General features: G+C 40.6%; 1 protein-coding gene across 4 annotated transcripts; it reads left to right on the forward strand.

The window, feature by feature from the left end:
* Positions 1-6,837: 6,837 nt before the first annotated feature.
* On the forward strand, positions 6,838-52,162 carry BTC (betacellulin). Of its 4 annotated transcripts, XM_019467461.2 has the most exons (7): positions 6,927-7,316; positions 23,161-23,214; positions 32,523-32,621; positions 42,753-42,870; positions 47,572-47,718; positions 49,872-49,982; positions 51,393-52,162. In XM_019467461.2, exons 1-6 carry the CDS (start codon positions 7,253-7,255, stop codon positions 49,978-49,980), a joined length of 591 nt encoding a protein of 196 aa, XP_019323006.1. In that variant the 5' UTR covers positions 6,927-7,252; the 3' UTR covers positions 49,981-49,982; positions 51,393-52,162. The 4 variants fall into 4 exon arrangements, with proteins under 4 accessions (XP_019323036.1, XP_019323006.1, XP_019323018.1 ...); XM_019467473.2 differs by lacking the exon at positions 23,161-23,214 and having other exon boundaries at positions 6,934-7,316; XM_019467481.2 differs by lacking the exons at positions 6,927-7,316; positions 23,161-23,214 and adding an exon at positions 7,490-7,729.
* Positions 52,163-72,089: the final 19,927 nt, after the last annotated feature.

The raw sequence follows: 72,089 nt of genomic DNA on the forward strand, positions 1-72,089 counted from the left end.
ATCAACTTTCTAGATTTTTCTTACAGGTTTTTCAGCAATTTTGCATCTTAATAGAGGAAGAAGTAGTCATTGAGACTATTCCTGGAAGGTCCTCTGAATTTTAGCTGTCCGGATTTAGAACATCTCTACCCCAGATTCATCCAGCTTTGCAGAGTCCTACCTTTTTGCTACAGTCTATAAAGTTGGTCTAAGTTTCCAAAAAGGTTAAATTCTCTTCTATTGTGGTTGCAGCAATAAGATGCCATCCCACCAATGCACACCTCCCACATCCAGGCTCACGTGAAGAAGGAAAGTTTGTCAAGGGCCTGGAAGATTCCATCTTCGGGATATATGGCACCGTCCCCAGAACGCATGTATGTAATTACCTGTATTATGTCCCCTATCACTTGACTTTACCTTCACAGCTTCAAAACCAGCAGAGAGGCCTGATCTTATGTTAGTAAAGTCTGGAGTTCTAAATGATAGGCTCTGAGAGCGAGACTTAGTTATATCACATCCCATGGATGCATCCCTAAGCAAGTCATTTAATTTACTTTAGCCTTACTTTTTCATCTTTACAATGAGGGAAGTAACACCTCACAGAGTTATGATGAAAATTAAATGAGAAAATACAGCAAATAGATTCTTTGTATATTATCTCTATTGAGGTTTTATAAAATTAGTAGCAGATAGTTGTACCATCATGGTGCCCATCTTAACCAGATTTCACCTGTGTGACTAGGAGGCACAGGAAAAGGGCCTGCTCTCCCCAGGTTCAGCTCTACCTCAGGTCGAGTGGGGAGGCACCTAGGTTTGCACTTCCAATGAAATTCTACAGATCTTTCTGCTAGTGGAGGACTGTAGGCCAAAGTGGACCATAAACAAAATGGAGGGGAAGCAGACTGCCTGGGATTTCCCTTCCCTGAGCTTTCACTGGGATCTTTCTCCCTTCTCTTATTCCCTTGCCACGGCAAGCTGACCTAATTTTGAGACTCGCATCCCAGCCAGCAGTCTTTAACGATGCCTTATGTAGCAATCAGAAACTGCTTGTCACATCTCACCTTTTACACTAAATTTGTTCATTGACACCAAGATGATGGCAAATGGTATTAACATCTCAACATGTTATCTCTCTCAGGTAACAACTCTGAAGTTTTCATAAGCCCCTGTGGGAACTTTATTCACTGGAAAAAATAATTTTAGTCAATGGGAGTTTTAGCAAACCAGAGAAGGGCAGTTGAGTGTTTATATTGGAGGCCCCTGAAATCACACAGCTGAGTCACCAGCATGTCTGCTGAAACTGTGCTGCCCCAGACCAGGAGATAGAGGAGTTTATAATTTTGAGTTCAAAATGCCATATTTTATCTAATATAAAATCCCATTGATAAGATGCATATTATTTTATAACCGTTAAGAAGTTTTTTGAATTAAAAAATTTAAATTATAACCCATCCTTTCTTTTTTTATAATGTTTCTCTATTTTTGAGAGAGAGAGAGAGAGAGAGAGAGAGAGAGAGAGAGAGAGAGAGAGAGAGAATGCGAAGCAGCAGAGACAGATGCGGAGCTCACATTCAAACTCACAACTCACAAACCATGAGTCATGACCTGAGCCACCCAGACGCCCCGTATACTTTCTTATTACTTAGAATTTTAATTTTGCCCTAGTTGAGGTATATATACATAAACCTCAGGATTAATCACATTAATACATGAGTATTGATACATACATGTCAACATTCGATGTGCACAACAAGGAACACATAATACGTGAAATAAATCGGTTAATATATTTCTAAGACTTTTTCAATTCCAAGTCCTACTTTTCCTAACCATGTTCAACTCTGAATCTTTGTCATTTTTGTCTTTTCACACATTATTTTCCCTTATGCCTTTAAAAATGTTGGTGACGTAGCATTACTTAAAAGGGTGTTCCCCTTTGGTCTACAGGATTTTCTTCTAAGCCTTTGAAACTGCTCACAAGCCATGGCGATTTCATTGTAACTGCTGCCCGACAGCAGCAGGGATACATCCTGATGTCAAAGTATCAAAAAATATGCAGCTTAGGATGGATACATTCTAAATTAGTCATGACTGTTAAGGGTAAATATTTACATTTTCAATACGTATTTTTTTCAGTGCATGAAGCTAAAATGAGAAATCACCATGATACTTGACCCTTGTGTATAACTAGTTGTCAGAGCATTTTTATACACATTATTTGATTAAAATTTCAGCCAAGAACCAAGGTTAGCAAGAGTGTTATTTTCTCTGGTAGTAGATAATGAAGATCAATGTATTCACCCATGTATTCCCTTTCATCTCATTTGCTAGCTGGAGCAGAGGCTCTATGTCCACCCAAATCCATTCTTCTCTTTCCCCAGGGCACAAAATCCAAACACAACAAATTTAAACAGAGATGTTTGCTTTGTTTTCTTTGGATTACAGTTCTTTGAATCTCAAAACTATTGGTGTGGACCACCATTAGGTGGTAAGGCTGAAGACTAAATTATTAAAGACCTTCTGTAGTTATCAGGAGGGACATTAAAAACTTTTAATTCATCAAGCAAACAGAAGACCAAAATAGCAGAATACTCTGCAGGCACGATACCAAATTTTCTGCGAAGTCATTTGACAACATTTTACATCGGTTATAACATTTTAAAAATACTGTATCAACGGACAGAGAGCAGGTATATATTACAGGGCTAAGGAAACATTTCAGAAAAAAAAATTATGCTATGAGAAATGGGAAAACAATTTAAAGCTATCATTAAAAGAGCACGCATGGTTTCCTCTGAAAAACAAACTCAAGGGATTTTGAGGTTAGGACATAACTGAATTGTCTGTGGGAATCATAAGAGCCACTAAACTATATTGATCATTTTAAAGAATTATTTCAAGCTTAAGTGTCCCCTCCTTTCCTGTTTTGCTGCTTCCTACTTCTTACTCTCTCTTTTTTTCTTTCCCAAAAAGTTGGAGGAAGGAGAGGGAATGAGCTTCTAAAGCCTGGGGGGATTTATCTTCTACTTACTTGTGAAAAACTAATTGAACATTAATTTCTTTGACTTAAAAGATTAAAAATTTATTTCTTTGGTTGGAAAACTAGATAGCTCATTTATTTGGACCTTCAAAACATAGTACTTTCAATTTACTGTTTAATAAATTATTATACCTTGGGTTCTATGTCATCTTGATCTCTAAAGAGGAGGAATGAAAAGAAGGGAGAAGAAGGTCAGAAAGGTCTGAGGGAGGATGAAAAGGGAGAATTAGTGCCCAAATCCCTGGAATTTTGGGCTCAGCATTACTTTCCCATCAGGGTTTTGCTGGGTACTGTTTCCTTCCCTCCAGCACAACTGTTAGCAAGAGAGGGCTAGTGAAAGAAGCCAGTTCCTACTTTCTACGGACCTACAAACAGATTTTGATAATAATATGACACCCCTAATGCCCTGAATAACTTCTAGTACGCAAGATTCTTGCCTTAGAGATATACATCATTGTGAATCATAAGGATTGCAAATCGTTACCATCACATTTTATAGATGAGGACACTGGTCTCAGAAAGGTGAGTAATTTGTGACCCAGGCCTCCAGCTCCAATTTGCACAGACCTAACATACTCAAAAACCAATTGTACATAATAGCCCACCTCTGTTGTCCTAGCCAGAGTGTCTGGGACAGCGTAGGAGTGGATGAAGCCACCATGGAAGGTTTTACTAGGTTGGGATGTCTAGGGCCTTTGCCATATTATAGCTTTAAAATCATACCATTTAGGCACTAGCTTACTTTGTCTACACTAGGGCCAGCACAAAAGCCCAGGTTAAAAAAAAAAACATCAGCATTTATCTTTTTGGTGTATGTACGAACGGGTAAAGACAAAGATCATAATGATGGGATGAAACTCATAGATATAATATCACAGAGAAGATTATATCTTAGATTTTATTAAGTTTGTATTAAGCTGCCATTTTGAAAATATGGCAAGTCAAACAGATTGAGGCACATACATTTAAAAAAACAGCATCCCTAGGAAAGGGGGGGGGGATGGATGAAATAGGCAATAGGGGTTAGAGCGTACCCTTGTCATAATGAGCACTGAGTAATGAGTAGAAGTGTTGAATCACTGTATTGTGCACCTGCAACTGATATGACACCGTATATTAATACCTATACTGGTATTAGTGACCTAACTGGTATTAGGTATTAATTAATACCTCCTAACTGGTATTAGGTATTAATTAATACCTAACTGGTACTAAAATTAAAAAAAAGCTTAAAAAAAAGATCCTTGAAAGACTGAACAGGAAGGTACAATAAAATAGATAAGAAAAAAATAAAAGTAATAATCCTCTCCTTCCAGAAAAACTAGATTGTAAAACAAAATCACTTGAATGCAACTTTTGGGCAGTGATTTTTCACTGGTTTTCCTTAGAGACTAGTTCAGTGACTTCAAATGGAATATTTAAAAGCTCTCTACATAGATCATACCACTAATTTTCAATGAACTGCAATGCAAAATGTTTATCATTACAACAGAATATTATTTTTTAAAACTTTTTCACCATTCATATTTCTTTTCAGTCACCCACTCTTACTGGATTAAATAAGGTTAGTAGCCATTAGGAAGTCATCCTATACTACTGAATGCCTTAAAGCGATAATTGGGAGAATACAGGCTGACCTAGAAAGAATACATTCCCACATTTTCTTTTCTACCACCACCTGTGGCTTATATGTTGTGCCCACAAATAATCACAAGCTTACATTGTCCTATCCAGAGGTGGGAGGAGTGTCCCAGCTGGAGGCTGATCTGTGTAGGAGAAGATTCTAGCATAAAGGCCCTCCAAAGGAATCCACTCAAGCCTCATACCAGATTTGGGAGGGCTGGTTTTACCAGCCTAAAGCTGGCACAGGAAAGACACCACTAAGCAGTCATGTGGCCGGGGACAGTGGGGATACAAATCCTACCTTGTGACTCTGGTGGACTCTCCTTCCATCCTTAGTCTACAATCTTAAGCTCAGTTTACAATCTGAAACATTCAGACACACCTCAGCTACCCGAGTGAGGCCACAGAAAGGTCAGTTCTTACCTTCTACTCTTCCAAAGTTTATGGCTGAAAGCATAAGAGACTCTTAAAAACTGAGAACAAACTGAGGGTTGATGGGGGGTGGGAGGGAGGGGAGGGTAGGTGATGGGTATTGAGGAGGGCACCTGTTGGGATGAACACTGGGTGTTGTATGGAAACCAATATGACAATAAATTTCATATATTGTAAAAAATAAAAATAAAAAAAAAAGTTTATGGCTGGATCATAGATTGACCTTCCTCCACCGAGTGAATGAATTGAGAGAGAGTGGGGGGGAAGGAAGGGAAGGAGGAGGAAGAGAGGTAAGAAGGAGGTGAAGAAAGGTAGGAAGGAAGGAAGGAAGGAAGGAAGGAAGGAAGGAAGGAAGGAAAAGGAAAGTGGCTTGACCTTGAAGAGATTGGACCTCCAGTGCCAGGAAATTTGGAAGGCATATTCTCCAGAGTACTTATTTTATTTCCAGCATTACATAAAACCCTTAGGGAAGGCTATTAATTGATCTGTGTATTAAATTACACTATTTCATACTCTAGAGGCCTGAAAAAGTTAATTTACCATTTGAATGGTACGCATGATGAATACACCAAGGCCAGGCACTTTACAATACTCGACAGACATTTAGCCTTTTTTATTGTTTTGGTGTGCTTTATTTTTTATTAGTATCTATGGAAAAGGAAAATAAAATAGTTATGTTCTGTTGGAGATAGCAGGACAGCTCCTCAATAGTGAAAGATGCTTCAACATAGGGCCCTGGAGGAAGGAGAGACTATCAGAAAAGAAAAGAGAGGGAGGGAGATGAGGCCAAATCCCTAGCCTCCTGTGCACCTACCCTTTTTATTCGAGATGGGGTAACTTTCTTTCTCACAACCTTGGATTTCTTTAACCCCCATGCCTGTCCTATCAATGCTTTATGAGCTGTCATGTGGGGGCTAGAATGGGATTCTGAAAATGAACAGCTGATTTTTATTCCTCTGGATATATCAGTTGCCTGGAGCACTGAAATCATGGGAATTGGTTTTGAAATGAAATGTCACTTGTGGAAGACACGTGCATTATAATTTGTTTAATTTAAACAATGCGGGGGGACGGCCATCGGAACTGCATTTCATAGGCTAATGAATGTTTATTGGACTTTGGATACTATAGAACTAGGACTTCTGTACTGAGGGGGCGTGATTACATAGCGATCTTGCAAGACGAATACAGATCAGCATGAAAACAGCTGTGCCCTTTAGTTATTTTGCAGGCAAATATACTTAATCACATAAGGTAACACTGGATATGGCGGTAAGGATGCTTTTCTGTTCCAGAAAATGATTGGTGCGGAACCATCGGATTCCACGTCTCCATAAAGAGAGGGTGTGATGAGGGAGCGAGTGCGGGAGGAGCCCAGGCAAAAAGCGTTTTTTAAATAGATCCAATACAGTGAATGAAAACACAATGAATAAAGGAGTCAGTGGGCACAGAAGAAAACAGAACGAAATTTCCAGAGTAGCTCTCGGTGAGCCAAACTTCCAGACACGCAACACACGACCCATGGGAGAGAAAGGCTTGTAGATTGTCAAAGGCCTGCGGTTAACCACAGCGAATGTTGGCTCTGGTCCCTCCGGAGACCCCAGCAATTGGTTGAAATAAGGGAGGCTAGCATTCAGGGCGCGCGTGGGGCTCCAGGGCGTTCCAGAAGTCTAGAGCCCGCGTCCCTCAGTGCTGCCTGCCGGCCCAGCAAGTGGGCCACCCCTCCGGGAGCATTCTTCTCTGCTCCCCACCTACCTGGCTTACGCCCCAGGGGGGAGGGAAACCGAGAGCCAGGTGCGACCCAGCAGGGGGAGTGGGTGAGCTGGCCCCAGGGCAGCCCGCATGTGTCCTCGAGCGTGGGTGTGGGGTAATTTGGGTGGGAACAAAGTGGAGGCTACCGCGACCGAGTCCCGCGCCTCGCTGGCGGGGTGTGTGCAGAAAGAGCGAGGATAAATAGGAGGCTCCCTCCTCCCAGCCCCACTCCCGGAGCCGGCCGGCCGCCCGCCCCGGGTGTTTGCCCGCCCTGTGGCCGGGGTGCCAGCCTGGGGAGTAGTTTCGTTTCCTGCTGGCCCGAGAGTAGTTTGCAGGCCCGCCCTCGGGCGCCCGCGGCCCGGGAAGGGGCGCAGGAGGAGGCGGGGGACTCGGCCAGGGGCTGCCCGGCCCCGTAGCGTGGGGTTGATGGACCGGGCCGCCCCGGCCGGCGGCGCCAGCTCCCTGCCACTGCTCCTGGCCCTCGCCCTGGGTAAGTGGAGCGCCGGGCACTGGAGCCCCAGGAGGAAAGTCTGGGGTGGAGTGGCCGGGAGGGCGAACCCTGATCCGCGCGGGCATCTGGACCCCAGGGCGCACTGGGGGCTGCAGCTCAGGGGCCTGTCGGAGCACCGTGACCATCCGGCTAGCACTGGGTTAAGGCTTGGGCACTTGACACCTAAGGCTGCACCTGTCGGGGTTTCCGGAGGGTGGAAGGATCCTGTGGGCCCGGCTGCTGGGGCTGCAGACGTGAGCTCAAGTGCCGTCGGGGCAGTGGGGGCGCCTTGACCTCCCTCGAGTGAGGCGCGTGGGAGGCCAGTCCAGCAAAGAAGGAGCAGGAAAGACCGGCCGGAGAAGGACCTTTGGAGGGAAGCAGAGGACCGAGCAAGATGGTGAGCAGTTTGGCAGGTGTGTGCGCGCCCTGGGCGTGTGCGAGAGTTAGAGACTTAAGGGGATGGCTCCTGGAGAGCCGGGCATAGATTCTGACACCCAGATCTTGTCAGGGCAGTTGGGAGGGGCTGGAGGAGAAAAGGAGACAACTTCTGAGACCTCAGTCTCCTGCTGCTGATAGGGAAATGGCATATTCTGCCCAGGACACTATCTAAGAAAGGCAGAGGTGTTTTGCTTGGAATATATTATTTCCTATTTTCAGAAGAAAGTGGGGAGGGAAAACTTTTCTTCGTTGAGAAAAATTACACTTGGGCTGTTAGGTTCAGGAGCACTGGCTGCTTTGCTGGTGAGGAAGGGTGGTGGGGATGGGGGACGTCTCTATAACTGAAGTGTCTACATGATTATCACTCCTGCCTTCAAGCCTGGGAAGTACTGGAGGGGTCCATTTCTCACATGGAGGGGAAAGAGGTGGAATCTATACGGACACTTTGATTTGGCTGTAGTCCTTGGAGTAAGAGAGGTGGCTAGGTGTCACGACCTTGGTTGGAAGTGCATCTGACTTAGGGCTGTGATTAGAGAGAAGGGACTGACTGATTTAAGAAACCCAGCAGAGGAAGAAGTCGGTAACCATGTGATCGGGGCATCATGTGGAGTCTGAAGAAGAGCAATGGGGGTAGAGAGTTAGGCTCAGAAAATGGTGCTGATGCTTTGGACGGCATCACTCAGATGAAGCAGGTGTTTTCTTCCTCCACCTTGTCTGGACTGTCCAACAGAGTATTGACTGAGAATCTGTTACCATCAGCCAGATGTTAGAGTATATGGAGATAGGGGTGGGAAGAGGGCTCAAGAGATTCCTAAGACATGAGTCTTGCCTTCAAGATGTTATGCTGAATTTGGGAATGCCAGACCCACCGGTAGGAAACAGTAAGAGAAAAATTCATAAAACCAAGGAAGGGCTGGCTCACCAGTGACGGACGGAGTAGGGGAAAAAGCTGTGGTAAAGGACATGAGTGGGTGCTTCGATGCTTGGGTAACATTTGAAAATAGGGAAGAGAGGCCAATGATAGAAGGTGCGGTGTGGGTCGAGATGGGGGAGCTATGGGCCGGAGGACCTGATTGTCTGACAGGTAAAATCCAGGGGTGAGCGAAGTAAGGCCTGGGTGAGCGCACTGTGCCAGCAGAAAGGTTATGGTAGGAGGGGTTGATAGACATTCTTCCCCCTGTACTATCACATCGTGCTTTATTTTTTCCTCAAAACGTGTCGCAAGGCAGAAATGGAAACAACAACAACAACAAAACTCTACTCCGGTGCTGTTGTGTCTCAGGATAACCTGGTTGTACATCTGCCCTGTTGAATGTTCGGCTTAGGGAACTGAATCTAGGCTCCAGATCCCCTAAGCTCCACTGCTTGCAAAATTCCGAAGGATATAAGTGGTTGGCGTCAGCGTTCCCGTAAAGTGATTCTAGTTCTCTCGCACACGCTTAGCTTAACTTTTCAGTCTCGTCCCTAATTTAAATCACATGTTCATGTTATTTACTTTTTGAACAAAATGTGAGCAATGCACTGTGTGATGCACTAACGTGTGTGTGTGTGTGTATGTGTGTGTGTGTGACTGTGGAAAGTGCCTTGAGAACTGTGTGTGTGTGTGTGTGTGTGACCGCGGAAAGTGCCTTGAGAACTGGCCTGGAGTAGACATGAGATCTGGTTCCAGCTGGGCCATCCTGTGACTCTGAGATGTCTATAAATGACAGCTTTCTGGACATTGTTTTTTTCATTTGTAAAATGAAGGGGTTGCTTTAGATGAGCCTACGGTCCTTAGCAACATGACATTGTACTCATCTTTAACTAACATTTCCACTGGGAAGTTTAAGAGAATTCTTTGTACAACACTATTTAACTTCCAGTCACTTTGTAAAGGGATCTTTGTTTCATGCAAACTTTGTAATAACAGAGAGAATCATGGATGCATATTTCTTTGAGAAAGAAATTTCTTTGGGAAAGAGGCAAAAACTGTGCTTAAAGTATTCTTTTTTTTTTAATCTCAAAGCAATCAAACTATTCCTTTTTAAATTCTGTTTTTGAATTCCTTCCTCTCATCCAATTTCCGTGTAAAACTAAAACTGAGGGGCACCTGGGTGACTCAGTTGGTTAATCAGTCCCGCTCTTGATTTCGGCTCAGGTCGTGATCTCCTGGTTCTGTGGGATCGAGCCCCGAGTGTGGCTCTGGCTCCTCACTCTCAGCATGGAGCCTGCTTGGGACTCTCCCTACCCCTCTCTCTCTCATCCCCTCCCCTCTAAATAAATAAGTAAATAAATAAATAAATAAACTTAAAAAAATAACAAAAAACTGAAATCATAACCAGTGAAAAAGGTAAAAAAAAAATGTTACCTTTTAAAAATTGAGTTTTAAAATTAAAAATACGTTCCCCTCCTCATTAGAATCAAACACATTAGTGTTTGTAAGTTGGTTTCAGTTCTGCTTGAGAATACGGGCATTCATGCCATTTACCTACCTTCCAAGTTATAGAGCAGGTAGGTGACAGGAAGCAAAATTCCCATTAAACAGATGCAGTAACTGAAGCCCCGAGTGCTGTAAGATTTTGGGCTTTTCCTCTTAAGTCGTACTTCCGGTTTAGAAGAACGGGAGGAGTGTTTTTTGTTTTCCTCTTCAGAACCCCAGGTTTTGCACATAAGCAGCTGTTGCTAATTGATTTTTGCTATTGCCCCATTCTCAGTTGTTGTGTGGAAATTCCCAAATAATTCTGGAAGATCCCACCACGGCAGGCCTGCTTTGTCATGCCCACAGGAGGTGCGCCTGCTGCTGCTTTGGCCTGCCAGTGTCTGTGCTTAAGTCAAAGGCCCTGAGGACAGAGAGTACCTACGTCTGTCCCAGAGTCTCTGCTGACACCACTCGTCCCAGCACCCCCGTGTTCCTCAAGTCCTCAGAGAACGCAGCATGAGAACCTCATCTTGTTTTTTCTCGCTCTTTTACTGTAGTCTGCTCATGCCAAGACATAGGCATGAGTGTCACGAAGAGGACAGTCAGGCGGATAGTCAGAGGCACGGGCACCAAGCTTGTACCTTGAATCAGCTCTCGGCACCACCAGCTTGGCTTGTAAACGTCTCCATTAGGACTTAGCGTCTTCCCAGGAGGGTCCAGACAAGCCAGAATCCAGGCTGCATGCAGTTGGGTCTAAGCCATGGTCCTGATACGCTTCCAAAATTGTTATGACAGACTCCTGGATCTACAAAGTATCCATAAACCAGTGTATCAGGGTCAGGAGGGCTCCGAAGTAATATGTAAGAGGAAAGCAATCTTATTAAAATGGGTATGGTTTGTAATGCTACTAACAGCTAGCATTACAGGCTATTTAGTATCTTTAGTGTCCCAGGCATATTAGTATCTTGAAGAAGGAATCTCGGTAGCTCAAATGACTCTCTAATTGCTAAAATTTGAAGCAGTCAGAGGGTTTTTTAGATGGTTGGAGAGAGAGGGGGGATTTCCTCTTAATTCAGATCAGTTAGGCAATAACCTACTTTGATCGTCAGCAAAGTCCACTCAAATAGCCACGAAGTACTTTTGCTCATTCTTTACATTTTTTGAGAATATGTAGCATGTTATTTGGCTGACCTGTAGAGTAGAGGCACTGAGTCCAAAATGGTGATGAAAAGTATAACAAATGTTTGTGTTCAGGCTTTTTATTGAAATGTGCCTGAGTTGGTAGTATAACAGGATGAGTTATTAATACAACATTTCCCCCTTTCCAAAGTCATGGATTTATTCATTCATGTAGCCTTATTTACTTTGGGGGGGAGGGTGCATAAAGAGCGCCCGGCACATAGTAGGAGCTCAAAACATATTAGTTACTTGAGTGGGTGAGTGCAAGTGTCTGTTGGTGACAATGCCCAGTCACTGAAAAAACGGCAGATTTGGTAAAGAAAGCTGTTCCATTTCTTGTTGGCAAAACACGTGCACAATCCAGAGATGCAGAAAGACTTGTCTCTTCGTCTTTTTTTACTTGGGACTTGCTTCCAGCAGCGCTAGAGATGCTTTCACAAAAGGACTTGTGTTCTGCCAGTAGGAAGTTTACTTCTGTTTCTTATGTGCTGTACGGGCGGCTCAGAAATGCTATAGGTCTCTCACATGTTTGCTTCGAGGGCAGATCTCATCAGTCAAAATAGGAGTTTTTAAAACAAGTGTTTAGGGGCACCTGGGGGGGCTCAGTAGCTCGATAGTCTGACTTTGGCTCAGGTCATGATCTCATGGTTTGTGAGTTCGAGCCCCACGTCAGGCTCTGTGCTGACAGTATGGAGCCTGCACGGAGCCTGCTTCGGCTCCTCTGTCTGCCTCTCTCTCTGTCTCAAAAATAAATGAACATTAGGGGAGTCTGGGTGACTCAGTTGGTTAAGCGTCCGACTTCGGCTCAGGTCATGATCTCATGGTTTGTGAGTTCAAGCCCCACATTGGGCTCTGTGCTGATGGCTCAGAGCCTGGAGCCTGCTTCAGATTCTGTGTCTCCCTCTCTCTCTTTCTCTGTCCCTCTCCTGCTCCTGCTCTGTCTCTCTGTGTCTCTCAAAAATAAATAAATGTTAAAAAAATTAAAAAAAAAACATTAAAATAATGTTTAGGGTGCCTCGGGGGCTCAGTTGGTTAAGCATCAGACTATTTCTGCTTGAGTCATGATCCTAGGGTTGTGAGACTGAGCTCTGTGTCCGGCTCCGTGCTGAGCATGGAGGTTGCTTAAGATTCTCTCCCTCTTTCTGCCTTTGTTGCTATCCCCTTCTCTCTCTTGCTCTCAAATAGATAGATAGATAAATAGATAAAGCATTTAAAGGGGGAAGCAGGAAGGGCATTGGATTTAGGGTGTTGTCCAATGGGTCACCTAAAAATGCCCTTTGAATTCTGTGAGGTGTGAGGTAATTTGCGCTCTCGTCTGATGATGACTTTTCCTAACACACATACGTTGCATCGACTGGGCGTAACCGAGTTGCTATATTCATGGCTTCTGCTTGGTATTAAATGGAATAAAAACGTTTGGTGGAGCCTATGGAAGTTGACATAGATTTGCTGTGTAGGCCGACTGCAGTCTGAGTTGTTAGTGTGGAGAAATCCTTACGTGATCTAACATTGTCTGTAAATATCTCACAGCCATCATTTGTCGGGAATGACAGGCCCACGTTCCCCTGTCTTGAGGTGAGTCACATAGTCCAGGCCTTTCCAGAGCAGGAGAGGACAGCCTGCCTCTGCCTCCTACTCCTGGAAGCCTAGTGGGAAGGCCAAGAACTGTCATCAGAGCTGAATGAGGCCCCTTTAGGAGGATTCACCTTTGACTTTTTCAGGACCACCTTCCCACTGAAATGCCATTCTGTGTTTCTGACACTTGACTGGTCCCGTCTCCTAGGGTGCCCGACCCAAGATGTTTCTGATGACACGAGCAGATACCTGCTTGACCTTTGGCGATGGAATCTCCACGTAACCCTTTACATTTTGGGGACGTTTACAGTTGAAGAAACATTTTCATGTCCTCATCTCATTTGATCTTTACACCAAAAACAACCAGAGGGCAGTTATGTGGTATGCACGCCAGGCACTAGTCTAGAACCTAATGACCCGTTGTATCCGTATGACGCTATCCGTCTAACACACAAGCTACACATCGTTCCCGTTCCCATTTATACAGGAGGATATGAAGCACAAAGGCATTAAGTAACTGGTCTAAGATTCTGGCTCTATGAGCGTGACCTGTGGAAGATCAAGTAACAGTGCCTGGATCGTAGTCGGTAAATACTTGTTGCTGAAGGAGGTAAACAGAGGGGAGATGGGACAATGATATGTCATTGCATTGCAGAGGAAGCATTGAACTTCATCCTAGCAGTTTTCTACCATCTTTGCTTTCCCTTGCCGTCTGCCCATGTATTTGTGGCATCCCCAGCTCTGGATACACCTCAGCTTCGTGGATTCCTGGCTCTTTATCCCAGCCAGGAAACCTGCCTGCTTATATTTTAGGCCCAGACCATCCTAGCTGATGGTGAAGAGTTGGTGGGAAAAATGTTCCTAATTGAATCGCAGGCCTATAGCTAAGAATGGCTAAAAAGAACATATCCTGAGGCAGTATGGTGTTGTGGTCAAGAGTGTAGACTCTGGGACGGGCGATGTCTGGACATGACCCCCTGGTGCGGTGACTTACCAACTCCTTAACCTTGGGAAAACCTTTTAACCCCCCGGGCCTCAGTTTCTTCATCAATAAAGGCCAATAGTGACAGAACCAAGGCTATTGTATGGTTCAATTAGCTAGAGCATAAAGCACTTAAAATGTGCCCAGAACATAGTAAATTCTGGATGAACATGGGCTACTATAATAGATAATAGGAGATTACAGAAGAAATGATTAATTATAATCTGTGTATTTTTAAAATTGTGGGTATTTTGATTTGGGGTACTTCTTTCATGTAATCCAGGCCTACCAGTTGATAGGGTAACTGTCTCTTATCTTTACTGAGAAAATTCCTTCTCCCACTAGTTATGAAATAGGAACTAGACAAAAATTCTCAAGAGTTCTATTTGACTGCTTTGTTAGAAAGGAACAAATGTAAAAAAATAATCCTGCAAAAGCAAAATGCATGTCTTCTTTCTAAAAATGTCTCTATAGATTCTTCTTCATCTGCCAAATTTGATCCTAGTTTTATGCCATGAAAAGCTTTACAGCGCTCGCCTGGCATTGACACTGAATCCCAACATCTTAAGGTTGAACGAGACCCAAAAGGCATCCTGCACCAGCAAAGAAACATGAAATATTTAGGAGATCTTTTTAATATTTTAGGTACTCTCATCAAAATGGGGTTAAGCCACTTATTTGAATTATACAACTAATTGCCTTAATTAAAAAGAAATAAAACTCATCTTGGCAAAATGGATGATAGCACAGTGTCAAAATTTGTTTCTAAAAAATCATAAAAATGGAAAAATAACTAGAAATTATTTTAGGGAGTGCTCTCGTGACAAAATAATTTTTTTCAGATTATAAAGTGTAAACAGCTATGCATAAATATTGTTGTTCTACAATATTGTCTTGTAACATTGAGGAAGTTATTTAATCTCTTTGTGCTGCATCATCTCATCTATAGAATGATAGTGATAATGATGTCTGTCATCTAGGGATACAGGATTGTTTTGAGGATAAAATGAGATAATTCAAGAAAAGATTTTAGCAGAATAATTGGCTACTAAATGTTCAGTATGTTACTAATATTCTCCCAACTTTGTGAAAATGTAGATAAGTTATTTCATACGTATTGACTGAAGAGGAGAAATGGAATCATTGTGTTTTTTAAGCCAATTGAAGTATTAGTGTTTGTGCTTTGATCAGAGGAAATTGCTGTAATATTCACCACTGGAAGCAAAGGGGAAAAAAAACAGGAATCTGCTCCATCATAACCATGCTTTCAATAGTGCTTTAAACAGTTCCATTGGAATGTAAGTTCCATCATGGCAGAGATTTTTGTGTGATTTGTTCACATCTGTATTCCCAGAGCCTAGAACAGTGCCTGTACATAGTAAGTGCTCAATAAACATTTGTTCAGTAAATGAATCTGAGTGCCCATCAAGGAGTCCTCCTAGACCAGTAGCTTCTCATAGTGAATCACAAAGATCGTGATGTAAACTTTGTGTACACACACACACACACACACACACACACTAGCTTCTATATTCAAAAACAAAGAACCCTTTATGTCTTCCAATACCTCTTTATATTTCATCTTCACTGTCTCTGAATTTGAGAACAATGACTTATTTTAGGTAATTCTTCACTTGGATGGAAGCTCTGCCTGGTTTTACTGAGTAAGCTGACCTGATAGAATGAGATTTGCTCATGAAGTTTTAGTATTGACTGTCACCACCAGCAAAACATGAACTTATCCAAAAGCAAGGGTATCTTGCCCATGGCATAGTGTTGGGGGGGGGGGGCTGTTGGAAAGTACTCTTTATTTCTAAACCATGTAATAATAAAGAAGACATAATCTAAAATTTTTTTGTTAACGTGTGTCTAATAGCATTATAAAATGTGTCTAATACTGTGTTTAGCATTAAGGAGAATGGTCTAAGTATGTCATTGTCTTTCCACAAAGAGTTTGCATTATAATGGGAAAAATGTTCATCAGAAATGAATACCTAATAATGTTCAAATTACATAGTAAAACCTAAATATGACCTCAGAGAAGGAGAATCTGTTATGGGCTGGAGGGATTGGGGAAAAAAAATCATGAAGGAAATAGGGACCTGCGTTAGTTTTTCCATGATGATGGTGGAGGAAACAATGGGAGAAAAATTAGAAAGTGGACAAATTAATAATTACCTTTTCTTTGTGGGTGCAGCAGAGAGTGAGCAGACCCAAATGTCTAGAACAAAGAGGTAATTTTGTTTGGTATTGAGGGAAATGTTGACTGGATAAGGACCTGGTTTCCAGGATGAGAATATTAGTTAGGATCCTGAATTCTTGATGCAGTGCCATTTTTGCAGGATTTTCTAGGAATTAGAGCCAGAAGATTTTGTAATTTAGATAAATACATGCATTTAGTTATACGTTAAGACTTTAACTTTAAAATGTTACATGGTCTCCTACCTGGGGAACTTGTTTGAATACTATGGGAACATCCAGATTCCATTTTACTGCATGCCCTGTAGCTTGGTGAAGAGCTGACCTCGTCCCTGTTTAAGTCCAGATTAGAGGCTGACCTGAGTGGTTTGTTTCTCTTTCCTAACCATGTACTGCTAGGCTTTCCATGGCTGAGGGTGGCTTATAATCATGAGGTAGCCCCAGGCCTATCTTAGAGTAGCAGATGCATTTGGTGAAAGAGGCTAATCCAAGAGGACCGATTCAAGAGCGTTAACTCCTGACCATAGAACATTTAGAGAAAAACAGAAGTGAATGAGTTTAATGTGCCTAACTCTTGACAGAGAGAAAGGACATTAATGGAAAATTGGTGGAGTTAGAACGAAGTCTTGAGTTTATTTATTCTTCTCACTGGCTCCCCCACCCCCCTTTTCTATGACAGCTTCATTCTCTAACATTAAAGATGTCATTTAGTGCCTAACTCATGTCAGAAGGCCTCCTTCTTGGGAGTGTAATAATAATGGATAATGGGTAGCTATTGTAGTATTTTCAATAGGGGATTAATACAGGGAATGCAGTGGTTTTAAGATTGCTTTTCATTTGCAGAATGGATCAGATGAGGAGAGGTTAATAAGAGGCAAATAAAGCAGAAGCTACTGTTCTAGGCTAGGAAGTAGCCTAGAAAGTCTGGACCAGGCATCGGAGAGAAAAGAATAAATTCAATAAATACTTTTAAGTAAGAATTTATGAGACATAATGACAAGTCATGTGTAGGTAAGAAAGGGGAAAGAGGAATGAATTAAAGTTGTCTCCAAGACTGCTAACCTGAGAGAGAAAAAGAATTTATGATGCCATATGTGAAATAAAGCTGCTTTTTGTTTTTTGGGGGTTTTGTTTGTTTGTTTTTTGTTTTTTTGGTGGGGATGTGAAATGCTTTTGAGACATTCAAATGTCTTACTTATGAGCATTTGGAAATTTGGAAATTGACTTCAAGTTAGAGCAGTGGATCCCAAATCTGATTGTTCTCCCAAGAAATGTAAAAGGTACAAATTATCAGTCCTCTTCCTAGACCTGCTAAAGTCTGGTAGAGATGTTCCTATGAAACTAAATTTTTAAAGACTTTCCAGGAGAAAAAAAACCCAAGTATTTCTTATGGAATAATTGCAAATAATGTGTGTAGATTCTCCCCCAAGAGGGAGTAGAGATTAATTCCTTGCTCCGTTTGAGTGTAGGCTAGTTTTAGTGACTTGTTCCCAAAGAATAGAGTATGAACAGGAGAAAGAAAATGGTATCTTTACAGTGTAAAAATCTGGCAAATGCTACTTTAACTAAGTGGCCAGGATTAACATAACAGGGTTAATGATGTCATATAGATATCATGTATCTTTCATATAATGTGATGAGGGAACACTTCTCTTTAGTGTTGTTCCTAAAATCCATAATCCCAGTCCAATCATTACAAAAATACCAGTCAAACCCAACATTGAAGGGAATTCTACAAAATACCTGACCAGTACACATCAACTTTGTCAATGAAATCATAAAACTAGCAAAACAAAGCACAGAAAGAATGAGAACCGGTCACAGACCACAGGAGACTAGGAAGCTTGACAGAGAGAAAGCACATTAATGGAAAATTGGTGGCATTAGAACGAAGTCTTCAGTTTAGTTAACAGTAATATACCAATGTTGGTTCTTCATTTTGATAAATATACTACCTCGAATGATAACATTAGAAGAAAGAAAAGTAGGTGAGGGGAGTACAGGGGTACAGGAATGCTCTGTATTTGCAACTAGTCTATAAACCCAACATTATTATGAAATAAAAAGTTTAGTACAAAAAAAAAAAAGAGGCTTTATAGGAAATTCTAATGGCTACCTAGTTTGGACAGTCACCTGGTCAGAAAATACGGCTAAAAGCATAAAGTAATTATTTAGCTGATTATAATTTCAGGATCTACCACAGTGCCTAGCACATGATAAATTCTCAGCCAATATTTATTTAAATACTGAGTCCATGGGTATTTTGTGATATTGTCTGGCATTGTGAAAAAGAATACCAAGGCAAAATCATAGTGATAGAAAGTATAATGGTGGTTGCCAGGGGCTGGAAGAGGCGAGAATGGGGAGTCATTATTTACTAGGTAAAGCATTTCAGTTTTGCAAGATGAAAAAAGTTCTAGAGAGGGATGGTGCTTATGGTTGTACAATGGTATGAATATGTGTAGTAGCACTGGGCTGAACACTTAAAGATGGCTAAGATAAAGAATTTTATGTTATGTGTGTTTTACCACAATAAAAACATTTGGGAAAAAAAAGACTGAGAGTAGAGTGCTGGTGGCACCAATTTTTGTGGTGTGGGAGACAGGAAAAGGGTTGGCAGAGTTGAGTGAAAAAGGAAGGACAAGTCAGGAAGCCAAGAATGGGGGTGGATTTTAGATGGAAGATTTGGGAAGGTCAACCATATCAAATACTGTGGAGGTGGAGGAGGCTGAGGATCAAGAAGATGCCACCGGTGGGTGAGCTATGAGGAAATCACTGGTGCTCTTACAAAGTCCGAGACAAGACACTGGTGGTAACTGAAGACACCCCCCCCCACACACACACACACATGACTGAGAGGACAGAAGTTGAAACGGTGGGTAGAAAAGAGAAAAGTTTGGCTTATGAGAGCCGATTTCACCCCACTGAAAAGTTGTCTCAACAAAGGTGTCCTCTGTGCAGTTCAGAGGGCACAACTTGGATTAATGAACTAAAATTCCAGGAAGACGTCTCTCACCTTAATTTTCTCTCGTGTGGAGCTTTGAAAAAAGTGGAATCAGCTGTTTGGGATATGGTGGCTTCCCATGCCTGGACATGTTTATGGTCTGCTTACACTTATGGAAGTTGTGTAAAAATGATTCCCGAGTTAGGTAGGAAGTGTGTCAAATGACCAGCAAGGGTTCCTGTGTCTCTGTGAACATACATCATGTTACTGCACTTTGGGAATGCTTTGGAGTTTGGAAGATAGGGTTTTAAATCAAGACACTGTCAGAGGACCTCTCTGGGAAGAGAAGAGGTGGGACACTTGGAGCCTTGTGAACCAATGGTGTTGAATTTTGAAAAGTAGCTTGAGTTTTTCCTTCCTAAACTGTATTCAGCGACCTATCTTCTCATGAATGGAGATATCAAGGTTAACATCATCAGTGATGTCATGTGGGTATCATGCACTTGTCACATGATGTAATAAGAGGATATTTTGGGATTTAGAACCAATACCATGCCCAGGCTATTTTGACCTTCTATTTTACCATTTATTAGGAAAATGATTTATCAGTGGGGATCTGATTATGAATACAAAAAAAAAGAAAAGAAAGAAAAGAAAGAAAACCCAAAACCTCTGGCATAACTTTAACTGATAAATTATATTGACAAAAGTTTCAAATGTGATTCTTTCAAGGAGACACATGTCTAACATTGCCATCCTTTGATAGGAAACATCTATGTGGAAATCCTATAATCACATTTAGATACCTGACAATTGTAATGGAGGGTACAAACAGTGGCTGAGTGTGTGATTTAGATGCAAGAAGAAACTACACCCAAGAATAAGCTATGCTTCCCATTTGCCTTTGTAGAAGCCCAACAAAGGAAACCCGTCCCTTTTTCTTACTGGTGTCTATCCATCAGCATTCACCACTATTAAATACTTCTTAAGTGGTTTTCTAGACTGGTCAGATCCTTCTGTTGGGAATCTGTCTTTCAGGATGTGGTGAACAGACACTACAAAGCTTTGTCTGGAAATATGTGGTGTGACCATGTCTTAATGCATCTTATTTTCCTAGGTCACACAAGGAAATCAATTGAATTATTGCACAGTCACACCATGCACATCAAGAAGGCCCTTGTTCTTAATACTCTTGGTGGAATTCTTCCCTCCAGCTGGACAGCTTTACTCATTATCTCCCAAACACACTACACTCGTTTCTATGTTATTGCCTTTGATTCAGTTTAGTTCCCAATCTCTGAAACTTTTCCCTATGATTTCTCCAGCTTAACACATTGCCTCTTTTTGGGATTCCAATAGAATCTGTTTTCTATATGCCTGACACTTAAACTATATGGCCTAATATTTCTTTCTTTCTTTATACTCTTGGTCTCTGCAAATAGTTTTATTGGTAAAGAAAATAATTTATTAATGTTAAGTTGGATTGGCTTTCCCTAACGCATTTTTAAGACCCTAAATTCTGGGGCTTTTTCAGGTTGGGTAAGCATCTACTCTAAAATTCTATGTTCTTTTCCTTACCATTATTAAAGTTTGATGACTGTTTCGCCATGGGTCAGAGACTGTGTTATCACTAAATCCAGAGGCCAACTCCACATTTTCTCCTCATTTTGCAATCGGATTATCCTCCCTGATAACAAATTGTTCTTTTGGTTGGTTCCTTTCGCCTCCTCTCTATGGACTACTATGGAAATTCAGTGAGCCAAGAGCTTTTCATTTAAAGTATTATAATGTCTGACTGTCTGGAATGGTCTTATCATAAAGGAATGGGAATCAAAAAGTCAAGTTTTGACAACTGATGATTTCTAAGAAACTAGCTCTAGGTTATTATGGGGCTCCCATTCAATTTAGTCATTGTCACAGATTTAATAATGGTCATGGTGAGAAAAAAAGAGGTTGATTTACTGGCAAAGGCATTATTGTAGTGTTGACAGTTTTCAGATATATTAGTTTATGTGTGACAGGTTGTTAAATTATTTCCCTCTCTGGGCTTTAAAATATGAGATTGTGGAGCACTCTTATCAAAAAAGTGTTATCCATCATTCCTTAGCCTTTCTTAAACAACAAGATACTGTTTCTGCCATTTGGGGTAAAATTTTACATTGGAGAAGGAAAGAGTTTATATTTTAATTTCTTAATTTTGAATGAACATAAAGTATTTGTGAGGACCCCCTTATTTTTTTCTGTCCTATCACTGCTTCTCTTCCTAGCTCTGAAAATCCAGAAGCCTGTCCTTGAGTTTTATAGCATATGCAGTTTTCCAGGTGATTTGAGAGATCTTGGAAAAATACATCCTTATCTTAGAACATGTCTTTCCGTGAGATGTCCTGATGCCCCAAATCCTCACTGTCCTGGGACTCAAATATTACACCCCTCTTAAGAGTCTTCGACTATTTCCCTTGTCTCTGCTCAACTCCCTACCCATAGCAGACTGCCGTTCTTTTTTCTTTTAAAGTAAGCATTTGTGTTTTTTTAATGTTTATTTATTTATTTTTGAGAAGGAGAGAGAGACAGGCAGAGAGAGAGGGAAATAGAGAACCCCAAGCAGGGTCCACATTGTCAGTGTAGAACCCGATGAGGGACTCAAACTCATGAACCATGAGATCGTGACTTGAGCTGAAAACAAAAGTCAGATGCTTACCTATCTGAGCCACCCAGGCACACCTAGGTTGCCCTGTTTTTGGACTTGGATAACACCATGTCCCAGGACATCAGTTCTGGCCTCTCATTCAGCAAGGGCCAGAGATGGAAGGAGTTAGCACTCAGGGAATTTTGTCCAGGAAATGGGCGATGAACGTGATTGAGGCAGATAAATTTCTCCTTCATTCTTTGTTCCATGATCTACTTCAAGATGCATTCTTTAAAAATGCTTTGTATAGCTTATGTATGAGTGAACGTGTTGTCTGAGCAAATTTCAGTGTCTTTTTGTGGTGCAACTTGGAGCTGCATCAGTGTGATGAGTACACACATTGCATTCATTGCTTTGCCTTCTTCTTTGCTTCATTTCCTTTTTTTTTTTTCATTATCATGACCCCAGACCATGTACCTCCCAAATAAAGTCATAATCCCTTCATTTTTATCTCAGACTTTGCTTTCTAGAAGACTCAGGTTGAAGCACTTGATTTTAGAGTATTTGAGTTAAGCCATTTCTCTCCTTGTATATCTGCACTGAAAGCAAATACATTTGGAAAGGAAATTATATTTAAAAGCTATCCTCTATTTGGAGGAATTTCAGGCCAGGACAGAGATTCTGGTTTATAGGAGGGCAAAACAACAATGGAAAAAGAGGTAGTTAACAAAAAATGCTGGAAGAGAACACCAATGTCAAACTTCACCTATTTCAGCTTTTGTCTCAGCCAACCACAAGCGCACGGTGATAAACATCATTCCATTCCCTAATAGTTTTTTCGACTGCATGTTAAACATTATTTCTTTTTTCACCTTAGAAAATTCTCTCTGTATAGTATGCATACTCAGGATTCTGTTTTTCTTCTTGACAATGAAGATACAATGAGAAAATCCCCCAGATCCTGATAGCTTTTACTCTGAATGTTGATTAAAACTTCGAAGACTGTATGAATTTTATTTTTTTTAACTAGAGATATGATTTATAATCCACTTGGTTGTTAGACAGTACCACCCCAAGGATCTGCCTTTATCTATTGTTTTTGTATCACTGATTCACTTAACCAACCAACTGAATCAGTAATCCCATCAGACATACACAGTGTGCTAAATCAGGAGCAGAAGTGTCCTGAGAATACAAAGAAGCATACAAGTAGAAGATGCCATATTTCTATTCATCAATTAAAAATTCTGGAAAGGAACAGTGCGGGGGGAAGGCCAACATACAGTTTTGCCTCGCTAAGTACATACATAAAATTACACTGTAGGAATGAGGTATGTGGTATGCATACATATATGTGTATGTATCTTTTGTACTTTATTTCATAACCATGTTTTATACATGGATCAAATCACAGCATAGATGTAGAAAAATGTCAACATCCACTTATGAGAATGATAATTTACTGTTTTACCAGAGTAATTAGAATTCTCTTTTTTACTTCAGGTCTTTATAGCTGCCACCGTGTGGAGTACCTACCCTGTGCCAGGCGTTACCAAGGTTAATAATTCATAATTTATTTTTCTTTAAGCACATAGCTCTATCTCTACCATGTAAGTTACTTATTATGGGCCTCAGTTTACAGATGGAGACCCTGAAGTTCAATGTTCAGTGTCTTAATCATAATCACAAAGCTAGTGATGAGAAGGTGTATCCAGGATTCAAATGCAGTGCCATTTGACTCCAAACTTACTCTTTCCCCATTAATCTGTACTGCTCCTTTCTAATATAAATAGAATTTTAGGGATTTGACTATGAAATATTCTTCCAGTTTCTGCTTATATTTGTAGATTGATAAATTCTCCTCTGACTTACAGTTGGATTCTCTTTTTCTTTCTTTCTTTCTTTCTTTCTTTCTTTCTTTCTTTCTTTCTCTCTTTCTTTCGAGAGGAAAAGAGGGTGCAAGTGAGTGAGGGGCAGAGAGAGAGAGAGAGAGAAAGAGAGAGAGAGAGGGCGAATTCCATGAGGGGCAGAAAGAGAGAGAGAAGTGGGGCTTACCTAAAGCAGGGCTCACCCAAAGCGGGGCACGAGCTCTCCAGAAGCAGGACTCGAGCTCCCCAACTGTGAGATCATGACCTGAGCTGAAGTCAGACACTTAAACTGACTGAGCCATCCAGGCACCCCTACAGTTGGACTTTCTAGTGGGGCATGGAGTGTGGTTCAAATCCTAAAATCAGATATATATGATGTCGTAAGAAATCATTGGATTTGAAGTTGTCCTACATCATCAGAATACAGATGAATGGCCATTTTGTGATAATGTTATATTTTTTATTTTTAAAATATAAAATGCACTTGGCTCTAAAAATGGAAAATTCAGCTCAGAGATGAGGCAAATACAACGCACATGACTGTTTAGGTTGGTCACATTTGATTTTTTGAAATAGTTGACCCAGCTGGCGTATAACTTACCTCAGCATTTAGCAGTTAGCTATGAGACAGTGGGTCATGCTCCTTGTCAAGCTGTGTCTCTTTCAATGCTTATATTGTTCCCAATGACTTCATTCTCCGTGCTGGCTGACAGGGATAATACTTTTAGTAAATTCAGTCATTTTTAATTTGAGCATCTTGTAAATGGAGCTTTGACGCACGAAAGTAGAATTGGGTTGCTTTTCTTTTTTATCTTTAATGTTATGAGTACGGTGGATATTTAAAAGCTAGCACCAGAAATACTCAATTTCCAGTCACTTTGCAAACAACTGATCTAACGTTATTTTGTTTTGTTTTGTCTTTATCGCGTTAATGCATCTTTCAGAAATTCTGCCAGCCACATGAAGTAGGTTGGATGAAAGAATAAAAAAGGAAAAAGTCTGTGAAATATATGAATGATAGGTGACATCTAATACAGTTTTAAAAGGGACATCTAAAAAGTTTAGAACTATTTTTTAGGTAAAAAGTAAAATATGAAACAAAACAGAACAATGACAAAAAAGAACAAATAGACCATCAATATACCACTTCCCAGTAGTACAAGAGATTTAGCAGTTTCCTTTAATTGTACGGAGACTAAAACCCCCGTGTTTAATCAGACAGCCAAAAATGGCCAACGTGCTATGGGGCTGCATTACCAGAAATAAGGTGCCCTCAATTTGGGGGTTGAGAGCCCCATTCTACTCTGTCTTTGCCAGACCATGTGAAATGGCACTTTGGTTTGACCTTACATATAGAGGACCGTGGCAAGGTTTATAAGGGTCTTGATGATGACAGGGAAAATGTACTTGAAGGATCCAGGATGTTTAGCCTGAAGAGAAATTCTTTCAGGGAGACTTGATAGCTGGTTTCAGATAGATGAGAATCTGTCATGGGAAAGAGTAGATTTAATCCAGGGGCGCCTGGGTGGCTCAGTCGGTTAAGTGTCCGACTTCGGCTCAGGTCACGATCTCTTGATATGTGAGTTCGAGCCCTGCATCAGGCTCTGTGCTGACTGCTCAGAGCCTGGAGCCTGTTTCAGATTCTGTGTCTCCCTCTCTCTCTGACCCTCCCCCATTCGTGCTCTGTCTCTCTCTGTCTCAAAAATAAATAAACGTTAAAAAAAAAAAATTAAAAAAAAAAAAGAGTAGATTTATTCCAGGTGATTCTAATGAGCAGAGTAAAATTACAGGAAGGTAAAACCCAGCTTCACATAAAGAAGCATTTATAGAGCTTAAGACATAGGTGCTTAATAAACGTTTTAAAAAAGATTTTTTTTAATGTTTATTTTTGAGAAAAAGAGAGAGAGAGAGAAAGAGAGAGAGGGAGTGCGCAGGGGAGAGGCAAAAAGAGAGGAAGACACAGAATCAGAAGCAGGCTCCAGGCTCTGAGCTGTTAGCACAGAGCTGGAAGCAGGGCTCGAACCCACCAACCAGGAGATCATGACCTGAGCCAAAGTCGGATACTTAACCAACTGAACCACCAAGGCACTCAATAATCTTTCTGAATGAAGGAAGGACTGCAGTTGAAAGAATGGATGGATGGTCTCATTGAAGTGGACTGCCTTAGAAGAGAGTGAATACTCTCTCTACTGAAATTTTTTTTTTAACGTTTATTTTTGAGACAGAGAGAGACAGAGCATGAACGGGGGAGGGGCAGAGAGAGAGGGAGACACAGAATCGGAAGCAGGCTCCAGCAGGCCATCAGCCCAGAGCCCAACGCGGGGCTCGAACTCACGGACCATGAGATCGTGACCTGAGCTGAAGTCAGACGCTTAACCGACTGAGCCACCCAGGCGCCCCTCTCTACTGAAATTTTAAAGGCCAACTTGATGAACTCTCCCAGAGGATGATTTTAGTTGGTTGGTAGGATATTTTAATATGTGTAAAATTCTTACTAATTCTGGAACTGAAATTTAACAAAATTTGTGACTCTTCTGAATGAAAATCTTGTTATGTTTTCCACATCTGAGTACGATATTTTCTTTCATTTTCTCTAAAGTAGAATCCATACTTTCTCTGATGCAAATAAGGATTATTTTAATAACATGTTGTTTTAAACAAATTCTTTTACTCTGTTATTTCATTTAATTTTAATGAACTAGATTATTGGATGGGCAGAGAACCTATGATTCTAATTTTTCTTGAGGGAAAAGGTCAGGAGAGGTTGCTAATTAGCTCAAGATCACATAGTGAATTAATGACTGAGTTCAATGATCTTTCCGTAAGATAATGGAACTCTCCTTAAGAAAATTTTTAAGAAGCCAAAATTCGAGCCTTCAAGGTTGTGTGACTGATTTATATTAAAACAACACATCCAAAATGAAAGCTGTATTTTAGAGAAAAAATATTAAAACAGGTTGGAGAGATTGCAATGGTTCTCAACCAGGTCAATTTTCCTCCCAGGAACATTAGGCAATGTCTGGAAATTTTTTGATTGTGACAACTCAGAAGTAGGGGGTGGGGAAGGGGTGGGATGCTACGGGAATTTAGGAGATAAAAGGCAGGACTAATCATCCTAGAATGCACAGCCTCCCATAACACAGAATTATCCAGTGTGAAAGTTGAGAAACCTTTGGATGTTTTGCATCCATTTAAACCAGAACTTGGATTCCTTTGAACAGTGAGGTGAGATGTATAGCATGTAAAATACCTTTAAGCTCTTATTTTCTAAAGACTTTTCATTTACTCAGAATCAAGTTATATTTGCCAAATTGCTACCTTTGAGTGCCAAGGATTATACGTTGCGGAAGAAGCCCTGCCTTTCAGGCTAAGCATTGTAAATCTTTTCTGCCTCTACTAATAGTCCTTTCTTTGCCTCTTTCCTATACCTTTGGCATCTTTCTATCAATTTTCTCTCACAATAAAACCAAAAACAACTGGGGCCCCTAGGTGGCTCAGTCGTTGACCGTCCGACTTCGGCTCAGGTCATGGTCTCACGGTTTGTGGGTTCGAGCCCCACGTCGGGCTCTGTGCTGACAGCTCAGAGGCTGGAGCCTGCTTCGGATTCTGTGTCTCCCTCTCTCTCCACCTCTCCCCCACTTGTGCTCTGTCTCTCTCTCAAAAATAAATAAAATGTAAAAAAAAAAAAAAAACTTAAACCAAAAACAACCCTCTTTTTTTCTTTATATATTGACTGATCTTTTCCCTCTCTTTCTCAGTTTGACGTCTTTGAAGAGTCATCTGCAATTATTTGCATACTTTCTAGGCATTAATGTTTCTTCCTAATGTTTGTCTTTTGGCATCCCTTATACCCGTGCTTGGCACAGCAATCCAGCGAATCACTCAAGCCACAAACTCCAGTCACTCTAGACTTCTTTTTTTTCTCACTGCCTACCTTATCCCACCAGTCACCGAGTCTTTTCTATTTTACTTTGTGACTGAGTCTCGCAGATTCATTTCTTCTTCCCCATACCCACTGCTGCCACCTTTGTGTTAAAGTACTGGTGTTAAAGTAACCTTTCCAAACCAAAAAAAGAATTCCGTTGTGTCTCACTTAAAGGTTTTCAATGACCCCAACTTAGGTGCCTAAGAATCCAAAGTAATTAATATGGTCATTTGTTGTTACCTACCCGCCCCCCAGCCTTCTCTCCAATCACAATCCCCACCAGACAAACCAGAATAAGTTGTGTTATTCATATTGTGTCTTCTTACAAGTTGTCCCTTTTGTTTAGAATGCCTTGGTCAATTACAACTTTATGTGTCCTTTTCTTTAAAATTAATTTTAGTTTAGGGCTCCTGGGTGGCCCCTCATTGGGCTGCACACTGGCCATGAAGCCTACTTAAAAATTAATTTTATTTTAATTAGTATGTATAATAAATCATCATAATATGTATAATAAATATTTTAATTAAGTTATGAATAATAAATATACATAGATTTTTAAAAGCCCCAAGAGTACTAAAAGGTTTATAATCAAAAATAGCATAAAAACTTAAAAAACAAAAACAAAACACACAAAACAAAACACACCAAAAACAAACAGCAGATCTTTGCACCAAAGCTTCCTGCCTCTCTGCCTCCTGGAAGCAACCACTTTTGTCTATTTTAAGTGTCTCTTCTGCATTTACCTCCCTCATGCTAAATAACTTGCTTGTAATGCTATTTCTTGGCTTGTCAACTTAAACTTTCCCTACTGAATTTCTCCTCTCCCATAATTTCGGTGGGGTTACCATTAGGGATGCCGCTGAGAACATTGAAAAACCAGCACAGCAAAGACACTGATTCATCGCAACAGTCTCCCCACATGGTGTAGGTGGGCTAATTACTGGCCTTGATTTTATGACAGTTTTTGATGTAATGAATTTAAATAATCAGTGTTTACATCACTATTACCATGTAAGTACTGTCTCCTGCAGAAACAAATAACATCAATGATTATGTCATCTTGCTTACACAATTTTTTTCTTTCTAGAAGTTACTGGTTGATGCTTACAACAATCATTTCTTCCTTCTTAAAACTCACCACAAGCCTCACCTGTTCTATCAAGTCTTTGCAGCTAGGTAGAGCCGATTCTCCATCCTGTGTTACCTCTGTTGTTGTCCTTGCTATATGCACGACCCTTAAAGATTTCTGTGTCTCTCTTCCTCACCAGAATGAGAGCTCCTTCAGGTTAATGACAGCATCTGTTATCTTTGAACCCTCAGTGTCTTGTGGCAGTGCAAAATACATAGTACTTAGTAAATATCTGTTGCATTAGGGATGGAACAAGAGTGTCTTTTCTCTTTGAAGCTGCCTTCAGTATTGAGCAAAATGGTTTTGTGCACATTTCTCTGATTTCTGAGTCACTTCGTATAGATCACAAACTGAAATGCCTGTCAACATGTAGGCAGTTAAAATAAATGAGTGCGGCCACGTCTGATGGGGTCCGTGGCATTAAACGGGTCACCTGCTGCTTGACTCCGGCTAGTTGATGCCCGGAAGGTGTTTCAGACCTGTGTTGCCAGCCCTTCTGCTTTTTCAGCGGAAGTAGAAAAATCCAGGTTTGCTACGAACTGCCATGATTCAATTTTTTAAGACTATGCAGACTGAGAACATGATTCCTGGGAGTGGATTTGGTTCGTGGCCACCAGCTTGTGACGGTGGCCTGAAGATTGTGGGTGAGCAGTAGCATAGCACATGCGACTCCAGTGCCTTGTGCTTGGTGTTTGGTTTGCCTGAGCATGGATCCTCCCTGGGGGGTCCTCTCCAGGGCTCTTCCCCGTGGTGGCATCCCTTCACCAGCTGACGCCAGCGTGTGGAGTGAGTCGGAACAGAAGAGAGTCTGGGCACAGGCCCCAGCCTGCCAGAATGTTTGAAGGCGCTGGGCAGCGTTTCAGTGGAATCAGGGCTTCGACTGTTAGGTGAAAGTGGAGAATGATGGGTTAAATAATACGTGGTAGAAGAAAGCGCAGGTAGACTAAAAACTGTATACTAGGTGCCAAGCCATGTGCCTTCTCATATGTTATTCAATTTTTTTAAATTTTTATTTATTTTTGAGAGAGAGAGAGAGAAAGAAAGAGATATAGAACATGAGTTGGGGAGGGGCAGGAGGAGAAGCAGACACAGAATCCGCAGCAGGCTCCAGGCTCCGAGCTGTCAGCACAGAGCCCGACGCCGGGCTCGAACCCACAAACCGCGAGATCATGACCTGAGTGGAAGTTGGACACTTAACCAACTGAGCCACCCAGATTCCCTTTATGTTACTTAATTTAATTTTTACAATAGCCTCGAGGAGATGGTGTCATCTCCAGTTTGCAGAGGTTGAATCTCTATAAGATTTAGAGGTTTTTAGTAAAATTCCCGCCATTAAAATAGATTAACACCAGAATTAAGGCTTCCTGATTCTGCCCATGCAGAAAGCCCATGTATGGGATTTTAAAAATGAATTAAACCTATTTTATAATAATAAAGACATGGATTGAAATTTTCTACTAGAAATGGATCCTGGGATCTTTGAATCTGAAAGTTGTTTTCTTCATTTACAGATGGATTATTCATTCTTTCAACATTTGTGGAGTATCTATTGTGTTCTGTGTTAGTTACCAGGGTTACAAAGATGCGTAAATATACAATCCCTGTGCTTGGAAAGCGCTAAATGATTGTATGTTTCTGGTTTGTTATAAGTGTGAAAGGAGGGTGGCAGGTGTTGGGATAAAAGATATGAAAACTCTAGAAATTTGGTGGCCAAATTGTTTGTTTGTTTTTTTTTTAATTTGGGAGATACTCCTTTTTTTGTTGTTGTCACAGGTAAAATATGCTAGTAGGAAATTGAAAAATGAAAATAAGGAAAATTAAGGCAAAAGTCTCCTAACCAGTGTGAGCAACTCTATGTACTTAATTACCTACCTTTTGATTACCTATCAATATGAACATTTTTTACATTTATCACACACAGATGCAGAGAAACACACAGATCACACTGCATTATTATTCTATAGCCTATTTCTCTTATTTAGGAATATATCAAAATGTTCTATTACTATTTGATTTATGCCTGAATAGTATTTTATTGCATGAAAACAGTTCTGTGTATTTAATCAACTCTATCTTGTTAGATATTTAGGGAATTTCCAATTTTTTATAATCTATGTCATAGAGAATTTTTACAGCTAAATCTTTTTATGTACCTTCAATTATTTCCTTAGGAAAGATTACTAGAAATGAAATGACTGGATTTAAGCATTTGTATATTTTTTGAGTTTTTTGCTTTTAGAACCTATAGCACTAAATTGTCCTCCAGAAAAGTAGTACCAATGTATCCATCACCAGTGGATTTGATTTTCCATTTTTATTCACTATTTCAAATGCTAGTTACGACCTTTTTTTTAAACTTTTCTAATTAGACAATTAGCAACAAGTCTCTATATTGATTCTTTTTGAAAACTCTTTTGGTCTTTGAACTTGCTAGATACTATTGTCCTCTGGTATAATACTCTCACTTCTTATTATGGTTAATTGGTTGGCTGATTACTTGCCTTACTAGCTTTGGAACACTTTGAAGGTAGAGCATGTCCTATCTGCCTGGGTGTTTCTGGATGCTCATGGATGTCTGTTGAATTGAGTTGAATTAAAGAAGATGCATAGCTTAGAAACCATTGGCTAGATGGATAAATGTCAATACACCCAGTGGGCAAGTTATTTGATTCCTGCCAGTTACATGATAATGAGTAATTTAAGTGATCATTGGTCACATGCCAGCACTGTGTTAAGTGCTTTGCATACTTACCTGATTGAATCCTCACAGAAATGCTCTGGAGAAGAGATAATAATTGTCTCCACTTTGGCAATGAGGAAATTGAGAGATTATGAAATTTGCCCAAGGTACATGGCTGTAAAGTGGCAAAAAAGGTCACGAACTCAAGACTAGCTAACTCCCAAGCCCTCTTATCTTTTCCCATCTGCCCTCCCTTACCTTCTCCTCCCCTCTCCAACTTATTATAGATATTTAAATATATTTATACAAAAGTAGATAGAAGAGCATAATAAACCTTGGTTTAGCCAACACCCAGCTTTCATAATTATCAATATGTGGCCAATCTTGTTTAATCTGTAAGTTTCTCTCCCCCCCTTGCACCCATCTTCTCTTGTTGGATTATTTTAAAATAAATGTTGGATACATTAATTTCATTTATAAGTTTTTAAATGTATATCTTTAAGAGATATGGACTCTGTTCTTTGACCTAAACCACAATATTATTAGCACACTTTAAGTTCTCTAGAACAATTCCTTAATATTATCGAATGTGTAGTCAGGGTCTGATTTCCCAGATTATCTCATAAGTGACTTTTTACATTTGACTTGCTTAAATCTGGTCCACCCAAGGACTGCACACTGTATCCTAAACTGTGCTAACCACAACACAGTATTCCTTTCTCCCCCGTATTTTTTCATGAGACCTGTCCTTCTCAACAACAGAGATACTTAGCTGAGGGAAACTCAAACTTTCAAATAATTCCCACAAATTGAATATCTAGTTCACATATCCCAAGAAGGAAGTACAAACACTAATTAATACCAGAGAAACACTGAGTCTGTTTGGAATGGAGAAAGTACGTTGCCACATGGGTTTGTCATTCATTCTCCCTGGAAATTCATCAGTGTATTTGTGCAGCAGTTGAGAAGTCTTATTTCTCTGCCTCTGTGATGTCTCCCTCACAAGCTATGGCCAAATCTCTTCACTTAAGATGCATACTTAGTTGCAAGTGTTGCTGGCTTTTAAATTCTGTCTTTGGCATTGAGCTTAAAAAACGAGACGTGCTGGCCTGTGTACCACCCCCCTTCCTGTGGGAGAATGCCTTGGGAATGGAAGGCACAGGCTTGTTATTTTCATAAATGGGTCATGGCTTCGATAGAGTATTTTGCATTGAGGAAATTTTCAAGTTTTCATGCTTGTTTGGTTCTGTTTTGAACTTGAAGGTCTAGTGATCCTCCACTGTGTTGTGGCAGATGGGAATGCAACCAGAAGTCCTGAAAGGGATGGCCTTCTCTGTGGAGATCCTGGGGAAAACTGCGCAGGTAAGGCTTAACACACAGTGCATTTGTGTTTTACCAGCCTCATGTTCAGTCTTGGAACGTTGATTTCCCTAAGTTTTAATTTTTAATACTACACTAATCATAAGACTGGTTAGTTTTGTGAGCATATATAATGGACCAGGCTCTCTGCCAAGTGCTTTACATACAGTAATGCGTTCACTCCTCGTGAGAGCCCTCTGAGCTGGATCAAATTTTTGACTTTATTTCAAGGTGAAGTCCAGAAAGATTAAGTAACTTGCCAAAGGCTACCCAGCAGGTAAATTGCAAATCTGGGATTCATACAGGTCTTTCTGATTCTAGTGCTTCCATTTTTAATCATTACATTATTTTAGGTATTGCAGGTGTATGCTCCAGACTCTGGCATGGGATATTTTGGACTGGATGCATACAAAGTTGGCATATTCTATTCAAATTAGCTTCTTTCTATTCCATAACTTAAAAGAAGGGAAGAATGACTTTTGCATATTTTTGCCCTAGAGATGCTTCAATCAGTATTCTCAAAGTTGTTAGTCTAAAGCAAAGGTGAGCCTTAGTAAAGGGTCAGGTAATAAGTATTTTAGGTTTTGTGGACCATGCAGCGTTTTTTTGCAGCTACTCAAAATTGGCCACTGCACTGTGAAAGCAGCCATTGACACTTTGCAAATGAGTGGCGTTGGATATGTTTCAATAAAACTTTATTTAGAGAAACAGGCTATGAGCCAGATTTGGCCCTTGAGCCATAGTTTGCTGACTCCTACTTTAAGGTTCTGTCTGTCCTTTATAGATGCAATGGTCTGTTCTTCTCCAGGGTTGTTTCTGAGTCAAAACAAAACAAATCAAATCAAAACACAACACAACACAACGCAACACAGGCCAATTCTAAAAGTAGGTGGGAGAGAGATTCCTGTATTCCCTGGAAACGTTTTGGAGCTCGGAGGGTAGTGACCTGGTGTAAGTGCTCCTGTCCTAGCACCCTGGAGAAGTCATAACTGAGCTGGGAACACGCTGAACAAGTCACCGTGACGTGAGCCATCAGTTCCAGCCCAGTCTTCTGCTTTCTTCCCTCACGCTAATGGGTGGTCTGGAAAGTGCCTCCAGCCTGTGGAATCTGTTGGTGTCTTAGATCATGCTTGTGTGGGTCTTTTCACTCGCGTAGAGAAAAGAACAAGGCCAATGTTATGTGTTTGTGTGCTTTTCTTCAGTTGGGTTTTAAATATCTCCAATGATGGCATTTTCACATTTCCCTTGGGGGTTATTGCATGATCCAGTGACTGACAGTTCTAAAAAACTTGCCTCATCATTATCCTAAATGTGTTTCCTATTTTTTTTTTATTTTAGTGAGACTATTTAACATGAGATCTACTCTTTTAACAAAATTTTAAGTGTACAACCCAAGATCGTTAACTATGGGCAAGATGCTGTACAGCACCTCTCTAGAAATTATTCATCTTGCATGACCCAGACTTTATACCCAGTGAATAATGACTCCTCATTCCCACCCCCCCCTCCTTCCTGGCCCCTGGCAACCACCATTCTACTCTCAGCTTCTGTGGATTCAGCTGTTTGGATTTTTTTTTTTCTTTAATAAGTGGAATCATGTAGTATTTGTCCTTCTATAACTGACTTATTTCACTTTGCATAATTCTTTCAAGGTCCTATCATGTTGTTGCAAATGGCAAGATTTCCTTCTTTTTTAAGACTGAATAGTATTCCGTGGCTTACGTAAACTACATTCTATTTATCCATTCATGTGTTGATGGATATTTAAGTTGTTTCCACATCTTGGCTATTGTGGATTGAATAGTGCTGCAATAAACATAGGAGTATGTGTGTTTCTTCGAGATTCTGATTTCTGTTCTTTTGGATAAATACCCAGAGGTAGGATTGCTCAATCGTATGGTAGTTCTGTTTTTAATTTTTTTAAAAAACTCCGTACTATTTCCCATAGCAGTTATAGGTTGCCTTGTCAGTCTATTGTTTCTATCCTGTGCAGAAGAATTTTAGCTCATTTAAGGTCACACAGTAAGCAGAGTAGCCTGACATGAATTTGGAGAGACTGACTCCAAAATGTGTATTGTTAATCACAATGCTAAACTGCTAGGATCGTGGGGGGAGGTCAGAATGCTGAATATGTGAAGAAAATTCTGAAAAATAGTCCTTGAAAGTAAAGCCCAAATAAGGGCAAAATGTTCTTTTTTTAAAAAAAAAATATTTTAAATGTTTACTTATTTTTGAGACCATGCAAAAGACAAGTGCAAGCAGCAGAGGGGCAGACAGAGGGAGACACAGAATCTGAAGTGGGATCCAGGCTCTGAGCTGTCGGCCCAGAGCCCGACGTGGGGCTCGAACTCACGAACTGTGAAATCATGAGCTGAGCCGAAGTCGGACGCTTAACCGACTGAGCCACTCAGGCGCCCCAAGGGCAAAACATTCTTAAAGAGGAATTAATATGGAGTAGGAGAAGATTATCCTTATTGACTGTGTGACCGTGGGTGAGTCACTTAAGCTTTCAGACATCAATTTGTAATCTATAAAATGAAGGAATAGTTCAGATCATCTTTAGGAGTTGGTCTTTTTTTTTCTTTTTTTCTTTCAATTTTTTCATTTTTTATCTTTTAATTTTTTTAGAGAGAGAGCATGCAGGCATGCAAGCAGAGGAGGGGCAGAGAGAGAGAGAGAGAGAGAGAGAGAATCTTAAGCAGGCTCCACACCCAGTATATATCCCAACACAGGGCTCGATCCCACACCCCTGGGATCATGACCTGAGCTGAAATCAAGCATCAGGCAGTCAACCTGAGCTATCCAGGCCCCACAGGAGTTATTCTTATTTCTAAATGATTTTATTCTTTTATGTTCAAATAGCCCCAATCTCTGAGCATTTCACTTTTAGTTTGTCCTTTTCTGTCTTGAGTAAGGAATTTATTCATTCCTATCAATACTTTTGCAGCAGGCTCTGTCCCAGGTACCAAGGATGAAACAATGAACAACATAGTCAAAGATGAGGTCAGAGAGGTAATGCAGAAAGAGAGGTAATGAGTAATGTCATGCAGAGCCTTGCCAGGGATTATAAGGCCTTCAGGTTTGAGTTTTAATAGCATCACTCTGGTGTCTGTGTGCAGACTAGACAGTTAAGAGTGGACAGGATAGAAGCAGGGAGACTAGTTAGATGTTGTTGCCATGGAGACTACTTTCAGCCTAGAGATGATGTCAGGCTTAGACCAAACTAGTAGAAATAGAGGGACGATTCTGCATACATTTTAAATACAGCCAATAGAGTTTTCTGATGAATTGGATGCATAGTAGAAGAGAAGGAAGTCAAACTGGCTCTAAGATATTTGGCCTGAATAACAAAGAAAGTATCATTTACTGAGATGGAGAAAGACCAGACTTGAGGGAGAAAATCAGGTGTTCCCTTTGGAAGTGTTCATTTGAAATGCCAGTTAGGCAACCAAGTGTTGGTTGGACAGTTGGACACTGAAGGAAGAGATCGGGGATGGAAACATAAATTTGGGAATTGTTACCATAACGGTGTTTAAAACCAGGAAATGCCCAGAAAGGAATGTAAAAGCACTGAGTCCCAATGCATTGCAAAATTTAGAGGTTGGGGGATATAGGGAAGAACCAGAAAAGGAGACTGAGCAAAGGGGGCATTATATACATAAGAGTTCCAAAACAGGCACTCATGAAAAACAAAAGAAACACAAGTTTTCTTCCTGTTCATTGTTCTTTGTTTGCCCCTCAGCTATGAATAATTTTAAACATGCAAATATACACACACATATACACTAAACTCTTTTTTCTTCCTTTAGAGGGATGGCATGAAAAAGGGCAGCTCTTTTTTGTTTTGTTTTGTTTTATTATTATTATTTTTTGATTTTTAAATTTTATTTAAATCCAAGTTACTTAAGATATAGTGTAAGAGTTTAGTGACTCATCACTTACATATAACACCCAGTGTCCATCCCAACAAGTGCCCTCCTTAATGCCCATCACCCATTTAGCCCATCCCCCCCAACACCCCTCCAGCAGCACTCAGTTTGTTCCCTGTATTTAGGAGTCTCTTATAGTTTGCCTCTCTTACCTTATTTTTCCTTCCCTTCCCTTATGTTCATATATTTTGTTTCTTAAAATTCTACATGAGTGAAATTATATGATATTTATCTTTCTCTGACTTACTTTACTTAGCATAATACCCTCTAGTTCCAACCACGTTGTTGCAAATGGCAAGATTTAATTCTTTTTGATCGCTGAGTAATATTCCATTGTATACACACACCACATCTTCTTTGTCCATTCGTCAGTCGATGGACATTTGGGCTCTTTCCATACTTTGGCTAGTGCTGATAGTGCTGCTATAAACATTGGGGTGCATGTACCCCTTCGAATCAGCATTGAAAAAGGACAGCTCTAAGTGAGGGCCCACTCCTGTAAGCTGAGAAATCATTGGCCTAATCCTCCTGTTTAAAACACATGCTGACCTATTCTGATTAGCCCCCTATATGAACATATTCTAGTAACACTGGAGGGTTAGCAAGGACATCTGTGAGATCTATTTTTCTTTTCCTGGAGTAACGAACTCTTTTACGTTTCTGTAGGGAATGGCATTGGATATGAAACCAAATCGTAATCCTCAAATAAGAGAAATTTTCAAATTTTGCACTTCTTCAAGGGCATTGTGAATTTACCTTCCCCTGTCTCAGGGAGAGAGTGGGCAAGATACGACGGAAAATTAACTTAGAAAATAAAAAATTTCTTCCTCACCTCCTGGCTTAACACGGTTGTAAAGTGAGGAAACTCATATTGAGAAGTTGCCAGGAAGCCAAGGACTAGATGAAAGGCTTAGGTTCTACTTCATAGAGTAGGAAGAAATTTTTCTTCAAATTTTTCTGTGACTACTTAAACTCTTCTGTGCATTAGCTGTTCCCTTTTTAAAAAAATGTTCATTCATTTTTGAGAGGCAGAGAGACAGAGCATGAGCAGGGGGAGGGGCAGAGAGAAAGGAGGATACAGAATCCGAAGCAGGTTCCAGGCTCTGTGCTATCAGCACTGAGCCCAACGTGGGGCTCGAACTCATGAGCTGTGAGATCCTGACCTGAGCCAAAGTCAGATGCTCAACTGACTGAGCCACCCAGGCACCCCTACCTGTTCCCTTTTTAAGGTCAGATAGCTATGTGGGAAGATAAATTTATAGGTATTTGTTTCACTTCCTCTCTGTCTTTGTTAACACTTATGGGACTTTTATCTCAAAATTTAGCACCTCCTTTTAATCTCTCGCACAGAAATTTAACTATGTATTTAACTAGGGGGTTAGAGATACTATGAGGTTATCCACATTGTAATGAGAATTACATAAAATAATTGTATATTGTAATTTTATAATAATTGTATATTACCCTTAGAGTTGATTTTAGAAGAGCTGCTGATATTAATATTTATAAAATCATTAAATGGATTTGTAACGAGCACAACTAGAGTAAGTAAGTGAACATTTTATGAAAAATAAACCTAATGTGTCAATTCTGAGGAGTTTTTTTTTTTTTTTTTTTTTTAGTTTATTTATTTTGAATGAGAGAGAGAGAGCCACCACGAGCGGGGTGGGGGGGGGTGGTAAAGAGAAAATCCCAAGAAGACTCCGTGCCATCAGCACAGAGCTAGATGCAAGGCTCAAATTCACAAACTGTGAGATCGTGACCTGAGCCAAAATCCAGAGTTGGGCATTTAACGGACAGAGCCACACAGGTGCCCCAATTCTGAGGGGTTTTAAGCAGAAAAGCATCACAAGGCCTGTTTTGGTTTGAGAATAAGAGTTATGTACAAGAAAGACTAGAGAGCCATACTGTTTAATCAAACCATTCATCCATCTGAGGAAAATTCCACATTTAAACCAAGTCATTTGAGTGTGTGCTATATTCCTCCAATTTAGTTTGGCCCAAGAGAATCTCACGTCTCATCGAACTATTCATAGGATTCAAGAAAGATGACCACTTCTTGTCTGTCTGCCCATATGATGGAAGAAAGACGCTCTCGCTTAGAATTAGGTTTTGACGTACACCTATCTGCAGTAACCCTAGTATTTCCTTATTTAACTGGCTTTAGCATCTTTGGAATATGGCATCTCAAGAAGAGATTGAGATACATTACCCCACAAGTAATGTGGGGCCCATTCACTTAGGAGAACGTGTTGCAACCTGGCCTGCTAGTGGGTGTAGTTTTCCAGTGCGATTTTGTGGGAAAGACTCAATCCCAGAGAATGCTTTGGTTTTGGAAACAGGGGTTAGAAAAGAGTAAGGGTGGCGGGGGCGGGGGGGGGAGAACAACTAAGTTCCAGCACCCCCATTATCAGGGGAATTTTCATGTCGCATTTTCCGGACCAGGCGATTCACTTCTCAACAGAGAAACACAATACATGGGACTAATCATTCTTTTGTCATAGGATTAACTTTTCCTTCTTGATAAGCATCTCTGGAATGGAAGGACAGATTTTGCCATCCTCTGCCCTATGTCATCGGGTCTCATGATAGGCAGAAAATGTTAGATTTCACAGTTGTTCAATTTTCAGATAATGTGACCTTGATGAATATTAGACGAAAGCAACTGGAATTTTAGGTGCATTTTGAAAGAGGGTATGCTGATAATCCTTCTCATTTCCATCAGAGAACTGAGATGATCCCATCTGTTTTGGGGAGGGGGCAGTATGTGTGATGTATTATTTTTTTTTTCCACGTTTTAAAGTTCCATAGAGAAATCACTGGACATTTTCTGCGTGGTGGCATGGAAGGGTTTTCAAATCCAAATAATGCTGGGAATATTTAAGATCATGTTTATTTGGCAAAGGAGAGAGCTCTGGGAATGATCCGAACAGTGCCTGGCAACCATTTCCCTGGCATGGATCTGTGCTGCTTGGATGGGCTGAGGCTGGTCAAATCCCTGCACCCAGCAGCTGCCGGTTAAGGCACTTTTTGGGATCATGCTCTGTATGATGTTTATTAAAAGGGCAGCTACATTTAAAGGGACGTAACCACTAGAGAAATTAGTAAAGCTCAGGATACGGAGCCATATGGCTTATATTTAAAGTCAGGTATGCTTTGCAAAGTAGGAAGGACCTTCCTGGATCACAGCAGATCCGTGACTAAGTCTTACTGCTTCTTAAATTCATCTCCTTGACCTCGGTTCCCCTCCCACAGGCCCACATCACATATATTTGCATGGCTCAGGCATGCCTTGGTTTTCTCCTTGCTCTTGGCATCTTCCTACTCTAACTCAGCCTGCAGATTCCTACCTAATACACTGAAAAATGTCGTTTTTACATATACCATTTAATTTAATTCACGAGAACCGTCTTCAGCTCTCCTTTGCCTTGTAGTTCAAATGTAAACACTTCAGCCTACTGCCATTTGATGACTCTAACTTCCATTCACAGACCCCCTTGGCTGTTCCCCTCCATTTCCATTAAATCTGCCTCCCACTCCCCACATGATGAGGCTTGCATGTTCCTGACCTTGAGTTTTTGCTCCTAGCATTCTCCATAGCTGAATAGATTGCTTACCTCCTCCTAAAACAAACAAGCAAAAAAAACAAAAAAACAAAAACCATTTCCCAGAACTTTTTCTTTAATTAAATAAGTGCTCTTTGTAATGATACAACATTTCTCTTGGAATTGCTAAGATCTTGAAGATTCTAGAATCAACTCATTTACTGAGGACTTTATTGTGCAGGGTACTCTGCTAAGAACTTGTGCATGCACTCTTTATTTGAGTTCCTCAACAGCCCTTTGAGGTAGATGCTATCATCTTCAGGGTACAGGTGAGGAAACTGAGGCTCAGACAGCTTCATAAGCTTGCCCGGACCCATCCAGCGAAGGAGAGGCAGAGCTGAAAATAAGACACGATTTTTCCTTCCTCATCTGATGTTCTTTCCTTCCCCTGTTTCCAGTGTGCCACAACTATCTTTGCGGTTACTATGGTTGTTTTTACGGGTTGGTTGCTTATTTTGTTGCCTTTTTTTGTTGTTGTTGTTCTATTGTTCTAATTTAGATAGACAAGATATGCTTCATTCTTTTGATGTTTTCCAGTGCTCACTACAGGGCTCTGGAAATAGAAAGTAGGCATGAAAGTTGGCCAATACATTTATTTGCCAAAACCTACAGATCTTTGTTTTTGAGACACTTTGGAGTTATTTCCGGAAGAAATTTCGGTAAGAGTCCCATTGACCGGTATGCGTGGGAGCAAATGTCTGGCGTGTAGAAGCTGTCAGCCTAGCTGGTAATCAAGTCACCATCCAAAACCAGGTCAGCCAGTTCCTCAGCAACATCCTGCCACCCCCTGAAGCTTTGTGACCTGGCATTGTGGGAATTGAAACTTTGTGACCTGGCATTGCGAGAATTTGCTGTGTATAGATCATCTGAAGTTCTTGGCAATTCCTCCCTCTGGTTGCCCTGGGGATTTTTTGTGCTCTTTTTATAATACTAATTAAGAAGTTTAGCAGTCATTACTATTAATATCACTCAGATGCCAGGTGAGTGTGAAATGCCCTTCTGAAGTGAACATCACGGTCCTTCTGACTTCACAGGTGGCTGAGTCTGTAAGCTGTTGGTCATAGCATGAATGTGAAAAAGTCCAACCCTGGGCTGGAGCTGGCTAGTTAGCTGTTGGCTCTGGGTGTGGGCACATGTCCGGTGTGAATCAGCACAGGAAACAGCAAGTCAGTATTTCTGTACCGTTACTCTTGTCAACCCTTACTTATTAAAACCTTCTACATGCACGGATGGGAGAAACTTACATATCACCGTCCCTAGTTGAAAAATTAGGCAATGAAAACTCTAAATGGTAAGACAAGGAAGTCAGAGCAGGATCAAAATCCGGGATATGAGGCTTCCAGTATCTTCCTCTTTCTTTAGAGCAAGAGAAACCATTGAGGGGTTAAATGAGAGGGAGAATCTCCCATTAGGCAAGCGTGACTTCTGGATGCATCAGGCTGAGAGCAGATGACAGCTACCTGCTGAACGGCTGACTTGGCAGAGTGCCAGAGTGGAGAGGTCAAGAGCATGGACTCCGGGGCAAGACCTGTTGGGTCTGAGTCTCAGTTCGACACTTCCTAGCTGTGTGATCTTGGAAGATGACTTAGCCTCCATGTGTTGTGCTTTGTTCATCCATAAATAGCAGATAAGAATGATGCTTACCTCACAAGGCTGTTACGAGCATTAAATAAGTTACTATATATTAACTATTATGTATATAACTATTATAACTATATATAGTAGTACTATATATAGTAGATATATGTATATAAGTACTACATACTATATATATAGTTATAGTTATGATAGTTACATATATATGTGTGTGTGTGTGTGTGTGTATATATATATATATATATATATATATATATATATATATATAGGGAGAGAGAGAGAGAGAGAGAGAAGATGACCAGTATCTAGCACTTGGTTACTGCTACATGCATGTTTAAGGGAAGGGAAGGGAAGGGAAGGGAAGGGAAGGGAAGGGAAAGGAAGGGAAAGGAAGGGAAGGGGAAAAAAGGCTTTTTCTTTTTTTTAATGCCATGTGCCCCATGGCTCCGATAACCTTCACAGAAAGAATAGCCTTCTCTCACAAAAACTATGCTTCCCCCTTTAAACAACACCAAGGTTTCTAAGAGGTAGGTTGGGCACCAATCTTTGTTAAAATATGAAACATTCCCAGGACATCAGGGTGGCTCAGTTGGTTAAGCATCCGACTTTGGCTCATCTCATGATCTCACAGTTGGTGGGTTTGAGCCCCGTGTCGGGCTCTGTGCTGACAGCTCAGAGCCTGGAGCCTGCTTCGGATTCTGTGTCTCCCTCTCTCTGTGCCCCTCCCATGCTCATGCTCTGTCTCTCTCTGTCTCTCAATAATAAATAAACATTAAAAAAAAATTAAATATGAAACATTCCCACCAAGATCCCCATCACCCTATTGATAGAGCTATTTGGGGACCACAAAAGTCTGGCTTTTATCCCAGTGTTGAAAGAAAGGGATACTCTATAGGAGTATCTCCTATTGAAAAACCTGCAGCAAAGAGGGGAATATGATTCCACGTAGAAATAAATGTGTATCTAAAGTGAGTTGATTTATTGGGCTTTTTCTCATTTGTCAGCTACCACCATGCAATCGAAGCGGAAAGGCCACTTCTCTCGGTGCCCCAAGCAATACAAGCACTACTGCATCAAAGGGAGATGTCGCTTCGTGGTGGCCGAGCAGACGCCCTCCTGCGTGTAAGTGGACCCCTGAGCCAGCAGGCAGAGGGCTGCAGAGCAGTGCTGGCCGTGGACTTGACAGCGCCGGGAAGTCTGAGCTAACCGAGTCCTCTGTGTCAGGACACAGCTCCCCTGGTCTTGCCCTCGGCCATTTGTTTAGGGACCCTTTCTGCAGCCACTTATGGAGAAACTGACACACACTTTCCTTCTGAAATAGGAGCCTGCGAGAACCCAGATCAGCTCCCAGGCTGTGTCCTCTGCTGCCTTACGCAAGCAAGCAGAACTTTCTGTCCAGTGTTAAGGATGCTTTTCAGCTCCATTCATCTCCCAGATGGTTTGAATGGAAGCAAATTCTTCTGGAATGTGTTAGGTGGTTTGCAGTTAATGTAAATATGAAGGATTTTCTGCCAAATTAAAAGTTACTTTTGCAGGTGTCAATTAAGTACAAGGAAATTAGTCCTGCTTATAAGCAGAGATTTATTTGCAAAGCCTGTTTATTACAGAAGGGAATTGGAAGAAAAGTGCTCTTTCTGCCTCTTAGTAGACTGATTCCAAGTTTAGTTTTTATTCAGGCACAAACAACTTTTTTGCACTTACAAAATATTTATTTTCTTCTAAAGAGATATCCTTCTAGGATATCTAGAGAGGATATCCTCTATTTTCTTCTAAAGAGATATCCTTCTAGGATATCTGAAGACATATCTAGGTGTTCTCTGAGACCTTTTCTGAAAGATGAGCAGGGTGATTGTTTATAATTTTGACTTAAAGTTTGTAGAATGTTTATGTTTTTATGTGTCGTTCCCTCGGTATATATTTGTTTTCATAAGTGTCTCAAAACAGTGACTCGGAACCCTAATTTAGTGGAACATTTAAGGGTCATGGACTTCATAAAAATTTAATTATAATTAAATTTAATTTAAAAATAAATATACTGGATAATACTTTGAGGGGATAAGAATTGCTAATGTAAGGAAATAAGGGAAATGTGTGTGTGTGTATGCTGTGTGTTGGGAAAGAATAGAGGTTTTTTTTTTTTAATTTCCTCTAATTGCTCACTGGCTTAGAAGAATATATTGCGTTTTGAAAATATTAATGCCCTTTAACCCAGTACATTTATCTAACTTGTCCCTACGTCTGCAGATTTATTGTCCTTTAATTCTGCTGCCTTCTAAAATGAAAACCGCAGTATGTAATCTCCCTGCCTAAGATCGATACACAGCTTGTCCCCTTCAGTGTGAGGTTAAAACTCATTTCCATGGTCTCCACAGCTCCTCTGATTCCGGCTTACCTTTCTAGCCACATCTCTCACCATATTCCCAGCTGTTCCTCTGAAATCCCACATTCCTTTCCACGGTTTATCACACAAGCTCTGCTAGTCTGGAAAGCTTATTCGCACTGATGTTTTGGATGCAGCTCAGACCTCAGCTCCTCCTGGATCCCTGCACTGACTTCCCTCTTCTCAGACACACACTCAGGTGTGTTAGACGTCCTGTCTCTGAGATTTAGTCTCCCTTCCATGAAAGCTCTTTTTCTCTGGAGCATAGCTGTTGGTCCCTGTGAGTGTCCCTTCCGTGTCTGCGAGCACCCAGAGGCAGGTCTCGGGGCGTATTCGTTTTTGTGTCCCAGTGCCAAGCGCAGTGTCAGAATTTTAATAGGTGCTCAGGAAATGAGTGGTGAATAAATGAAGAAGTCCCTCTAGCATGGCGCATCGAATGCTACGCTGACAACACCAAGGCCTTACTCTGAGCCAGGAACAGCTTCTTCATGGTTAAATGGTGCAGAATCAATAGCAAGGAGAAGAACAGAGAAGCCAGCACACAGATTTTGAAGCCAGGTAGACCCAAGTTAAGGTTTTGTTTGTACCAGAAGAACTGCTAACAACAGGTCAGTTACCCTTCCCGAGCCTCAGTTTTATCATCTGTAAAAGGGGGTAATAATATCTCCTTCTTAAGTGTTGAAAATAAAGCAGGAGAATTCATTAAGCAAAAATACTTTCTGTCGTACCCAGCACAGAGTAGGTGTTCCATAAATTGTACTGCTGAGGAACAGGGTGTATGTGACCTGGGCCTGACCTTTTAGGTGACTGGTTATAGCACAGATTCGGGCAAAGCTGTGTTGCCATTGGTGACTCCGCTAGCTTGGAAAAGCACAAGTATCTCCTTTTGCTTGGAATTACAGGAGTTTGTGGACTCCTGCTTTTACATTAAAAAAAAAAAAAAGTGTACATCTCAAATAACTCAAATCCCCTTAGTCTTCTTAGTATTTTCTTGGAATGGGAATGATTTCTTTCCAGATACATATCTTCACGTATCTATGTGGTACAGTTCATTTAAGCAGTATTTCATGTGCTTGAGGCATCAACTTGAGAGTCAAACAGTTTGAATCTGAATTTCTCTATACTCTCAGTTTCTCCACCTTCCAAATGGGTTAATAACCACACCTACCTCAGAGGTTGTTGGAAGGATCAGTTGACTTAATAGTTACAAATCCCTTACAACCGTGTCTGGTGATTATTTCAGGACAGTGATCTTAACTCCGATTTTTCAGAATCCTGAAGGGTCATGGGTGTCTTTAAAAGTGATTTTAAATGCTATAAGATGTTCACTAAATAAAAACTGATGTATTCAGCTACTCAGCATTTCATAAACATCTGCTAGGATCTTGGAGTCTTTGCCTCTTCTTTTCCCATTGAAATGACCATTAGCTGACATGTTATTGGTTTGATGAGAAGTGAAATAACATGAGAGCCATGGTAACTGCCTGTGCAAAGGTTGGCCTTCTGGCCTGGCCTCATTGGGTTATAGCTTTTGCAGGAAATCCTGCTTACTGAGAAATTCAATTAAAGCACGGCTACACCACTGAACCCAGAGCCATAATAATAATTAAAAAAAAAAAAAAAAGACAAAAAACATTCTAAAAGAGCAGCAAGTAATTTCTGTGTATTTTATGGGCAAATTTATTGTTTAAAAATGCCAGATTTAGTAAATGTGTTAGAGAAGCCCTTAAGCTAATTGGAAGAGACTCTATATATTGGTAAGATTTTCATTATGACCTTAAAAAAAAAAAAAAAAAAAAAAACTCTTTAAAAAAAAAAATCTCCCTCCCACACACGCAATAAAAAGTGATTCTCCCCACCAGTTCCAGTTCTATGTGCAAGAGATTTTTGATGTTTCAAGATCTTTCTAAGCTCTCTTCCTGTTATTTTGACCTTGCCAGGAAGGAATTTTCCTCACGTATGCGGGGGTTTTCTTGCAATAGACGCCATCAGGTATCGTTTCTCTACAGCTTGCACTGATCGTCACCTTTCTGTATGGATGTGACCACGCCAGATGTTTCTTCGTGCTGTTGTCTCAAGCATTATATCAGCGATAATGTTGGCATTATGGGATCTCCTTCCTTGTGCAGGATAGGCTTTGTGGGAATTAACTGCACTGCTCTTGTCAAACACGAACCAGAAAATGATCTGGCAGTAGATCCTTTCTTGCAAAAACAAAAAAAAGAGAACAAAATAAAACAATAACTAAATAAATAAACAACCGAGATAACACAGAAATCTTTTTAAGAAACAGGATTTCATCTTTTGGGGATTTAAGCAATTATGTATATGACCACTATCTCTTTTGTTTTGAATGAGTCTGAGGAGAAAAAAGGGAAGATATTTGCTAATGCAAAGGTACTGATGTTACAACATATGATTTCAGTTTTGCAGCGTCCTCAAACTTCTTACGTACCTTTTAAGCGTCTAATGGGATTCAGAGAATACTGTGGATAGTCCCCAAATCACTGAGCCTTTAGCTGAGTGTTGCTCAGACAAGCCTTGGCTTGGACAAAGGGAATCTGCCGGGTTGGGGTAAATCCTAAGGCTGTATCGATAAAACGTTGAGAGATGGAGGAGAGTGAAAGTCACTCTTGGAGATTCCTTGACTTGTGGCCACTGCGCTTTATGAGGGCCGCAGAGAAAGGGGCCATTTACAGGACAGTGGAGGGAACGGTATGCACGTCTGAAAATGGGCCTCTGAGCATCAAATAAAGGAGCTGGAGAGGACAAGACCTATTGTGTTTTGGGGGGGTTTTAGTTGGAGGGGTGAAGAGCATCACGTAATCTGTGGCCACTGTGAGCAGAAGAATCAGAACTGGTGGGTGGCAGTTAAGAGAGAGAAAGGAATCCCGTGGAAGAACATTTACGGAGCTTTCTATGTAGTTCATAGGCTATCGGTCTATGAACTTTCACACACGTTACCGCGTGTGATCACATGAAACAGTATAATTTCTAACAGTTTGGAGCAGGAGGACTTGGGCACATTGACTGCCCTCCAATGACATGGGCGGTCGTGGGGATTTTGAGTTCCTTGTCATGGCAGTATTTAAGCGCCTGGGGGCACCACGGAGGGATTTTTGCCATCTCCTCTCTTTCCAACTCAGAATCTAAAATTTTAAAGTAAGTTTTAGTAAATTGTGATTGCCTCTGTTTGTTTAAATTAGCCATGTTGCGAATGTTCAAGTGATGACAGGCTTTCAGCGAAGCAAAGAAAGTGAAATTACTTGTGAACACAGCGGTATCCAGCTTTATTTGAAAAAAAAAAAAAAATTTTTTTTTTAAAGGAACTGAGCCCTTTATTAATTCCAGTAAATGACAACAGTGTTAGTTCCTTCAAAAAAAGAAATAGTAGAGGTTCTTAAAAGTCTTGCACGGTTTCCCTTGTTGTTTTATTTTCACAGCTGTGATGAAGGCTACACTGGGGCAAGATGTGAGCGAGTTGACTTGTTTTACCTCAGAGGAGATAGAGGGCAGATTTTGGTGATTTGTCTGATAGTAGTTATGGTGATTTTTATCATCTTGGTGGTCGGTGTCTGCACATGCTGTCAGTAAGTATTTTTTTTTTTAGTATCATTTTAAGGAAATCTGAGAAATTTTTATTTTGCGATTTCTTTTCTTCTTGCCTTCTTTCCCTCCTTCCAATCTTTCTTCTTTCCTTTTTGTTATGATTGAAATAAATCACTTACAGCGAAGTGTCTACTTACAATGAAACACATGATATACGGCGTTTGTCATTTTACTGAGCATAATTATTATCATTGAAAATAAAATGTGGGGGCGCCTGGGTGGCTCAGTCGGTTAAGCATCCAACTTCGGCTCAGGTTGTGATCTTGCAGTTTGTGGGTTCGAGCCCTGTGTCAGGCTCTGTGCTGACAGCTCAGAGCCTGGAACCTGCTTCAGATTCTGTGTCTCCCTCTCTCTCTCTCTCTCTCGGATCTTCCCCTGTTCATGCTCTGTCTCTCTCCGTCTCAAAAATAAACAGACATTAAAAACATTTTTTAAAAATAAAATATGTATAAAACTCTTCATTAAAAAAAGAAGAAGAAGAAGAAGAAGAAGAAGAAGAAGAAGAAGAAGAAGGGCAAAAAGTATGAAGGTGATCAAAGGTACAAACTTCCAGCTGGAGGATAAGATAAATAGGTCCTAGGGATGTCATGTGCTGCATGGCGACTGTAGCTAACAACACTGTATTGTATATTTGAAAGTTGCTAAGAGAGTAGATCTTAAAAGTTCTCATCATAAGAAGAAAAATTTTGTAGCTGTGTGTGCTGACAGATGTTAACTAAGCTTACTGTGTTGATCATTTTGCCATATATGTAATATGTATTTGTGTATATATATATGTGTGTGTGTATATATATATATATATATGTAATCATTGTACACCTGAAATTAATCCAATGTTATGTTTCAACTACATCTTAATAAAAAAAGCCAGCTATGTAGTCTTAAAGTCAATCATGTTTTATGTGGGTTTGTTAGCAGGCAAACTAAGACTTTTATTACCTTACATTGTATCATGACCCAGTAACTTAGGAAGGTAGAGATAAACACACAAAAACATTTTTTCCCCCCTTGGCCACCGTAAAATAATGGATTTTATTTACAAAAGATGATTGCACTAGTTTTCTTGTTTTTACTTTTCATGATGTACCACAACTTTGGAAATCAAGAAACACCTTGATTTTTTTCTCTGAGACAGTGTTTTGATACACTTAAGTTAGTTTCTTTCGTGAAGCTATCAAAATTTGTATCAGTCGGGGACTCCGACACAGTATGCTAAAAAGACTTTTTTTAACGACTCCGACACAGTATGCTAAAAAGACTTTTTTTAACATGCTGTGTTCTTGTCTTGCGAAGCTAGTTGAGCCTCCTGAACTTCTCCCTTTACTTTTGGGCTACTGGGCACACCAAAGAGGGTGTCCTGTGACTCCTTTCTTCACAGAAAAACTTCAGCGTAGCTACTAGGACTCTAGAGTCTTGGATTTTTATCCCAACTCTGCTATTCAATATCTTTGGGACCCTGGACAAATTTCCTAACATCTTTAAACTTGAATTTTATTTTTTGTAAAACAGAAAGATTAAGCCAGGTAATCTGTAAGATTCCTTGTAGCTATAAAATTGCAGGGTATTTAAAAAATTTTTTTACCTTCCAAATGGCAAAAAAAAAAAAAAGAGCTTTTATAACAGCAGATTTGGACAGATCTGAGAAAATTAATTATGACATCAATTTTGCATTATACTTTAAGAAATTGGACTATAACCCAGAGGATCTAACACATTTTTTAATGTATCTATAAGCTTAATTAACAAATCCTGAGGCTATCTTCACCCTCTTGGTTTTCTTATATCTGTTTCCAATTTGTGTTATTCCTTATTCACATACTACACAATGCTTATTAGTCTGTTTTGTAAAATGACGTGTCCTGAACATTTTTCTTGTGCTAACCAAGCTCCATCAACAGCCAGGTACCCTATTCTTTCTATTTTGGTAACTCTATTCACACTTTTGCCTACTGTGGCTATCGTGGGAGCCTAGAAAAAGAGACAGGTTAAAAGAGAACTTAAAATAGTTAAGAAAAAAATGAACCTGCAAATTTTTAACCATCTAGAAATAAGATCAGAGGCCCTCTTGATGGTTAATTTTGTGTTCATATGAATTAACAGGTCCATATTAACTTCTAACACCTTATCTTCCAAGCCCTCTTCGGAGGCGTCGCAAAAGAAGAAAGAAGGAAGAAGAAATGGAAACTCTTGGTAAAGATATAACTCCAATAAATGAAGATATTCAAGAAACTAGTATTGCTTAATGGTAAGTATGAAAAATTTGGTAGGCAAGAAACTATTCAAGTGACAGTTACCAGGTGAGATTGGGCTTAACTTTATGTAGTAAATCAATGATTCGAATTTAATTATGCTTAGAAACATCTGAAAGTAAATTGATTTTTTTCATAGAATCTGAAGCCAAATGAAAGACTCTCATATCTTTCTTTTGCATGTTACCACATTGACAGGCATGCGGAAAGAGGACTTTTATACACTTTTTCTAGTTTACTGAAATCAACCTGCTTTCTAATTGTACATGGTTGTGGTGGTGACTTTATATTTTTTTCTTCCTTGCTTTTGGGCACAAGGAAGAGGTATTGTAGCTTAAATATCTCACACTGAAGAAAAAAAATAATAGCTACGTTTTAATCATAACCACAATTACATAGCATTTACCATAGGCCAAACCTGTTCTAAGCCCTTTCAACGTTACATCAGTTAGGATCCCAGCAGGATCGAACAGCAAGATTTATTGAGGGACTGGGAGGGCAGGGTTGAGGGACCCACAGGAACTTCAAGGCTCCTGGAGCCTAACATTGGCAGGAGGCTGCTCCCCTCCCCTGCCTGGAAGGGCCCGGGAAGGTTACCTTGGCACTGAGAGGCTGGCCACCAGAGGGCCTATACTCTGTAGGAGCTGTACCTGCGGTTAGAAGTAGTCACTGCCGGAACCTCAACAAGGAAGAGGAGCAAATGAAGAAAAAAACTTCCCAAACTGTCTCACCACCTGCTTCAGATCTTCAGCAGGAGCCTCCCATTAGCCAAACCCAATGAGGATCCAGGGGACAAGGGGGCCCTTGTGATGTGTCAGCCCCACCGGGAGCTCAGAGCAGGACAAAGAATGGCTCCAAGGGGGCAAATGGATCAGGGCTCGTACAATTGGCTAGGGTAGTTTGGCTGTGATAGCGTCAAACCCAATCGAAAGGATTTCAAATGAAGGAAATGTGTTGGCTCATGTGAACTGGCAGTCCGGAGGAACGGTACTCTGCACACTTCGGTGAACGAGAGGCTCCCACACGGGGAAACGTTATTTCTGTTTTTCTGCTCGCTCACCGAAGAGTTGGCTTCATCCTTGGCCGGTTCCCCTTAAGTCATGGCAGTAGCAATGGGAGCCACATGCTTCCTTGTTCATAGCCAGCAAGAGAGAGCAGTGACTTTCCCTAGCTCTGCCAGCAGCGTAAAGCATCTCCTTCCCGCCGCCCCCCCCACCAAACACCCAGTGGGTGTGTGGGGTATAGTAAATGCTTATCGAGAAATCGTATGTTCCCCTAAGTTATTACAGGATGACGCTAATCATTAATGAATGGAAAACAAAACTATTGGCTCTAGATTTTTTTTTTTCTTTTAACTAGCATGCTCTCTTTTCCCTTATTTCTCCAGGCCATGAGGTTCACTCCAGGCTGGTGCAAGCTGCAAAATGCCTTGCTCATTCGAAAATGGACAGAATGTGTCTCAGGAAAACAGTCAGGAGAAATGAATTTTAAATAATGTATTTACTTTTTGTTTGTAATGTTAGTCTGTGTTTTTTACTATTTTTGTAATAATAGGTAATTTCAGTATTGTTTCGGAATTGGGAAAAAGCGCTCACTTAAGACATTTTAATAAACTTCCACTTCAAGTTTTGTTACCAGGATTACTAGTCGAATAAAAAATAGAAGTGAAAAGGAGTTTAGATTTTAGGAATTGGATTAATCATAAAGCTGCCATTTATCCAGCACTTACCATGGGCCAAGAGTTTCAAGTATATCATTTCTTCTAAGCCTTTCAAGAACCTATGAGACATCTATCATGATCCTCATTTCCCACATGTGGGAAACAGACACAAAAAAGTTAAATAATATAACCCTGATTTATACAGTTCGGAATTGGTGGAGCTAGAATTGGAGCCGAGATTTACCCAATTTCAGTTTGTGTTCTTAACTGTCATTTTTGTTGATCTGAGTGGGTGCAGCTTAACTCACTAATATAGCTCAGGACTTTATACTAAACTGTGTTTCGCCAAGACTCTGAGATGCCGGGGCTATTTTTCTGCAGACACTCAGAAGGCAGAGTCCTGGATTTATATTACTGTTACCATCGTGTTTTCTATAGCATTGACCTCTATTATGTTTCTTTGCTCTTTTGTAAATTCTCATTGACATGAATAAATTCCTACATTAGTAAAGCAAACAGGTTTTCCCCATAGCTAGGGTAATGAATAACGATGGAAAATAAAAAATAAACAGGTAAGTGTTTGCACTCACTAAGGGATAAATGATAGCACTGGGAGAGGTTGTTTATTCCAGAGCAGTGGTCAGTGATAGCACAGCAGAGCCCAGCAGACACGGCTCGTGACCATATCCTCATTTTTCTTCTTCCTGATGGCTCTCAGGTGGATGTTGTTACAATGAAATCACGACCATAAGAATCTACTACTTGGGACCATCTCACCAGATGTTCCTTCAACTCCATAGCATATTTAATAAAGACTCTTTTAAAATTGAAAAAGCTAGGGGCACCTAAGTGGCTCAGACAATGAGCTTTTGAGTCTTGATTTCAGCTCAGGTCATGATCCCAAGGTTGTGGGATCAAGCCCCATGTCAGGCTCCACACTGAGCATGGAGCCTGCTTGAGATTCTCTCTCTCTCTCTCTCTCTCTCTCTCTCTCTCTCTCTCCCTCAGCCCTTCTCCCCCAGCTTGCACTCTTTCTCTCTCTTTCTATATATATAAAAGCAATTAAAAAGAAAAAAAACACTGAAAAAGCTAAATCTCCATTTAGCCAATATTCCATAGAAACTGAAACTTTCTACATTGATCGGGTGGGTAATTTACGAAAACCAATAGAAGATGTCCCCAAATTGCTGTACTTTGGCTGTTGTGATGTTAGCCAAGCAGCTTCTTTTTTTCCAGAATCTTTTCAAATTTTTCTTTGCAGTGTAGACTTCATACACAAAGTGAAGTGGAGAATTCAGACAAAAGGTGAAGTTGTGCATCACCTTCTATCACACATTGTGTTTTGAGAATGAGGCTGCCTTCACAGAAATAGCTCAAATGTATTAAGAACTAAGCCAAACAACTAATCATCTTCTAAGTCAATTTTTCTTCCGACTTAATAGCCATCCTTGAAACAGGATTATATCCAACTGATTCATGTTGCATATGCTTTATTCTCAAAAGTCTTTTGGGCTCATTTATGCCCTTGCTTTTTCTCGGTGTTCTTTGATGCCAAAGTGCTTAAAACAAATGCTTGTTAATAGTATTTAAAAACAAAAACACAGTGCTATAAAGGTTCCTACCCTGAATTGTTGCTGGTTGACCAATGGACTCTCTTAAGCCAACCCAGGCTTAGGAATTTTGTTTTGATTCTAAAATGTAAATGGTGTCTCTTGAAATTTAGTAGGTCCCATATCAAGAAAGAACTTCAAAGATTTTCGTATCTTTTTAAAATGTAATTTTATAATTGTTTTGCATGTTCTAAATGGTGTTGTTTATGTAAACTGTCAACATTATCACATAATAAAATAAGTTTATTTTTAAAACAAAGCAATCTTATTTCTTTGGAAATTTTTTAGTGGTACCATGAATTATGAAAAATAAATTTGCAGATTATTGCTTTGAAGACTTTATATTTTATAGAGATGACCATTGATACATTTGAAATAGTCCATTTTGATTATATGTTTTTCTTAGAAACTAATGAATTTGAAAGTGTGGTGGACGCCTATGAGATTGTCTGCCCAACAGCCTGGCCATATTTTTGAACCCCACCAGCAGCTGCACTTGGTTGGTTTAAGGTGAGCGCTTCACGAAGGTGAGCAATTTGGAGTCATTCCCGGTAGGACCAGGAACCAGAACAGAAGTTAATCTTTTGGGGTTCTTGGCGCATAAAAAATGTACATTTTGAAGATATTGCAGTCATGTTTTGCTCCATGTGGTCCAGAAAAGCAAAAAATTCTGGTCAGAGAAGAACAGAGACCAGACTCGAGTTTCCTGATGGTCTGAGTCCCCATTATGTGTATTCTCAAAGTTTAGCCTCATTCTGCTCCTATCTGGGGGCTCTATGAGACATATTATCATTATAATAAGTACTCTATTTGGATTTCTGGAACCTGGAACCAAGGTCCTGACCAACTCTGGTGCATCATGAGATTGTAGACAAGTTTCTTAAAACGGAAATGGCATCCTCTCTGAAACAGAATATCGAGCTATGTTTTCCAAAGAGTGCCTTCGATTGTAGGAGAGGAACGTTTCCAGCAACAATATTCCATCTTCATCATACAGTCTTTCAAGATGATAGTTGCGACAGGTATGGAATTCAGGAAGCACTGGCTGGGCACCTACTGTTTTTAGGCGCTGTGCCACCATGACAAATGCGAGGGCTCAATAAGACATGGCCTCTGAGGAAGCTTACAGTTTAGTGGGAGAAGCAGCAACGCACTGATGATTTCAGTGTAATTTGGTGCTCTGGGACAGGTTCGATGTCAAATGAGATTCGCGGGCTAAACTAGCTTACAAAGAATTGGGGTAGGCTTCTGAAAGATATTACATCTGAACTGATGTCTCTGAGAAATAAAGTTTTCTGCCCCAAATTCTGGGCCAGGCCAAATATTTCTTGGATCCTTGTCAAATTCTATAGAATTTCTTAGAAAGTTCTAGCAGTGGAGGAACAGGGAATGAAAGAAAAGAACAAATTGAGCCTCTATACCTTTTTCCAAAATGCCCTGGGCATGACAGGCTAGGGTATATGGACTTGTGAGCTGAGAGGTGAGATGTTCCTGGTTCCAGTGATGTTATCTTATTAAGTGATGGGCTGAGATGGGGAAGAAATTTTGATGTCCTTCCTGAAGTGGATTATGTGGGCCTTTCACATTTCCCACTTCCTATCTTTGCCCATGGAGTAGGCAAGTTACACAGAAAATGGAGTAAATGCTCTGGGACACATAACTTGCTATTTGGACAAAGCTCTGGTTTATGCAAAATTTTGTGGCCTTTCAGTGCCCATGGCTTTAAGACCAAGCTGATGCCTCAATGAGACCTTGATTTTAGTATGTTCCGCATAGATTCTGTTATGAGAGCCTAAATATATTGGGGCATTGCTATCATTCCCAGAATATTTAGTAAGTACCAAAAGGGCCAAGTATCTTAGATGTCAGGGCTACATCAGTGAAGAAAAGGTTAAAAAAAAAAAATCTGTGACCTCATGGAGCTTATATCCCAGTGGATATAATCTTTCATAGCATGGAATTTAAAACTAGGCTTATCCAAGAAGTTACGTTACCCAGAGCACATTGTCGTTAGACTTTTAACCTATGCCATGGTCTCGGAGCGTGAAACTCCAGATGAGCATTCACAGCAAAAAACTCATCATATGGAAGGACTAGCAGATTCCCCTTGATCTCCAAATGATTTACCTGTTTTGATAGTGACTTTCAAGAGCAAAAAAAAGTATAGCCATGTGTCTTTGGTGTAAAAATCTTGGTTTATGCTTTATTCTGTTTTATTTTTTTGCCATGATTAATGAATAAGGTGTCACATTTGCGCATCTGTTCTTTTTCAAAGAATCCTCTATGCGTCAAAGAATTTTTCAGAAAAGGACCCTGTTCCCATGTGATCATCTTTGGCAGCTAAGCGTTAATACCAGAACATAATGTGCAAATAGTTTATTCTTGCCTGTTTGTTAATGTTACTGGATCCTGAGAATGCGTATCTTAACAATAATATCTAGGTGGCACTTCTGTAAACTGATTCTTCCCCAGAACCTTTCAGCTATTGGTGTTTGAAGCCATCTGAAATTCTGTATTAGGAAACTAAATAAATTGTATAACTTCGAAAAACTCCATCAGCAATTCATTTCAGGTGATAAGTTATAAGGAAACTTTTCTGCTACTAGAAATAGCAAAATGTGGATCTGTAGGTATGTTTAGCTAACAATTCCAGTCAGTACTTGTATTATAAAAACAATGGTAACCAAACATGTTTGTGAGGTTTTTTTTTCCCCCTCCATGTTTTATTTTGTTTACTCAAGTTTAAGTCACAAAAAAGTAAATGTGCAACAGAGGTACTTCGAGAGTGGTTTTCTTTTTTCTTCTTTGGTTTATTTAAAAGAAGTCAAACAGAATTCTTCACAAACACAGAGCTCCTTAATATTGCTTGTTGTGGCAAGTATAATTATTTTTGTAGGACGTGTGCAGAATAATGAAATATTCCGAAACTCTGTGATCCAAGCTAGATGAAGAATTTTCATATACTGGGTTTTAGTAAAAAGTGAGAGGGCACCTTTTTCTGACTTGCTCTGTAAAATGATTTTTGAAATACTGCAGTGTATAAACTAATTTTAGTAAGCCTGTTTCTGGCATATTCTTTTTTAACACCTAAAAACCTTTGTTTACTCAATGAACTAGAACTAACAATTCTAAAAAAAAAAAAAAGAAAAGAAAAGAAAAGAGAAATCATTTACACAGTGTTTTTTTGTTCGTTGGTTGGTTTTTGTTTTATTTTATTTTATTGATGTTTATTTATTTAGTTTTGAGAGAGAGAGGGCACAAGAGGGGAGGGGCAGAGAGAGAGACATAGAATGTGAAGTAGGCTCCAGCCTCTGAGCTGTCAGCACAGAGCCTGATGTGGAGCTCAAACCCATGAACTGTGAGATCATGATCTGAGCTGAGGTCAGACACTCAACCATCTGAGCCACCCAGGTGCCCGTGTTTGTTTTACTCTTAAAGATAATCTAGTTTTGGGTACTGGACCTCCACCCCTCTGCCTCCTAACTCTGACTGCATGTCAAAGTATCTGAAGTCTTTTTTTTTTTAATTAAAAAAATTTTTTTTAAATCTTTATTTGTGAGAGAGAAAGAGACAGAGCATGAGCAGGGGAGGAACAGAGAGAGAAGGAGACACAGAATCCGAAGCAGGCTCCAGGCTCTGAGCTGTCAGCACAGAGCCTGACACAGGGCTCGAACCCATGAACTGTGAGATCATGACCTGAGCTGAAGTCGGACGCTCAACCAACTGAACCACCCAGGCGCCCCCAAAGTATCTGAACTCTTAACCAATCCAGTGCCCCTCATCATTCCCTAAATGGCATAGAGATGGGGTAACTTGCTGCTGAGCTCTTAAAATGTAAAGGTTATGAGCACAGAATCTTTGTTCAGACAGACCTGGGCTTTACTCCAAGGTATCTCACTTACAGTGGGGCCCTGGGCAGTTTCCTTAACCCTACTAATGTTCTCATCAACAAGTGGGAAAAAACAAACAAACAATAAAACCGGGTGGGCTGAGAGGATTAGATGAGACAACTCAAGCAAAATGCTTAGTTCTCTGCACCTGGAATATTTTAAACACTCTCTGGGGGAAGTGTTCTCTTAATATTAGTTATTATTAGTAAGATCAATAATAATAGTGATGATGATGATGTTCTCAAATAACTGTTATGGAAAACAAGAAATTCTTTTTGGAAGTTAAGTCATGGCACTGATACTGTGAAGGTTTCTGTATTTTAAGGATTCCTGAGCCCTATGGAAAGGCATGTCTTTCTACTGTTGTCTGCATGAGCCATGAGCCATAGGTAGGTGAAGATTTCCACCTCAGTGACTGACTCTGAGGTTGCCTCTTTTTTCTCCCTATCTTCTTCTCTCCCTCCTTGAAAGTACCCAATGCGAAAAATTAAAGAATTATTACAATGCTGTTGAAGATACTTCAAAGCCTAATAATTTTTAAATGATGCAGAGATAAGTTTTCTGTTTTTGGAGATGGACTTTACTACTTGCACACTCGACATCACTGGAAAAAATAGCTGGGGCTAGGGATGCCTGGGTGGCTCAGCTGGTTGGGTATCCACCTCTTGACTTTGGCCCAGGTCATGATCTCACCACAGTTCATGGGTTCAAGCCTCACACTGGGGGAGCTTGAGCCCTGTGTGGGGTTCCACACTCTCTCACCCTCTCCCTCTGTCTCTGTCCCTCACTTGCTTGTGCTCTTTCTCTCGAAATAAATAAATAAATAAATAAATAAATAAATAAATAAATAAAATTCAATCTTCTGTGCAAGTTTACCAGGCTTGGCTATTTCTTCTTAAGTTAAAATATCTGAAAACAGGAGAAAAGGACCTTGAGCAAAACACATATTGATTTAGCAATATAGCATGCACACTAATGTAACATACGCATACCATGATCTTACTGGAGAGTATTTAATTTGGTGGGGCCAAAATAATTTTTCAAACCAGGAAGGCTATGAAGAAGTAAACGACCTGGAGAATATTTGGCTGTTCCTGAAGCTTTTATAATTAGTAGAGTTTTGTACACACCGATGTAATTTTAAGAATATCTTTTGGCAGCTACAATTAATTCCACATTGCTCAAGTCTCTTGAATTCAATGGAACCTCATTAATGTAAACCCACCAATCCAGAATTTTCAACCATTCAGGCATGGACGAGGCAGATGTTTACCTACATGATAATTAAGAAATAGTATTTTGTAAAAATCAGTGCTGCAACCTTTTCCAGTACATTGAACATTACACTTGTACAGCAGGATCTTGTAATTGTCTTTTTTTTTTTTTAATTTTTTTTTTTTAACATTTATTTATTTTTGAGACAGAGAGAGACAGAGTATGAACGGGGGAGGGTCAGAGAGAGGGAGACACAGAATCTGAAACAGGCTCCAGGCTCTGAGCTGTCAGCACAGAGCCTGACACGGGGCTTGAACTCACTGACCGTGAGATCATGACCTGAGCCGAAGTCGGCCGCTTAACCGACTGAGCCACCCAGGCGCCCCATCATCTTGTATTGTCTTCACGGTAATATCATCACCTCATGTGACATCACTTATATGTTTAGAATCAAACTAATCATTTTTATAAACTACCTTCAGATCCTAATTCAATTGATTAAATACTACCAAAAGCTGACAATGGGCACATACACCAAAGTGTCTTAAGTGCAGGGAAGGTGGGGAGGAGAACAAGAGACAGCATATTTTTCAAGTAGGAGAAAAGACAAGTAGCTATAATAAAAATCAGAATAAATTCACTCATTCATCCAATGAATATTCAACATTTATTATGCATAAGATAGCACCCAGTGCTTAGGATAAAAGGATGAATGGACTAGACTTAATCCAGGTCCATATGAATTTACCTTCACTACTAGAGAGTAGAGAAGATGAGAGGTTTTTTTTATGGGGGGGAGGGTTTAGTTCATTTATTTATTTTGAGAAAGAGAGAGGGAGGGAGGGAGGGACAGAAAGAGAATCCCAAGTAGCCTCTACACTGTCAGTTTGGAGCCCGATGTGGGGCTTGAACTCACAAACCATGAGATCATGACCTGATCTGAAATCAAGAGTCGGCTGCTTAACCAACTGAGCCACTCAGGCACCCTGAGAAGTTGAGAGTTTTAAATCTATGAAGAATGCCTTGCTAGTTTGTGCAAGGGATTGTCGTGGTTAGGGAAGACACAGAAAAGGTGACATTTATCTAGTCCTGGAAGAATGAGTGGATGTAGTAGGCACGTTTAGGTAAGAAGACATTCTTGGAGGCAATTTCAAGCTAAGACCAAACTAACCCTTTTTCCTGCTGGGTCACTGTCTGTATGGAGATGCTCTGAGTAACCCCAGTAGCCCACCTTGAACAGGTGGCTTGTCAGCCTGTGACCAGGAAGGGGGGGGGGGCACTCATCAACTTTGCCTGAAAGTGAACATGTACTGGATTCCGTCCCTGAAGAGATTTCTGCAATTGTCCTCAGACTGTTCAAGCTAAGAACAGATGGGGAGGAAGCTGGCCTCAATCAGGGCTGTCCCAGGACTTCAGAGGGTCTTCCAGTGCCTAATATCTTCCCCTCTACTTCCCCTCAGGTCCACTCTCCCTTCCCCATTTGTTGATCCCATTCCTCCTTGATCAAATCTCAGTCTCCTCAGGTCCTTCTGGCGTCTCACAAATTTAGCAGCCTTAGCCATAGAATGCCCATGTTTTTTCACAAGAAAAGATGGGCTTCATCTCAAGGTTTGCTGGCTTCTTTTCCACCCCCACCCCAGGCAAGGTGGACAGGGATTCCACTATTTCCCTATTTCCAAACAAACAAAGCTTGGCACTAGAAGAATTCTTTCTCTGCCATGCCTCTCCCAAAGAAATCGGAGTCCCTTTTATGATGAAATTTTTACTCTTTTTTTTTTTTTTTTGAAAAGTGAGTTAACTTGGCATTATCATACTAGACAAGCATTTCTGCCCCCACTTATATCCCCTTGAGCTACATCACAAAACTTTCTCTCTTTAATAAAGGGCACCTTAAGAAAAAGGAGAGGGGACTCTCAGGTTTACCCCACTGCAGAGCTTTAGATGAGGTCTATGCCCCAGGAGGGAGAGGAGCTGGATCTCTTCTATTGGTACGAGATCCATAGGATGGATAGGAGATAAGGGCAAGGAATTCCACTTGAAAAGAACTACCATTACAGATGAGATCGCATGGGTTTGTAAATGTGGGGCATATTTGGAGAAGACTGTATGGGACAGTGTCACAAGGTAAGTGAAAGACACCCAGTCAAATCTGAATTTCATATAAACAAATTTTTTGTATAAATATTTTCAGGCGTTGCTGTCTAAGTGGGCATTCTGTATTTGTATTTATTATTATTATTATTATTTTGCTAAGTCTGACAACCCTAGTGTGGGAGAGTGGACCATGGGGTGTTGAGGGGAACACAGTTGAAGAAGAGGCTGTCGGGTAGGGACGGGGCAAGATAATACTGTACCTGCCATGTCGTGCTAAGAATTCTTGGACTTTACTGGATGGGAAGGACAAAATGTTTTGGGCAAGAAAGTGACATGATAAGATATACCATTGAGGAAGACGAGTCTCTAGACATCATGAAGGATAAACTGGAAAGCTGGGCGATGAGAGCCAGGAGCAATGACAGAAGCTGGAATTGAAAGATATATGTATAAACGCTGTGATATCCTCAGGGCATTTGGTAAGAGAATCCCCCATGATCTTGTGATCTGTTGCATTTGGGGATGTGAGAGGAGGAAGAGGCAGAGAAGACTGATAACTCTACATTGACGACCAGGAAGCTCTTGGTGTGATTATTTGAGATATGGATCGAGGAGGAGGAGTAGGCAAGGGGAGAGGCTTGGGTGAGGGAGTCGAGAGGATGACTTGGGCTTAAAAAAATGGATTGAGGACTCCAGGAACATCTTTGCAGAGGAGCACCAAGCAACTGAAATGAAGACCTGGGGTTCCTGGCATGTCCAGGTCAAGAAAAAGGCAAGCCTCGAGCAGAGAAAAGATATAATGAAATTACAGCTTCAGCAAGCATGACCTGAGAGTGCTGGAGAGGGACCGAAGAGTATAGATGCTGAACTCATGAGCAGAAACTTGTACGTTGGTGGGCATTATCTTGATGTGTAGTAGTAATGTAAAAATGGGAATGGAGAAGTAAGGGGTAAAACCTAGACCCACCTGGCACTGGATGCAGCTTGGGACAAATGAGAAAGGGGGGAGACAGAGGTGCCTTTGATTCTGTGAGCACGGGACACTGGGATGTAGAAATGTCATGTTCATGAGAGCAAGGGCAAGGTAAAACTGGAACTGGCAGTTAGGGAGAGAAGACAGGACAGGGTCCAGCAAGCATTCACCGAGATTGAGATTGCTTACGGACCATCTCCGCTAAGGTGCCTTGCTGGTAGTTTCAGTATATAAATTATACACAAGGACTGAGAATACAGATTTTGCCAAGATGTAAAATCAGAAGTGATTGGTATTTCTGAAGCTATGAATATAGAGTAGGAGTCTTTGCTCTCAGAGGTGCTGTGGACTCCTTGAAAAGAAATGCAAATTTTGAGCGTTTTAGAAAAAAAAAAATGCAACTCACACTCCAAATTGGTTGTGCAGGAAAAATCCCGTAAATTAATTTGGTTCATTACTAATTAGTTTTTCTCTCCTGAATGCTTATATGCTAGGAAGTGAGAAAACAAACTAATTAAATGTCCAATCTGGTTTAAGTTGAGCCCAGCTGAGTAATGTAAAACGCTCCATCCAGAAATTTCCTGGATCCCTCAGAATGCAAAGCTCAGGCTCTCAGAGATTCTCCATCTCCCCCTGTCTCTCTCACTAAGGTGGTACACAGGGGATGAGAAAGGGGACTTTGGCCTCGTGTGGATCCTTGGAATGTTCTGGCAAGTGTTGTCCAGGGGCAATCTCCTTGGCCCCCCTGCTGTGTGTTCTGCTGCCTTGAGGGCTGACTCTTGAGACAGGTGACCAAGATGGGGGAAGAACAAAGAAAGTGTATTGTAAGAAAAGAGGAAGGAAATATGCAGGAGCAGGTGACCTGTCGTGGGATCTGTCACAAGGATGAAACTAAGAAACAGTCAGGTTTCAACCAGTCACAGCAATGATCTATTCTCTACATGATACCAAAAGTTGCATTTTCAACCCACTTGCAGATGGGGCCATTCCGAGGAAAGCTTGCAGAGTCAGCTCTTAGTAGATGACGGAAAGCCTATGCACAAGTGTCTCAGCACAGTGATTTAACTCAAATAGAGAACCCAGGAGGAAGAGCAAGATTCAGGCGCTCGGGGTCATGGGGGCTGTAGTGGGGTAAAGTGGTGAAAACGACTGCATATTTGGAAGAGGTTTTGTAAAGGCTAAGGTGTTTTGTAGCCTAGCTAGGGACATCTGACAAGTCAGGGTGACTTGTTATATAAGTTTAGTACAGGCTTATTGTTCTAGAAGTCTCTGATTTAACTGGTTGAACTCGAACCTCTCTGCATTGGGGCACCTGGTGGTTCAGTTGATTAAGCGTCCAACTCTTGGTTTCAGCTCAGGTCCTGATCTCACGGTTGGCGGGATCGAGCCCCACGGTTGGTGGGATCGAGCCCCAGTGCAAAGCCTGCTTTGGATTCTCTCTCTCCCTCTCTCTCTGCCCCTTCCCTACTCACTCTCTATCCCTGTCTCAAAATAAATAAATAAACATTTTAAAAAAATGATATGATATGTGGTGGTCCTCATGGAGTCTAGAAAAGAAGAAAATGAGTAGCAAGGATCTGGGTTTATCCAGCACTGCCCGAGGTCAAGCTTCTGACCTCACCAGGGCATCCTATCTGTGTGTGCTGAATTATCTGCTATCATCTTAGCATGACCACCTCCTTTTCTACACTCCCCTCGGCAATGCAGGGCAGAGACCCCGAATCCTCTAGGATTCTTTTCCTCTTATGGTTCCAGGTGAGAATCTTCCAACCCGTACAAAATTTGAAAGGTGAAAGAAAAGAGAAGCTGTTTTCCTCCAGTGACACTGATAAGCCGATGTCTGGCCAGATGATGGACATAAAGTTTGTGGTGTTTTTCATGTGCATGCCCGAGGATCACAGGCTTCTGGCTGGAGCTTTCCTGACGTTTGACTCTCCAGCTCCCCCAAGGGTCATACAATGGGCCTCCAATACCCTGCAGTAACACTCTTCTACGTGGAAACCCAGGGAGGTTCTATGTCTCTGCTGGAACCCAGAATGAGTCATTGGGGCAGCAGCAACTGTACTTTAGGTCCAACTCACCTAAAAGCAGACTTTGACACGAGGCCTTGGGAGAAACTGTTTATTTGGGAACCAGCTCCAAGATACACAAGTGAAGAAGGGAAAATGAGGCAAGGAAGCAAGAGAAACTCCTGCCTAATCCTACTTGGGGCCATTTGAGGAACGATGTACAATGCCCCTCAGAAGCATTCCACCAAGGCTTGTGTCAGGATGGAGTTTCTATCCACAGACAGCCACCCTTCATTGAGAGAGGGTTACCTCCAGGAATGACATGAAATCCTCTGTCCTTTTGGGCTGTCCTGCTCACAGGTAGAGAAATCCTCACTTAGGATGGAGGAACCCTTCAGGCAGAGAAGCAGAAAACTGGATGCACCTAAAGTGGGAAGGCGGCTTTTTTTTTTAATGTTTATTTATCTATTTTGGAGAGAGAGAGAGGGAGAAGAGAGAGAGAGAGAGAGAGAGAGAGAGAGAGAGAGAGAGAGAGAGAATCCCAAGCAGGCTCTGCACTGTCAGCACAGAGCCCAATGTGGAGCTCGAACTCACTGGGAGATCATGACCTGGGCTGAAATAAAGACTTGGACGCTTAACCCACTTAGGCGCCCCAGGGAAAGGTGGCTTTTCTAACTCTGTGCAACTGACGTCCAGGCGTTGTGGTGACAGTGGCACATGGCTTCCCTGTTAAGTCATCTGGCCTCTCTTTTCTGCTTTGCTACAGTGACAGGAGCAGAAATCAGAGTGCAGAAAGAGGAGAGAAGTGTGCATGTAGACAAAATGGCTAGAATTTAGCTAGTGTCATCAGAAGAAATGCACGCACCTCACTTGTGTTTATTCCTTCCTCCTTCCCTCCCCCCATCCCTCTCATCTTCTCTCCCTGTTTTTCTCTCTCCTCCTCCTCTTTTCTTGTAATTGGTTTTGGTTTAATTCATCTTTCAGATCATGCCTACCACAAAGTTTAAGAAGTGAATTTAGTCATTTTTAAAGAATGTAGCCTGCGAATTGCCCCCAAATAAAACAAGATGCCTTCTTCTAAATGACCTCTCTCCAGATTGCCTTTCCCCCACCCCCCGCCCCCCCTGGGCTGAGCAAAAGCAATCACCTGCCTTCAGCAAATACACACCGAATTGCCCAATAAATATGAGTTGCCGTGGAAACCAAACCAAAAGAGAATAGAAAGATGAGGCTGAATATTAAGGATTTGTTTGGCCTTAGTGACTTGTTTCCCCCAGATCTGAAATTGTTCAGTCTGTGAAAATGTGAACCACAAGGTTCCCTCTCAGAGATACACCAAATGAATCCTAAAGGCATCTCTAACCCCAAGTTCTGAGCATTTTGGTGCCTCTGACCAGCCGCTCCTATAGTTCTTTGTCCCTTTCTCGGGGGCTCGAAAAAGAGCAATTGCAAATGACCTCTGGGGCAGCAGGTGTTGGTGGGAGTGGTGTGGTGGACAGGCCAAGGGATTTGGGATCAGACAGACCTGGAGTGCAGGCATCCCAGCTCTGCAGGGTTATTTTCCTAGCGGCATTTTGGCACCAGAGGTTCATTCCATAAGGCTATCTTGACAACTTATTTTGTAAGCAGAAAAGCTCTCGTTTGTCCTTAAAAGATGAAGAGCGATTCAAAGCATTTTTTCTCCGCACATCTTATTGCCCAGATTCAAACCTCAGACTTCCTTCCTGCTAATAAGGATAATTTCCTTTGCGCTCCAGGTAAAATATCCTGACACAAGTAATCCAGAGGGACAAGAATCCCCACCTCTTTCTTCGCAGCTCAGACGCTCATCAGAAAATGCCTTTTTATGGATTTGGAAAGAACCAAGGGACACTTACCAATGGTTGTATTATTACATCAAGGGTTTTTCCCTGAGATTCCAAGAAGGCAACTTTTACTGGAGCTTGAGGAGGCCTCGTGGAGTGAGGTTAGAATCAGAAATTGTGGGTTCGAGTTTCAGATCGTGGAAGCGGTTAGCTAGGTAAACATGGGCAGGCACTTGTCTTTTTTGAGTCTCAATTTTCTTAAAAGCCATGGAATAATTTCTAAATGCTTGGTTGGACTGTTGAGATGTTTCTTTGTTCGTAATATAAGCTAACATTCCTGTAGCGCATACTGTGTACCAAGAAGTGAGTCATGCTTCACTTAAGAACTCATGGGATCCTCCCAACAACCCAATGGACAGGAACCTACTGTCATCCTGGAAGGGGAGCTGCAGGACACCAGGGGACCACGGTCTTGTCCAAGGTCACGCAGCTAGTTAAGTGGCACACCCAGGATTCAAACTAGGGAAATGTGGCTCCACCCTGTTATGGCCACCAGAAAATATTTATTAAGTACTCACCAATGTCCTAGGTACAGTGTTAAGCACTTTGCAAATAATGTCTAATTCATTCCTCCTTAGAATGCTATGGCACAGGCACTGTTACTGTCCCAATTGTGCAGAGAAAGAAATATGTTCAAGGGATTGCCCAAAGACCTATAATTTGCATGCAGAAGTATTCCTTTTGCTCATAATATCCTCCTTCCACCGCTTACCCTCTCTCTCCTTTCTCTAAGTCTAAATATAAATGTTCTTCTGGTGGTCTTCCCTGAGGCCCCCACCTAGGCTAGGCCTTCTTTCATACACACTTGTAGTAAGCTGTATATTTACCTTTGTAGTAGCCACCAAAATCTTATTTAGTTGTCTTTATGTCACTATTTGCTTAGTATCTGTCTCTCCCACCAGCCCAGACTTAAATGGAGACAAGGAATGCATGTATTTCTGGTTAGCAGGGTATTTCTAGCACCTTGCACCCAGTAGGTATGCACCAAATATTTAATAAATTAATGCATCCCCAACCTTCTTAGGTTGATGTCGATAAACATGAGAGCCTGAAATGGACAAAAAGAAGAATTAAATTGCTGAAAGAAACAATAAGAAGCAATTTTATTCATTTATTATCTTATCAGGTGCCTACTGTGTGCCACATCCGAGCGAAGGAAAATGCTATGTGATCCCATTAGGGTATGGTAATTGCAACTTAAAAATTGTCTTTCTAAGGCATTTGCTATACTTGAAAGCTCTAACTAAAAGGCTCAGCGATTACGAAAGAACTCAATAAAATCGAAATAAAGTATTATCTGGGCAGTAATTTCACAGTAAATTTGGTTTAATAAAAATTTCACATGAATCATTTTTTAATTGACACTCAAACACTGTCAACTCTTTGGGAGACAAATGTCAAGGAAATGAACATTATGCATTGCTGACTTTAAACGTGCTTGCAATATGGTGGCTAATATAAAGGAGATACTTTTATCTGATTTTTGCAATTTATTATCCTTTCCTGCTTTTCAGGTTGAGGAGGCATTATCGCTGTTCATAAGCTTTTTTTCTTTCCTTCTGGTATAAAATTCTTAGGCTGTTCCCACTGGAGGAGCTCTTTAAGAACACACAAAAATTAATTAACTATTCTTAAAATTCCTTCACGTTTAGAGTCTGATTCATTTAAATCACTTTTAAAAATAAACTTTATTTTTTAGAACACAATAAAGATGTATAGGGAAATTGTAGGAAATTTACAGGGAAATTGTGAAGATGATACAGAGAATTCTCATGCACTCACACTCAGTTTCTCCTATTACTAACATTTTATACTTGATTGTTATAATTAATGAACCAATATTAAAATGTTCTTATTAACCAAAAACCATGCTTTATTCAGAATTCCTTAGTTTTTGCCAAGTTCCTATCTGGGACATCACATTACATTTTGTCCTCACGTTTTCTTAGGCTCCTCTTGCTTGTGACAGTTTTTCAGCCTTTCCATGTTGTTAATGACCTGGAACATTTGGGGGAGTAAGGTATTTTATAAAATGTTCCTCAGCTGGGATATGTCTGTTGTTTTTCTCGTGATTAGACTGTGATCATGGGTTATTAGGAGGACAACCACAGAGGTAAAGTGCCATTTTTATTACATCATGTCAAGGATACATACTATTCACATGGTTTATCAATCTTGATGTTGACCTGGATCGTCTGGCTGAGGTCGTGTTTGTCAGCTTTCTCCACGGTAAAGTGACTCTTTTTCATCTTTTCCATAATGTATTTTGTAGGAGGAAATTACTATGTGTGTTTCACCCATAAAGAGTGTGAAGTTATGCTCCATCAAGTTGAGAGTGGAATATCAACACAAATTATTTGAAATTCTTCTACATGGGAGATTCCTTTCTTCCTTCTTTTCTTTCTTTCTTTCTTTCTTTCTTTCTTTCTTTCTTTCTTTCTTTCTTTTTTCTTTCTTTCTTCTTTCTTTCTTTCTTTCTTTCTTTCTTCCTTTCTTTCTTCCTTTCTTTCTTTCTTTCTGTCATTCTTTCATTCTCCCTTTATATTAATATGATTCATGGATCTTTATTATATACTTTGGGTTATACTAATCCAACACTACTTATTTTATTGCTTATATTGTCTCCTCTCTGGCCATGGGAGTTCTTTCAGTTGGCACCTGTGTCCCTTTGACATATTTCCATTATTGTGGGATCTTTTGTTTGTTCCTAAGTTTTTGAAAGACAAGGTCTACATAAATCTCACTTTAACTTGGCACATTCTCTGTTTTTGTCCCCCCACCCATCTTTGCCTCCTTCCCTTATCTTTTTCTCTCTTCTCTTTCTCATTCCTTTATTCACTATGATCAGAAAATGGGAAAGGATATATGATCTCAAATTTTGCTGTTTGCAGGTAAATTATTTCTCCTTGGAGGCTGGCCAGTGTTTCTCAAATGTTAGTATGCAAAAGAATAACCTGGAGAGCTTATTAAAATGGCCAGACAACATTTTGATTATTTAGGTCAAGGAAGGGGCAGGTTGGGATTCTGCAGGTTAACAGGTACCCCCAGGAAATACTAATGGAGTTCTCTGAGGGCTTTGCTTTGAAAAGCAGTGAGTCTGAGGCCAGATAACTGTTCTGACAGACACATTTTTTTTTTTTCTAGTGGTTTGTTATACTTTTGGACGTATATACTCACTGTTTGTGATAAAAGAGATATAGATTTGAGGATTTTCCAACACAAAAAACTACTTTGCCATAGTAAAGAACCTTAAAATATTCAAGATTTATGTTCAGTTAGGTTTTACATTTTAGCATTTGAGTACATATAAGGTCCCAGTTTTTCCACCAGAGTAAAGAACCTTAAAACATTCAAGATTTATGTTGTTAGGTTTTACATGTTAGTATTTGAGTACATATAAGGTCCCAGTTTTTCCCTGCTCATTATAGAGTGCTTAGACCCCCTGACAGCATTTTAAGTTTGGGAGGAAACTGAGAGATCATCAGCCCTATGCCTCTCTTCTCCTAACGTACAGAGGAAACTGGGAGGCCTGGAGGATTGGATTGTCCAAGTTCGCATGCCTACTGGTGGCAGAGCTAGGTCTGAAAAAAGTCTTCCTAGAGATCGTTTCATCAAGACAGACACAATTCAACATAACCGGTTTAAGTTTTTTGTAAAATAGACCATTTGTATTTCTCTTTCTGTTTTTATATTTTTATATCAAGGTACAATTGCATCTGGGTTTCAGGATTATAGTTTTTGTTAGCTATAAAAGTAAATAATGTAAAATATCATTCTTTGCCATTTGAAGTTCTCTGTTTAAGTGTTTTCAAACTGAGTTTTGAAAATATTAACACTGGCACTTAGTTCTTGACTTGGATGAACTTAATCTGAATGAAGTCGGCTTTTACTATGATACAGGCAACGGGGATTAGGACTTGGAAGGTAAGGGGGGTGGGAAAGGTCTCATGGCAGAGGTGTTTCTGGAGAAAACCCTTGTTTAATTAATTAATCAGGATTAATTAATCACATGATGAGACACAATTCATATCCCTTTTAGAATGCTTCATCACATGTAACTAGCTGCCAGAAATAAGACCCCCTTGGTGGAATGTTTCACTGAGACAAAGTGACACTAATTCTAGATGAGCTTGGAGCTGTGAGATAACATTTTTGTGGAACTCTGGGCCATAACTGAGTCCTGGCTTTGTCCCTTACCAGCTGTGTGACCTTGAGCAAGCCATTTTACTTTTCTGGTCTTCTCCATTTCCTTACCTAGAAGTTGAAGGGATTGGTTTCAATACCGTTAATTAACACTTCATACTTACAAGTGTCAAGATTATGGATTTGTTATTTCTGGATCATTGCTAATAATAATCATGGCTTATTGATTGATTGATTGTATTTTTCCATTCTGGAACTTTATTTGCCTTTCTGAATACTTAGTTACTAGAACTGGGAAAGAGTTTCAGGCCATTCTCCATTCACATTTTTGTTATTTTATGATCTACTTGATGAGGTTTTGGGGTGATAGTGGGGGGTCTGGAGCCGATGACGAAGAAAGAATTCTTGAAGATGGCTTTGGGGCAAAAAGGTGATTTTGGCACAAAAAGGGACGGGACCCATGGGCAGGAAGAGCTGTACTGTGGTTGTGAAGAATAGCGGGTTTTATACTATGGAGTTGGGGAGGTAAAGTCAAAAGGGAAGCCTCCAAAGGGACTTTGATATGTTAAAAAAATTTTTTTAACACTTATTTATTTTTGAAAGACAGTAAGAGACAGATCATGAGCTGGGGAGGGGCAGAGAGAGAGGAGACACAGAATCCCAAGCAAGCTCCAGGCTCTGAGAGGTCAGACAGAGCCCTAACCTAGAAACCACTAGATCATGACCTGAGCCCAAGTGGGACGCTTAACTGACTGAGCCACCCAGGTGCTCCAAAACTTTGATGTGTTAAAGACGACTCTTAAGATGCCTGAGGCCTTGCTATTGTCAAGCTAAGGTTGTTTTTCCTCTAGTAAGGCATGAACATTAAGGCAGCAGGGGGTTTCTGGAGAAATGTTATACTCTGTATTTGCCTTAAGTATTTGTCAGTGGGCTGCAAGGTTATAAGGAAATTTAATTTTACCTGCCATTTCTTTCTTGTCTTTGTTCCCCATATTACTATGGAGGAGCTCCAGGAAACAGACTACAGGCTTCTGGAGATTAGGCTATTGATAAGATTGCCTTTTTCTTGTGATACTTGTAAACTTATGAAGACCCACGTCCTGTATGATTGTGGTCTCTAGCAATTGGCCACTTGTGTGTTTTTGTTTTTTTTTTTTACTTTCCTTTGTCCTTGGGCAGCCAGCAGTGCCTGAGGAATATCACACACGTCCCACCTGGTGGGAGGTGGGGGGTGGGGTGGGGAGTGCTCTAGCTTGTACTTTGTCCTCAGCCGTCCCCACGCTCCCTCATCATACTGAAGATCATTTCATAAATGAAGTGCTCAGGACTGCAGAGCTGGCTGGCACCTTTAAACTGGAAAAGAGATGGCATCTCAAGAGATGTTATTTCATATCAAGGCCATGTACCAGAGGGCTGCTTGTGTTTGTGTGTGTTTAAGAGAGAGGTCGTTGAGCAGAATTTGGAAGCAGATCATCTCTATGTCTCTATCTACAGGTCTACATTTATTTCTCTCTCTCTCTCTCTCTCTCTCCCTTTCTATTTCTACCCATATCAGTTTCTATCTATTCTATATATTTATATATATATATATATATATCTGTATCTCTATAGAAAGATCTATGTAGAGATAGAGATTCGATATAGAAATATTTATTTTGTATATTATATATAAATATATACTTACAGGTAATAATTATTATATTACCATTAATATGTTTAATAATAAATATATTAAATATAAACATATATTTCTCCTCCTGGGCTTGATCTATCTGTAGATCTATCTATCCCTCCATCATCTATCTATCTTTCTATCTATCTATCTATCTCTCTTCTCCCAGGAAGAAAAAAATAGAGATCAGACTGGTGGGAATGTCTATCTCCAGAACGTATCATACAAGTAGGTAGGCAGAAACCTTCTGTACTTCCCTGATGTAGTGGCACAATTAACTCACAGATGTACCTGTGATGTGATGGGGGCCTGGAAGGAGGCGAACAGTTAAAGAACTCTTGAGCCGTTATCAGTGCAAAAAGGTGTTCTTATTAAAGCATGGGGATGGGACCCACGCACCGAAAGCGATGCACTGGGGCTGAGAGGGGTGATTGATTCTATGCTTTTTAGTTGGGGGTGGGAAGTAGAGATAAGGGAAGTTCCAAAAAGAATTTTCATATGTTAAAGAAGACTTACAGGATCCCAGAGGTCTGGCTATTATCAAGCTAGTGTTGCTTTTTGCCACTAGCAGAGTATTAACATGAAGATAACTGAGAGTTCTTTTTTTTTTTTTTCCCTTTTTTTTTTTTTTTTTTTTTTTAGTTTATTTATTCATTTTGAAAGAGTGCTAGCAGGGAGGGCAGAGAGAGAAGGAGAGAGAGAATTCCAAGCAGACTCCATGCTCAGCATGCAGAGCCTGACTGGGGGCTGGATCTCAAGGACCTGTGAGATCATGACCTGAGCTGAAAGCAAAGGTCAGATGCTAAACTGCCTGAACCAGCCAGTGCCCCAAGGCAATTGGGAGTTTTTGAGGAATAACAGCAAACTGCCTGTCTCAAGTATTTGTCCTTTTGTCTTTGTTCTCTTCATCACCTGGGTCTTCTCTCCCTCTTTCCCGCATCTCCTGCTTTTAGGGGAGTTTCCTACCATGTT

Source organism: Panthera pardus, unplaced genomic scaffold (assembly GCF_024362965.1).
Source record: "Panthera pardus isolate Hobbes unplaced genomic scaffold, ASM2436296v1 HiC_scaffold_13, whole genome shotgun sequence".
In the NCBI taxonomy this organism is placed as follows: domain Eukaryota; kingdom Metazoa; phylum Chordata; class Mammalia; order Carnivora; family Felidae; genus Panthera; species Panthera pardus.

What these genes read in the sequence shown, in the direction of transcription:
- BTC (XM_019467461.2), top strand. Translation starts at nt 7,253, where the DNA reads ATGGACCGGGCCGCCCCGGCCGGCGGCGCCAGCTCCCTGCCACTGCTC. An exon ending in TCCTGGGGAAAACTGCGCAG is followed by an intron (nt 32,622 to 42,752) that starts GTAAGGCTTAAC and finishes CTCATTTGTCAG; the next exon opens with CTACCACCATGCAATCGAAG. An exon ending in GAGCAGACGCCCTCCTGCGT is followed by an intron (nt 42,871 to 47,571) that starts GTAAGTGGACCC and finishes TTATTTTCACAG; the next exon opens with CTGTGATGAAGGCTACACTG.